Source organism: Tauraco erythrolophus, chromosome 5, assembly GCF_009769465.1.
Source record: "Tauraco erythrolophus isolate bTauEry1 chromosome 5, bTauEry1.pri, whole genome shotgun sequence".
Lineage (NCBI taxonomy): Eukaryota > Metazoa > Chordata > Aves > Musophagiformes > Musophagidae > Tauraco > Tauraco erythrolophus.
This window is the reverse complement of record NC_141469.1, coordinates 62,283,145-62,355,233: the sequence shown is the minus strand read 5'-3', so window position 1 is coordinate 62,355,233 and position 72,089 is coordinate 62,283,145. Positions and strand designations below refer to the sequence as shown.

Below are 72,089 nucleotides of genomic sequence, written 5' to 3'. Positions count from 1 at the left end.
TTTTTGGGTACACGTTTGAAAAGACTGAATGTTTCTGTTAAGTAATTATTTTTTTATTTGTTATCATTTCTTGAAATTTAATAAACAGGTGTTTTTCAGAGTTTCTCACACTTTAACCTGGATTTAGTCTGTCTTCATTTGAAAGTCCTCCAAACTCTATTTCCCCTTCTCTTTCCTCTCTTGCATGCAAAATCGCAGGCTGTTATGAGTATTAACCTAACCTGGACAACAGTAAATTCACCAAAAGTTCTCTGAGAAAATAACTTCATGGTCTTGAGGTGCTGAAGAATATCAGACATATTACTCATTTAATCATGTTTATTTATTAAAAATAAACCAATTACATACAACTTTCTTGATTAATTTTGTTCACATTTCTCTCAACTGGAAATGCAGGAGGGTTTGGTGCTACTGTTAACTGTTTGTTAAACATATCAAACTGACAGCCTGTAAAAGAGGCACCAGAGCACATTTGCAAAACTTCAGACTTGATCCCAGCTGTAGTTTTGCTGCAGTTATGGTTCCTGCTGCAAAGTTTTGTACCCTGTGTTCTGTTTGGGGTTTTTTTTTTGTTTGTTTTGTTTTGTTTTTTAACTTTTATGGGTGGTTCCTTTAACATTATCATTCTCAATATAATTAAATTCAAGTAAAGAGGAAATTAGACAAGTTCTTGTCCTTTTGGTGAGTCTACATGATGTAACACTAACTGTAAATGAATAATTGTTACTTATCAGCCCCGGGTGACAAACACGTACGTCGTGATTCTTACAGGGTGTAGCGGGGAGGAAGTGTATTTTAACCTGCAAAGGGCGATGGAGAGCCTCTTACACAGGTGCTTCCTTCATAGGCACTGCAGAGCTGGTCCCAGGCTGGCCATGAATCCTGCTCAGTGACAGCTCCTCTGAGGGTGAGAAATGTTGTACAGGTGTTATCGAGGGCCTTGTTGGAGCTGCTGAGCATGTAAAAGTTCAATTGCAGGGGAGAGGATGTATTTGAAAGAGGGATTTTACGAAGCCAGTTCTGGAAAATAAGAACATTGAAAAAGTTGGTCAGTGGGATGCATTCAGTGTGATAATGATTTTTCCTCTCTCGGTTACTGGTTTTAAGTTACTGGTTTTAACTGAGTTGCACTTTAAACTGCGAGTTCAGTGTGGGATCTGTCTCATCCTTTTTACGTTATAGAGTAGGAAAATGAGGTCAAGTTAAACTGATACTGTCCTATTAAAATACAGTGTTAACATGTCTAATAGGTAGGAGCAGCATGTCAAAAGAAATGGAAATTTCCTTTTGGAAAGGTGTTTGATGCGGCAAAGTGCAATCAATGCCAAATGGATACTTTCCACAAGGTGGCGGTGTAGGTGCATTTTTTAACTTTTCTGAGCTAAAATGTTCTGCAAAAACCAAACCCGTGTTATGACGGTTTAGCCATTTGTAACTATAAACCAATTACTGAGTAAGTGGGTTTTATTATTGGAGTTACTCAAATCCTGAGTGATACAGAACTTCAGTAACTTCTATGACCACTGAGTTTTAGTATCACTTATTTTAAAAATTACATAATTGCTTTCTTGCCTTTTTTTTTTTTTTTTTTTTTTGTGAAGCTATAAGCACACTGAGCAATGAGGTGTCTGTTTAGATAACGTACGGTGAGGGAACACCAGTTATGATGAGAAAGCTTTGCATCTTTTAGCCCAAAGGTAAAATCAGGGCTAAGGTTTGTCGTGAAAACATACAGAGTAGGAGTTTCTATGAGGAAAAAAACGTTTTGGTTTGATACTAAGAAACAAAATGCCCCCTACCCTAAGTATTATTGGCTTCTAATTGTCCTACATTTTTTCAGGGTGAGGCTGGTAGGTTTGGTTTTGGTTTGGGTGATATGTGGGTTTTTTTGTTTGTTTTGTTTATGGTTTATTTATTTGTTTGTTTGTTTTGGGAGAGTGGGTTCCCTCTCCCCTCCTTAGAAGTTAATCGAGAGCATTTTAATTAATGCCTCTGCTCAATTTAACAGGATGCCTTTCGTAAGTGTTTGTTTCAGTGTGAATTTTGCTGCAGTGTATTTCATTTACGGGGACTGATCTCTCTCTCTGACCCATCAGGGAGTAGAATTCTGTGTGCACCCACAAAACCATATTCTGATTTTAAAAATGCTTAATCGTAGAGATGTAGTACAAATCTCATAAGGAAATACTAGAAAGCCCGTTCTTCATATAGCAGCGTGTCTTGGAGAATACCAAAATCACAAAACTGTGTTTTGACAAAACCAACTTTTCCTACATGCTGTTTTGAAGAGTCTCCAGTGGGTGTCCTGTGGGAACTTCGGTTTTATACAGGAGTAACTGCTGTATCTGCAAAGGACTGGAAAACGTAGCTGTGAGGGTTTTTCTGGAGATGGCTGTTAGCACTGCGTTTCAGAAAGAGCTGGACAGCAATTCTGCTAGATTTTTTAATCTAGGAATTCCCAAAAAGGGCTTTCACAATGCAAACAAGTGTTGTTTTGAACAGAGCTGAGAGGCATCCAAAGACTTTATTTTTCAGACCTGTGTGCCTTTTTTGATATTATAAGATGTTAATGTATGTTCTGCCAGACTGCTTTTTTCTTTTTTTTTTTTCAGACTGTCCAGTAGGAAAAATTAGGAATAATAGGGTTTTTTTTTAAAATAAAAAAAAAAAATCTACCTACACACTTTTTATATAACACTGTATTCTCCTCTTACTTTGAATCTTCAGGCTTTCAAAAAAGTGTATAATTAGTGGAGAAGTTATTATTTGCACCTCTGAATTTAGAATAGGTTAATCTGTCCATAATACAACATGGACAAATGTAACTCTGCAAGGTCACAAAAAAAAGGCTATCTGGAGCTACTTGGAAAATAAAAGGCATTATGGAACAACATTGAGAAAGTAAGTGAATTCAAATACCAGAAAATTACATAAGACTATTCTTAATTAGTTTAAAGCAAAAAAAAAATATTGGCCATATCAACACAGATCCTGCTTTAACTTTATCTGTGTGTGTGTCCCCCAATTCTTTCTTAGGAGAGGAAATCTAAAATATTCCCATTCGAGTGAAACTCTTTGCCATTCTCAAAGTTTCAGGTTTCTTATAGGACATTCCAAACACAGAGATTTGCCCTGTGTATGCTGGGAGGAGAGGAGTTGGGAACAAATATTCTGATTTCTGTTTCGTTGGTTTGTTGAAGATGGGTCTGTGAATAATCTGTTTTAGCATGGATGTTTTAGGTGTGCAACATGTTGTGGCAATAAAGATCAGCATATTGATGCCCTTTATAAGGGGGAATGACTGCTGGACTGAGATGTTTTTCAATTAAATAGTCCATTTTTAGATCAAGAATTAACCTTTGTATCCTTGTTATTTTTTTAGGTAATATTTTTTGCTACTTTTTTGTGCCCAAAGAATGGTAGTTTTGTCTACTTGTTAGTTTGTTTGTGAGATCTGAGTGTTTTCCTTTGTACAAAACTGGTGCAAACATCCAAAAGAAAATGAAGGACTCTGAAAGCACTTGTATGTAGAATATTTTGAAGTCTTGGAATTAACTAATTCAAATTTAGATGCAATATCATATTTAGGCACTCAAAAGAAGTTTCTAGCTCACTGTCTACATTATAAAATAATAAATTACTGTAATACAATGTGTATTTGATATTAATAACACATTGGTGTATCTTAAAACAGAAAAAAGAAATTATTCTTCCAGTTAAAAGGAAAATTTGTGAGAATATAAGGCTGCAAATTAAATGTGGTTGCATTATCCCAGTTCTTTGGAAAATGGTACGAAAACTTCTACTAATCATAAGAAATCAGCAACTGTGTTTTCATGTCTTACAAAGGATGAAAATGGGCAGTAGTGTGTTTTGAAAATGTCACTATTAGACTGATAAAATAGAATTTTGCAAACAGGATAGTTAATACTACGTTTTGTCTCTATTGAACTCACCAAATATTTGAAAACAGACTTCTGTGCATTATCGTACAGTTAAAATTTCTCTGTATGTATGCCTCTCGTCCTTTCCTTGGATGCCTGTTTAGCTGTGTGTGTATACAATTCATGGAGGCCTGATAATGCCTTCAGTCCTCTACTTGTTATTAATTGCTGTCCGTGCTACAAGTTTCAAACCAAGGCAGGATTATTGCCTTAAATAATAGAAACCATGATTTACAAATGTTCCATGCACGTTGTTTTTTTTTTTACTACACTTGTGGAGTTAACTTGGTTCTGCCTATACTAATGTTACCATTGTAAGAGAAATAATGGAAGCACTTCAAAACAAGGAAGGTGGAGAGGCAAAGAGACTGGAGGTTAAACACTTGTCAAGCAATATATGTGACTGTAGAGTGTGTTTTGGAAGTGGAACTATAAATGCTCTTCTACATATGTCAGGGATCGATGAATGGCAGGAAAAGTTTCCAAAGTTAAATTGGATTTGCTGATTTTTTTTTTTTTTCTTCTTCTCTCAGAAAGGAGAAAAGGGCCATTACCTTATAGCAATGAGCTCCTCTGACATCTAAGAATTTCTGTGTACCACATCCAGTGATATATTTCTCTAATCAGTATTAATAATCTAATCAATATAATAAAAATTGTCCACTGATACATGCTCTAGCTGGCTTTTGCACACAGTGCTTGAGAGTTTTCAATTAAGGTAAGTGATCTTATTTGTAAAATGTGAGTTTTTTAATTTTTTTGGCTTTGATTGAAATATGCTACCCCCACTACATGCTCCCAAGTACCTAAAAGGCAAACATACAACTGGAAAAGAATAAAGGTCAAACCATGTTAAATGTGCCTTGCCCAAATAGATCATTGAGACCGTATTGAATTTCTACTCTATTATTTCTATTGATTTCAGTTTGTAGTATTATCATTGAAGTAAAAGTGATAAAAAATTTCTTGGGTTCTTTTTGAGGAATGGATGAGAGCCTGATGATTGCTACAGAACAATCTGACAGTGTAACAGATACTCAACTGTACTTTAAAATTCCATTAATTTGTTTGTAAGCTGTTTTGCTCCAAATTGAGTGCAGTGGTAATGAAAAGCCAGAATGTGAAAACTTAGGATTCCTACGACTTGATTTGACTGCAGCGATGGGAAAGTGGAAAAAATTGAGGCGACCTTCAGTAAGAAGGAGCCATCCATCATCACCGTGTAAAATGTAATGGTGGTTTTGTATTGAATATCTTGCTGTGTTGTAGCAGTGTGCAAAACCTATGCTACAGTCTTGGAGGCCACAGCTTCTCTTTGTCCTTTTGGCTTATTTCTTATCTGGTTGGCACAGCCAAATCTGTATGGGCTTCAGGGAGGTGTTGAGGCTTTTAGTGTTTTACCGAAGTACGTTACTGATTAGTGATACAACTGTTTTGTGCATTGTATGTCTCCATAAGAATATGGAGACATGATGACTGGCAAGAACATCTTGTCAGTGTATAGAAGATAGCCAACAAAGAATATGTTTGATTAGTCTCAGCAATGAGTGATTTGGTGCAAACATGTTTACTATTTTGGTGCCTGGTAGGATTTGTGTTATGCTACCCAGGTTATCGAACTGTTTCAATATGCTGCTTAAATTTATATAAGCTTCTGAAGCTGATAAAATGTTCAGGAACTTGCCTAGTTGGCTGGCAATTATTGTAGTGAAAAATGTTTGGCAATCAATGAAGTCATGGAAACTTACTGTACAGGTTAACTACTGATGTTTGTTTAGTAGATTTCAGTACCTTGTTGAGGTCTCAGTCACTGCCCTGAGGAATTTACAATCAAAGATACGTAAAGATAACAAACCCACACTGGGTTTACTTGGCTGAAAATCATTAGCCAAGCCAAACATGACACATTTGGCATGACAGATACCATATACGTTGCATTCCAGTATTAGCGAGCCAGTGAAAATAATTGAGGTCTTTAAATTAAATACAGGAGGAATTAAATTGGAATTAGAACCGGAGGAATATGGTGGGAAAGGAGGTAACTTGCATTGCCCAGTGAAAACTTTGACAGATGGGTTTTTATGTTCAAAAATTATATGAAAGTTGGAGATAAAATTATATTATTCTTCAGATCAAACTGTTTACATAAAAAAGTAGCACAGAAAGGGTTGAGCTCCAGTATTGTATATAAAAGTCAGGGTAAGAGAAATAGGATTTAATCCTGGAATAATTTGTATTCCTCAAACATTGTATGGGAAATCACTTATCTGACTGCCTTCAGAATAGATTTATTTTTTTTTATCTTGAAAGCGATTTGTCTCATTTGGTTTATTGGGTCAGTGACAGCTCAGTCTTGAAGCCGAGTCACAAAGTGTTTCAATGACTTGGCAAGCTCAGTGCCCGCCTGCTCTATGCACAGTTTGCTCTATTTCAGAGCACGCTACTTCATCACGCCTGTGTCAGTACTTCATGGAGCATTCAAGTGCAAGTCTCACATAGTTGTTTGCTTAAATAGGCCATTGAATTTTAATCAAACTTAAAGCTGTCCTTTCTTATCTCATCTAACAGCGACAGTGATGTGTTTTATCACATACAAGAGAACTGCTATTCATAACTATGGTTTTACTGACAAGACGTTCAATTTATCTAGATAACATAATTGTTAGAGATCCATCGTCAAGGTCGCCGTGATTCCTGCTCAGTTTTATTGAGCAGATTTATCTTGGCTTTGTACAGTTAGATGGAAAAGATAAAGAAAACCACGAGAAATAATTTGTTTGATTTAAAATCTGAAGATGGATAAGGTAAATGGATTGAGCAAATCCTGATTTACCTTATTCAACTTCTGTGTGCTCTGGATTCTCACACCTTTTTGATATCAGTTATGAGTTTTCTTATTTATTTTTTCTATATGGACTATATTCTCATTTATATGCTACGTTATTGCAAGACTTGGATGAGTTTACATTAAATTTGTTGCTTTGTTTCATCTGACCCTTTTAGTTTTTATTCTACAGCATTGTATATGTTCTCATTTGTTCAGATGGCAAAAGCTTCAGCAGAAAATAAGGAAGAAAAAGTTGAAGGAGGAATCTTGTATGCTGTTAGGAGAGAAGCAGTAATCTTCCCAGTCCCAAGACCTTGTAAAAAGAATTTTGGATTAAAAATCCCAGAAGACTGGTGTTACTGGGAGCTTTGAAGACGTGAACTTAAAAGGGCAAAAGGAAACAACTTTAGAACTGCTAAGTAGAAGGAATAGCTATCAGAATAGTTAAGAAAATTAGGCACTGAAGCAAAATGAAGAGAAGGCTTAGAAAGCCTGTTCTGAAAAAAGCAGCTGTGGTGTATGGGGAGTGGGAGGAAGATAAGAGGCATGTTAGAAATGTCAGAAAGGCAGACATGTTTATAGATAAATTATAGGAACTAAAAAGGGTTCAAAAATAATAATAAAAAAGCCAAAGTCCTGAGATTTCATGGATAGCACTTCTTTAGAGTATGAAAATATTTTCTGCTTTGAACAGGATTTTACCTTAGTTAATTATTGTGTAGATTACTAACTCACAAAGTAACTTCAACCTTCCTATATTGTAGTCTTTTTGACGTGCTTTCTAAGATGAAATTTTCTATGTAAAAAGTCTACATAAACTGTTCTCCTGCCTGAGTTAGCCTTTGGCAAGCTATAAACGACATTGAACATAAATGATTACTGAGTGATCCAGAGCATGAGAGGGTATGCGCAGGCTCCTTGCACGGAATTGGACATCAGACTCCATGAAGGTTACTCCTTAGAATAAAAAAGAAAATGAAGTCTGATTTTTGACTGTGAGAGGGGAGAGGACTGATTACTAGTAATTAAGCTTGTCCTCTGCAATAACTATGTTTGTGAATATTGAGTGTGATAATGCAGGTGAATGATCCTGTCTGGTTGTCCCGGTTTTAGCTGGGACCGGGTTAGCTCTTCTTATTAACAGCTAGAAGAGCTCCGTGTTTTGGTTTTACTCAGAGGCTTGCTCTGAGAAGAATGCTGATAGCAAGTTGATGTTTGTGGTTGGACGTGAAACTCCAAGGACTTTTCAGTGTGCCAGAGTGCAGAAGCACGGCGGGATAAGGGGGGAGCATAGTTGGGACAAGGGGGACACGATTCCCCTTGCGATTTGTGGTGGAACTTAAGACTGAGGGCCAAACTGGCCAATTAGTATTCCATATCATGCAGCGTCATGCCCAGTATAAAAGTGAGGGTCAGCCGGACAGAAGGGCGTTTGCGCTTTGGCTCTTTCGCCACTTTTGCTCTTTTGCGCTTGCTGCGCTGTTGCTCTGTTGTTTTTCTTTCTTTTTCTCTCTCTCCCAGTACTCCCACTCTCAGAGTACTCTCTCTCTCTCTCTGCCCCTCTCTATTTCGGGGCCTCGCGTTTGTCCGGGATTGCAGCTTTGGGACGAGACGGGCTTCGCATACGAGGGGGTGGTGAGCATCTACCCTGTGTATTAAATCATCTCTATTAAATTGTTCTTATCTCAACCCACGGGTTTCCCGTTTATCCTTTAATTCTCTCCCTCATTCCTGGGGGTGGGGGAGGGGAAGTGACCAGCTGTGTATGGGATTCGACCTAACCCACAACACTGGTAATCACACTTTGTGTTAAATTCAGTAGCAAGTTTTTGACATTTCATTTACTAAAGGGAGATATGAGAAGTAGGGAAAAATATCATTTTGTAATTCAGAATAAGAAGTTATTTCTTCTCTATCTTATCCTTCCCAACTCCATGTCCAATAAAAATGGAATAAGGTTCTTTTGGTTTATTTTGTTATTTTTTTTATATTCAGATCATTTCAGTTAGAATAACACTTCCAAGGGGTCTGTGCATTATAGTCTAAGCAAGCTCAGGAGTAAGTTTTAATTCATATGACCTCCTCAGCTTGTGTATTGGTGGACCCGTGGGTTATTCTCCTATTCAGTTTCCTAGTGGCAAAAGCTAGTGGGAGGAAGAGGAAAGAGAAATGTCACTTGAAAGGAAAAAAAAAGCAAACGACCAAACCCAAAAAACAACTCCACAGGAGGGGGAAACTGCTTCAGAGTAGAGACAGTAGACCACATAATTGGTTTGCTATATTGCTGGGTAGGCGTTGTTGCTGTATTACCTGTGACCTGCATACAAACTTGTTCTGATGGGATTCACAGCAGGATACTTGTAACTTGAAGCTAAATAGTCCATTAAGGGATCGTGCTACTACATTGTGACTTTTACTGTCTCTGAAATCCTTGGCAAATGGGGATTTAACTCATAGGTTTAAGGAATAACACCTTTTATTTAACATGTTTCTAGTAAGATAGTTCTGGAGTTGTAAAGACTGGTGTGGGAAGCCCCGACAATCCTGACGTGCTCTGGGTCTTACTATAAGCACTTCTCATATGTGATAGTGGTTGGCTTATAGCAACATCCTTTAGTGGAGAGATTACCAGATATGCATGCATTTATGATAGGTTCTTCAAGATTCTGGAGAAACCTGAAAGACGATAATGGTCCCTACGGGTCAGAGTGCATTTCCCCGTTTTTTCTTGAGGCAAGAGCACAAATGAGGAAGCTCCTGGTCGACAATGCCCTGCCCACAAGTGAACGATTTCCTTCTCTATTTCCTTAGGGCTTCGAGGGGCTCTTGTACCTTCTAATTCAATCTTAATCATTCCAGTGGCAATGTATTGTTAAGAGCTTTTAAGTGCCATGTTTAGTTGCTAATCCTTTAACAAAAATATTTCAGATTTCTGATTTTGTATTTCTATCGTCCTGTACATCCTGGGATCATACTGTGCACACTGGTAAGATGGTGTTTGGGATGAATCAGGTATGTGTTATGGCACTAGTGGAGTATCTCACTGGAGTCCCCATAATAATAATAACAGTGAGTATGAGTCAGTGCAGGAGTGGCTAAGATTAACTCAGAGTTTCGGGGAGCCAAGAGATGATTCATCCTTTGAAATAAAGAGAAGCTGCTATTAAACATTAATAGACATTTTCAGTTTTGTTTGCAGCATACCAGCACTTGCTGTAGATATTGAGGAAGCAACATGAGGAACTGAGAATATCATACCAACAGCAGCTTTGTAAGCAATGACTTAGGAGACACACATTGACTTGTTGCGGCTGTGGACATCGGCAGCCTGTAGTGCCAAGATACAGGTTTTGCTACTGCAACAGCTGACCTTTTCTCCAGTCCTTAGTGCTATTTTACACATGAGATTTGTTGGGCATTTCCCTGAACTACTGTATGTTAAGTGAATTTTATCAAAAACAAATATGTTTAATTCATACTATTTAAAGTAGCCAACATGGCTTCAGTAAGGGCAAATCATGCCTGACTAATTTGGTGGCCTTCTATGATGAGGTTACAGCACTGATGGATAGGGGAAAAGCAACTGACATCGTCTACCTGGGCTTATCCAAAGCGTTTGATACTGTCCCACACAACATCCTTGTCTCTAAACTGGAAAGACATGGTTTTGATGGATGGACCACTCGGTGGATAAGGAATTGGCTGGATGGTCACACTCAAAGAGTTGTGGTCAATGGTTCAATGTCCAAGTGGAGGCCAGTGACGAGTGGTGTTCCTCAGGGGTTGGTACTGGGACTAGTGCTATTTAATATCTTGGTTGGTGACATGGACAGTGGGATTGAGTGCACCCTCAGCAAGTTTGCAGATGACACCAAGTTGTGTGGTGTTGTGGACATGCTGGAGGGAAGGGATGCCATCTAGAGGGACCTCGACAGGCTTGAGAGGTGGGCCTGTGAGAACCTCATGAAGTTCAACAAGGCCAAGTGCAAGGTCCCGCACATGGGTCAGGGCAATCCCAAGCACAAGTACAGGCTGGGTGGAGAATGGCTTGAGAGCAGCCCTGAAGAAAAGGACTTGGGAGTGCTGGTGGATGAGAATCATAGAATTGGCTGGTTGGAAGAGACCTTCAAGATCATCAAGTCCAACCATTCACCCTGCACTGTCAGGGTCCCTAAACCATGTTGTTCAACACCAAATCCACACGGCTTTTAAACACCTCCAGGGATGGGGACTGCACCACTTCCCTTGGCAGCCTGTTCCAATACTTCACAACCCTCTCTATAAGGAAATTCTTCCTGATATCTAAACTAAATTTCCCCTGGCGTAACTTGAGGCCATTCCCTCTCATCCTGTCATTCATAACGTGGGAGAAGAGACTGACCCCCATCTCCCTACAACTTCCTTTCAGGTAATTGTAGACAGCAATAAGGTCCCCCCTGAGCCTCCTCTTTTCCAGACTAACCAGTCCCAGCTCTCTCAGCTGCTCCTCATAGGACAAGTTCTCTAAATCCTTCACTAGTTTTGTTGCTCTTCTCTGAACCTGCTCCAGCACCTCAATGACCTTCTTGAAGTGGGGGGCCCAAAACTGGACACAATACTCAAGGTGTGGCCTCACCAGTGCTGAGTATAGGGGGAAGCTCAACATGAGCCGGCAGTGTGCACTGGCAGCCCAGAAAGCCAACCGTATCCTGGGCTGCATCAAAAGAAGTGTGGCCAGCAGGTCCAGAGAGGTGATTCTGCCCCTCTACTCTGCTCTTGTGAGACCCCACCTGGAATACTGCATTCAGCTCTGGAGTCCCCAACACAAGAAGGGCATGGAGCTGCTGGAGCTGGTCCAGAGGAGGGTCACGAAGATGATCCGAGAGCTGGAACACCTCTGCTATGAAGACAGACTGGGAGAGTTGGGGCTGTTCAGCCTGGAGAAGAGAAGGCTGCGGGGTGATCTTATAGCAGCCTTCCAGTATTTAAAGGTGGCCTACAGGAAAGCTAGAGAGGGAATTTTTCCAAGGGCGTGTAGTGATAGGACAAGGGGCAATGGCTTTAAACTGAAAGAGGGGAGATTTCAATTAGATATAAGGAAGAAATTTTTCACTCTGAGGGCAGTGAGGCACTGGAACAGGTTGCCCAGAGAAGTTGTGGATGCCCCATCCCTGGAAGTGTTCAAGGCCAGGTTGGATGAGGCTTTAGGCAACCTGCTGTAGTGGAGGGTTTCCCTGCTCATGGCAGGGGGGTTGGAACTAGATGATCTTTGAGGTCCCTTCCAACCCTAACCATTCTATGACTCTATGAAAGTGGCAAATGACTCAGATAACAGGAAAGCCACTCTGAAGTAGATTCACTGGGCAGGAGAAGGAATTTAGTCTCTACAGAGTGGACATGTTTGCTCCTCCAACTTATTGTAGTTTTTGCATATCTGCCAAATCATTTTAATTAGGACCTCATGCTACTCTGCCTGCTGTGACAGTCGCTCCAAACTTTTATTGCCTTGAAGCCATCTTCACAGTTCAATGCTGACCTGTACCTAGCTGTTGTCCTCCATGCTTCCAGCTCATGGAGGACTTGCTTGCTTGCTTCAGAGGAACAACAGTGTGACACTTCTTTTGCTCAGCTGTCAGGCAATGACTTGGGCTTCCTTGCTGGTGTGTTCACTTGTAAGAGAAATTTTACTTATTGCAGCCTTCCAGTACTTTTAAGGGGGCCTACAAGAAGGCTGCAGAGGGACTTTTTACAAGGGCATGTAGTGAAAGGACAAGGGGTAATGAATTTAAACTGAAAGAGGGTAAATTTAGATTAGATAAAAGAAATTCTTCCCTCTGAGAGTGGTGAGGCACAGGAACAGATTGCCCAGAGAAGTTGTGGATGACCTGTCTCTGGAAGTGTTCAAGGCCAGGTTGGTACAACTGCTACTTTTGTTGTATGTGCAGTGCCTCAGACCATGGTGGCCACTGCTCTTTTGTCCAGCCAAGATAGTTTCACTGTGTAAACGAATAGCTTACGTTTCTTTTAGAAGCAGAGACAGAAAAGAAAGCCCCAAGGATGTTTTTACTGGCCATGTTTGTTTATGTTCTTGATTATTTTAAAATTATTTATTCATTTTTTCCAGTATCAGATGTTTAAGTGGACCAAGACCTACTTCACAAACATTTCCAGAAGAAAAGCTATGTCAGGCACTTAACACTTATACACTCCTCTCATCTGGGTCACTGTAAAATTAATGTTTTGAATACATGCTCTTAAGCTGTGTTTTTCATTCTTTTTTATCAAGAAGAAAAAGTGCTGTAGTTTTCATTGAAATTAATCTTCTGCATTATTGATTTCTCACTGGCCTTGTACTTGCTTTGAAGTCACCATTCACACAACCCACGATCCAACGTTTTCCTCATCTTTCCTACTTGTCTTTCTCCTGTACCATGGTGAAACATCTTTGTATCTGTGAATTCAGAAGTACTTTTGCAATTTGTCCTCTCTTTCAATGCTTAGGTATCTCAAATTCAATGTGTGCACTGTTAAATGTTCACTAATTCCTCCTCTGCAAAAAATGATTGGCTTAAAACCTTGAGAGAATTGTTTGGTTTGTGTCTGTACATGTCTGCTTTCACAGGAAAATTTCATTTCAAAATGACTGTGAAGTACACAGCTGCATTGAGTAGATAGTGATTTGAGAGGGATTGCCTCCACCCCTCCTTTTTTAGTTTTTTCTCTTTTCATGCCTTATTACAGCCTGGATTATAAACTGGGCTGTGCTGACGCTGATTGTATATTTGACCTATATATTGTTAAAGTGTTTTGTTTGTTCTGATTTTTTTTTTTTTTTTTTTGCATGTGTGTACTGGTTTGGGCTGGAATAGAGTTAATTTTCTTCATAGTAGCTTGTGTAGTGCTATGTTTTGTATTTGTGACTAAAACAGTGTTGATAATACAGGGGTGTTTTAATTATTGCTGAGCAGTGCTTACATAGCATTAAGGATTTTTCTGCTTCTCTCACTGCCCTACCAGCAAGTAGACTGGAAGTGCACAAGAACTTGAGAGAGGACACAGCTGGGACAGCTGATCCCAACTGACCAAAGGTATATCCCACACCATATGACATTCGTGCTCAGCAATTAATCTGGGGGAAGAATGAGGAAGGGGGGTTGTTTGGAGTTATGGTGTTTGTCTTCCCAAACAACCATTAAGTTTGATGGATCCCTGCTTTCCTGCAAACAGCTGAACAGCTTTCTACTGATGGGAAGTAGAGAATAAATTCCTTGTTTTGCTTTGCTTGTGCATGCAGCTTTTGTTTTACCTACTAAACTGTCTTTATCTCGGTCCAGGAGTTTTCACACTTTTACCCTTCCATTTCTTTCCCCTATCCCACTGGGATGTGGAGTGAGCGAGCAGCTGAGTGGGGCTTGGCTGCCTAGTGGGGTTAAACCATGACAATAAATTGTCTTACTCCGAACTTTTCTTATCGCTCTCTCCTAATAAACTTGGGAGTACTGTGCTGCATGTGAAATTTATTGATCTGTCCTTCTTATCCTATTCAAAAGTGGATAATCCTTGGCTTTAAGTAATAATAATCTGCTCATACAGAAAACATTGAGATGATACTGCATAGGTAGCTGCCATGAAGCACAATAGAATTATCTAAAAGAGAGACAATTAAGAGCATTTAAATATTATTTTGTTTAAAATAAATGTAAAACATTACTTTTGTGATCAGTGGAGCGATTACTATCTGTTTTTTTAATGCATTTGTGTTGCAGATTTTGTTAAATCAATAAGGCACCTGACTAGTTAAGTCTCATCTAGCAACTCTCCTGAAAAGAGAGTTTTATTATTGTAATAACGTGTGTAATCTTAGTGAATTTCTATCCAGCACAGGCACCAGGAATCTTTCTGCCTTGGAAGCTGAATTACTCTGTACAAATTCTTTGTTTTTCTTTCTCACACTATCCATTTATTATGTGCTACTTCTATGGCATTCAAGCAGATTAACTTTCCTTTCCTTTCAGATTTGAGTACACACACATAATATTTGTCTCTTTCCCAGGTAGAACTGGTAAGCGTTATATAAATCAGATACTTCCTAAAACCGAATGTTACTCAAGAAAACTGTACAAGTTTTCCCAAGTTGAGACATCTTTCTCCATACCTTCTTACAAAAGTTGTGTCGACTCTATTTAATTAACGTTGACGTGATATCAACTGACGATTGTACAGGCTGTTCAGAGACCTTTGTGTTGCAATGAGGTGTTCCTTTTTGTTGTAAGATGACTAGATTGCTCTGCAGTTCTGGCCTCCATCATAACACATTAAAATTTAACCCATTCATGTTCTGGAAACAATGGGGTTTGCCAAGTACCACTGCCCTTGTGTGGTACTTTGTGGTTCCTTTGTGGAAAGCTTGCAGCTTGAATAATTTAATGGGAAAAAATTTAACCATTTTAGGATTCTTGGGTAAATATTTCTTAGAAAATAGTTAGCAACATCTATACATACAACACATACAACAAAGCTCATGTTGTTGAACATGGAGTAAGAAAAGAAGGGAAAGAACATAAAAGTGAGATGAGAATCCCGTTGTCTTTATGCTGAAGATAGTTCAAGTTCTTAGTAAGGTAAAGAAATCATTGAAAAATTACAAGACAATTTACTATTGAGCCAACTATCCTAAAAGGTACCGAGGTCTCAAGCAGATGGAGTCTATTGTGTTTTTCTTCTACTCTAAACAGTTGATTAATTCCTTCCAATTAAACGTATGTTTCAGAGTGGGAACATTCCTGTGGCCTTGCGAAAGCCCGACCAACTCGAGGTGATTCATAGTAAGACTCTCCTTTGTGGAGATCCTGAATTAATCAAAATACTTTTGGAGAAAATAATGCAGATATCCAACATCCTGAAAGACTGAACAGTTTTGTTAAAACTCTTTTTATACAGTCTGCTATTTTTATTAATCTAATTCTGCATGCACACTGTATGTAAAATGATATTGCTATGTGAAAAGAATGTAAACATTATACTTCCCCTCTTTCTGTTGTGTAATAAGTCTTCACATTGTTTTTAGTTTGGAAAATTAGAGTAGATTAGTCAGTTACTAATTATTTATTAAATAGAATATTTGGCAGTGTAAGTTATTTTGGAAGTTTACATTTCTGTGCTGGCTCCCAGTGTACCTTATACAGACTGTGAGATATTTCCCTTTACTTTAAGAGCACTTGGTGACCTCTCTTTGCTGTCTCTCTTCTTTCACACTCAGCTGTGACATGGCCTTCATCTCTGTCTTGATATTGATTATTAGTTCAGAAAAGTGGTGGAAAAGAACAAGGGGGAAAAAAAGCAAAAAATCAACTTATAGTTGCTTATGTTTTTGCATGTACAGATATAAAGAATAAGAAGAATTATTTGGTATAATTCACTGTGCTAGAAGTCAATACAGCAGGATGAAATCTGTAAAACAAAATTAAGATTTGAATACATGAAAACCTCAAGAGTGAAATCTATGAAGGAGGGGACATTTAATAGAAGTCATGGAAATCTCAACATGGAGGATTTTTATAGAACAAACTACACCCAATCCTGTCTTGAGATGCTCTAATCCAGCAGATCTGTCTAGGTTTTTCTTGAATGGTGTAGAAGGACTGGATTCCAAAGATAAAGAAAAATCCTATACTAATATTCTAATTATCTGATGTAATAATACCCAGCAACAAGAGGAACATAAGCTGATATTAAGGTGAACTGCAAAATGAAAACTCACTGCAAAGTTTCATCTAAATCCTTCTACTAGGTAGGTCGCTTGTTTCCCACTCAATACAAGAACACATTTTCATTGTAACTTTTCATTATTATCTTTGAAAACTATGATTTTTTTCACAAGAAATTGGATTTATGTGACCTCAGATATCAGAGAATAACATTTTTGAAGCTTTTGATGGAGAAAGTTAAATGAATTTACAAAGGACAATATGATTACAAAGCTTATTTGAACTCATGCTGAATTTTCTTTGCAGTTTTCAATGTGAGAATATTAAAAACTCACATTGAAAAAGCTCTTTTTTCAATTTTCTTTTTCAATTCACATTTGAGATTACTTAGAAACAGATATGACTTCTTATAGGTAAACTCAATACCAGAGCTATGGAAAAAAATGAAATCATTCTTTTGACTGGTTTCACAGCATGCCTTAAAAATTAAAGGCATCTTAGGAAGGTCAGAATGACTTTTCCAAATTATGCTATCTGATAATGGGGAGCAGCACCAGGTTCACTAAGGGCCTGCAGGTAGTCACTGATAAAATAGAGAATGTAAGGGAAACTACTTTGATATTACTAGTACATTTCTGTAGAAAATTGTGTAATTCTGAACTTTAATGATGGCCAAACATACTGCATAATTTGAACCTCATTGATACATCTTGAGGGTGATTGTAGAGCAGAAACTTTGTACAATTTGTTTCTGTTTGCTGCCATTGGCAATTCTGCACTAGAAGTACGTGTGTCTTGGTGGGGAAAAAGAACGGTCTTCTATTGTTAGGCAACAGAATTGAGCAAGAGGTGGGATCTTGTGCTGTGATGGAGAAATGAGATGATTTTTGGAAATAAACCAGAAGGTCAATTTTTACGCAACATCAAAGCCAAAGCACTAAGGAACAGGCTGCTGCTTTGTAAAGGTAGCAAGATTATTCTTATTATACTTTAAAGGGAGCCTACAGGAAAGCTGAAGAGGAAATTTTTACTAGAGCATGTAGTGATAAGACAAGGGGCAATGGCTTTTAACTGAAAGAGGGAAGATTTAGATTAGATAGATTAGATATAAGGAAGAAATTCTTCCCTCTGAGGGTGGTGAGGCACTGGAACAGGTTGTCCAGAGAAGTTGTGGATGCCCCATCCCTGGAAGCATTCAAGGTCAGGTTGAATGAGGCTTTGGGCAACCTGATGTAGTAGAGGGTGTCCCTGCCCATGGCAGGGGGGTTGGAACTAGATGATCTTTAAGGTCTCTTCCATCCCTAACCATTCTATAATTCTATGATTTTTTTCACAGTTATTTTGAGAATACATATCTTCTAGGCATGAATCAATTTCAGATGATGGGAACGGCTTTCCGTGTTGGTATGGATATCTCATTATTGTTGCCTGCTTTCTTCTGACAGTGATAGTGACGGCTATCAGAGTCAGAATACAGAAGCTGGACAATTCCTATGTACTCTCTGATACATTTACAGTTTACATAAAGCAGAGAGAGAAATACTTTCACTCTACATTGTTTTTAGTTTTAATGGAGAAAGCAGATACAAAAAGACTAAATGAAAAGTCTGTGTGCCAGAGAAGTTCTTCATAAAACATGCAGGAGAAGCTGCATGCATTTCAGAAATGGAACTTTTTTATTAATTTTTCTTCCCTTACCCTGTAAACAGATGGAACAGAAAAGACTATGCTGCCCCACTTTTTAGGCTTTCATAACAATTTTTATCCCTGGTTTTCTGTTTAAAAAAAACCAAGCAAACACCATAAACCAACTACTGAATGTTCCCACTTACGTCATCTGCCTGAGTATGGACAGTTCTGGGGTTCAGGATCTGCCCTGTTTACAGTAACTGAAATCGATAGATTTTCCTAGTTTGCTGGATTTGTTTCTAACAGTGTAAATTAATTCTCGTGCATTGCAATCCATTTTTTTTTATGCGGAAGTGTTTTAGGAAAAAGAACAAGATTAATTACTTTACAAAGTGTTCCCAAAAAGCCCAGCAAACAAAAGGAAGCCAAGATTGCGACAGATAAGGAATATCATTACGAACATAGCTCAGGGCTATTGTGACTTGTGGCCTTAAACGCAGGAAGTAATTTTCCTCCTGAATCCTTTTTAAACACAGGAACAAAATAAAAGTCTGATGATTATAGGTATGGTGTGTGGGAGATACTGAAAGGTCATCTAAATGTCTGGGCAGTAGGATGGAGGTATCCCCATATGACGGCACAACAAGAGCTTTTGAAAGGATGAATGATTTTTGTTTGCGTGTATATGAATTCATAACTCCTGTTAAATTTTTAGGATGTTACCACTAATACACCAGCATCTGAGATGGAATTATATAACTTCTGAACAGCACTTCCTTTCTTAGCAGTCAAATAACATGGTAGGATGTCCTTGTTCTTATGCTCTGAACAGTATGTTCACAGGATTGCTTAGAAAAACTCTTCATTTCTGTTTCTATTATCTCAGCTACAAGAAGTACATGGAGAAGCTTTAGGCATTTTAATAATTAACTGGAGAACTGTCTAGATTGTTTAAAAACCCCAGACAAACATCATGTATATAAAACAAATTAACCCTGCTGAGATAATAAAAAAAATTGATCTCCAGAACTTTACCACCTTCTTTAGTACAGATCAAATAGTGTGTATGTTTATCTCTACATGGGTTATTTTTTATGATTAATAGGTGATTTTCATGTTTTATTAGCAGTGCAACCAACAATACTTTCACTGCTTTCTCAGGAGACTTTGTTGACATTTATGATTATAATATTACACACGTGCTTTTTCATCTGTCTATAAATATATTCTCTATAAGGACTTTTTCTGGTACTAACGTTTAGCTAAGTATCTTGCTATTGGGTTTTTGACTCAACCACATGCTTTTTGTGTTCTATTTCACAGTTAATTTGTGCAAATTCAAACCGGTATCATGTTCAACCAAAAAAAATAGTTATTGCTTATCTGGCCATCTCATTTTCTACTTGCGTATTTCCTGCAGTTCACTGAGTTTTCCTGAGTGTTTTGAAAAAAGAAATTTTATCTGTAAATATTCTTCCTTTATATTTATTCTGCATTTAAATTAGCTCTTCCCCAAATCTTTGTTTGTACTAAACCCCGAGGGCAAATGAATTGCTTTCGATTTAGATTCAAACAAGCAGCTTCCAGAACAAACAGAAGTGAAGTTTTGGTGAGATAAACAGAGTTTGCACATTATAGGAACTCTTCCTTTAAAATTCAATCTGCAAATCAAAGTTCTTAGAATATGAAATTACAACACTTGGAGTGAAATTGTCTTCTGTGGAGTAACTGGGAATGGGGCTGGGGTTGGTGGTAACCTTGCAGGTTGTTTCATTTCTTAGTATTGTTCTGCTTTCCTTCACTAATTTAATGCTTTCCAGATGTGAAGAGCAGCACTGGTTTGTATAAAAAGGACAGGTCAAGTAGTTAAAGAGCCTCTCAGAAGTTCGTTTCAATGCCCCTGAGCCATCAAGCACCCATATGTATTTTGCCATACAAAATACTATCTCTATTAAAGAAAATTGCAAAAGCCTGTAGACTTCTTGAAGGTAGGATTTAATCCTTAATGTATCCCTGTTTCAGGTCCTCCCCTGTAAACCGTAGTCATTCTTTACTGCACGATCAAGCATACAAAATAAAGAATATGCTTCTTTAATGTGAGAATGGGAACTGTAGTAAAATGTAAGATAGCAGTGCAGAACGTGATTGCAAGACTGGGCTTTCTATAATTTATTTAATTTAGTTTAAATTTTTCTCTGTCTGGATCCCCAGCAGGATTATGGATAGTGCAGAGAAAAAATATGAAGTAATCAGCATTCCAGAAATCATACAGTGGACTCTAGAGGAAAGTATGCAAACAAATTAAGTAATGCATATTTCATTTCATTAGAGGTTAGAAATTATGTTGATCAGAATATAAACAAACAAAAGCTGACAGATGACAATTATTGTCTCAAGGGAAACAAAATGTTTAATTTTAAGTTGAAGTATTTAAATTAAAAAAACAACCAAACAAACTTAGATTTCTTGAAAGGAAAATTTTTTGAACTTACATTTGTAACAGTTCATGTGTCATGGTTTGATGTGGAGGGAGGGGTGGTTCTGGTGGCAGGAGAGGGATTTTGCTCCCTGCGACCTCCCCGGTTTTGGAACCGGTTTAGGCTTAGTTCTGGCCACCAGATCAGACTGCCGTCCCCCTCCGGGTGGAGCCAATAGGGCGCCTCTGCGAATTGCCCTATTTAAGTCAGGACAAAGGGACCGGAAAAGGTGCTTCGCCCAGGATCGAGCAGAGAAGGGAGGAGGGCACTGCCCCCGCTCCCTGGCTCCCGGCCGGGCAGCTGCCTGCATTGGGCCGGTGCCGGCCACGGAGAATGGTGGTGGCGGAGCCAGCTGGGGAACTCGGGGGCACCCCACTCCCGGGGTGCCCACTGGGCTGAGTTCACCTGGAGAGGACTGAGATCTGAGAGAAACAGCCGCATCGAGAGCAGGTCAGTGAGGATGGAGCGGGAGGAGGTGTGCCGGAGCCGAGTTTCCCCTGCGGCTGATGGTGAGATAGCAGGCGGCCCCCTGCAACCAGGACGGCCTCGGTGGAGCAGAGACCCACTCGCAGCCGTGGGGAGAAGATGCCTGAGCCTGAGGATGGTCGTGTTGGGGTGCACGGCAAGGCAGAGAAGTATCTGGAGTCTGCGTGACGACCCACGCCGGAGCGAGTGGCTACAGCTCCCTAAGTACCCGAGACTGTGGTAAAGCCCACACCGGAGCAATCTGTGGGGAAGGATTGTTTCCAGTGGGCTGGACTCACGCTGGAGAAGTTTGTGGATTTTTCCTCGTGGGTAGGGGATCCATTGGAGCAGGGGAAAAGGGTGTAAGGACTCCTCCTCCTTTGAGACAGAAGCAGCAGTAACAGCACGGAATGAACTGACCTGCACTCCCCCAGTCCCTGCCCCCTGTGCTGCTGGGGGGAGGAGGTAGAGCCGGGAGGAAAAGGAAAGCGGGGGTGGTAAGGTGTCAGTTTTAAGATCTGGTTTTGTTTCTTTCTGTCCTCTCGAGTAATCGGTTTTTGTTTCCCTTCGTCCTTCTAAGTAATCACTAATAAACTGTTTTGCTTTGAGAAAAGCCCTGTCTTTTTTGCCCAGGACCATGGTTGGTGGGTGCTCCCTCTGTTCTTGTCTCAACCCTCAGTCCCTTTGTTTTTTTTTCTCTCCTCTCTACTTTACTGGAGAAGGAGAGACTGTGTGAGTTTTAGTTGCTGGATCAGCCTAAAACCACGACATCATGTCAATAATTGTTTTTCATAATTTATAAATATTTTTCCAAAGAAAAAAGCTGACAAAATTCATGCATGTTTTCCAAGCATTTTAGTGACAGTATACTTGCATTTTACCCTGATCATGTTCTGTGGGGAAAATTTAATTCAGGTCTGGATGTTAAAAGGAAATAAAGGTAGTTTGCACCACAGAGTTAAGTCAAGATTGACTATTGCTAGCTGTAACAATGTAAATTTAAAGTTAAGGTATTCAAGGTCTTGTGAAAGCTGTGGAGAGCCTTCTTAAAATCCAGCCCAAAGTGCTACCTTTTGGGAAACTTGCCACAGGACTGTAAAATCATCACCACAAGTTTCGTCATGATTCTTGTGAAAAGGCTCGTTTTTTTTTTTTACCCCTAGGCTGCTTTTCCTAGAAGAGGCTCACCTACGTAACCCATATTCAGAAAAGGTCATATTTCTGAGAGAGAAGTTTGAGAGATAGGTAGGTGTTTTGAGAAAGAGATTTTTTGGTTTTACTCTGGTATTAGTCATGTAAACATTTAGGGGCTGTATCAAAATGAGACCTGAATAAGAGGTGAAAACAGAAAACAGTGTAATGTTTCTGTTGTATCTTTTTGTGTTATTTGAAATTTCAGTTTTATTTATTATGACCTTCAGTATTCACCCTGTTTTCTAGTTTGATTTTTAAATCCCTTTGCCAATCCCAGCCAGAAGCTGCTGAGTACTGTTAACTTTCGAAAGTTCCTCTTCTTCAGTATGGGCAGTTTGAGAAAGAGGTTTAGGATGAAGATCAGTGGTTTGGTAGACCTGAGGACAGAGTAAGAGGCTCCAAAAAGCTCCTGGATGAAAGAGGCACTTGAGTGTTGTCCTGCAAAGAACAGGAAGAGAAACAATGAGGTTCAGAATTACCTGCCCTTGTAAACACAAACCATTTTTCATGTTCTTGTTCTGTCTTTTGCTGAGAAGGTCTTGTTGGGAGAAGGCAAAGAAAGGGCAGTTTGCTTCTGCCTATCAATCACTTAGTACTTCATCAATTTTCTGTTTTTCCCCATACAAACTCTAAGAAGGCCATGTCTGTAAACCTTCTTGTATGTAGCAGGAAGTCAATTCTTATAACAAATGTCATTTTTCTGCAGCAAACTTTTTTACTTAAATTAGAGCTACTAATTTTACACTGTACTATTTCTGCTGAGAATAGAAATGTCCCAGGAAGTAGGAATTTCACAAGGCGTTTTACTTGCAATGTTGTTCTCAATCTTCTCTTGATATTTGCTTCATAGACCTTTCATATTCTTCTCTAGTATTGGCTGGTGCAAGGTTTCTAGTGAGTGAGAGGACGTTCATATTTATTAGAAAATGGTTTCATAGCATACTGGAAATCACAAATTGTTTGGAAACCAAGGATATGTGGAATCCTATGATTCAAATCACAAGTGCAGAGAAATAACATATTTTTTTATAACAAACTAGGAGCAGACAGCTAAAAAGCAGAGAAAAAAACATTAAGCCAAAAAAGAGAAAATTATAAATGTACAATTTAATTCACAAAAAAATTCAGCAGCTCTACTTTGGCAAGTGCCCTCGGTGGTTTGGAAATTAAATGTTATTAAAAGTTAATCCAGTAGGCTTTTGTCCTCAGGCTGAGTGTAAGAAAGAAAAGCAGAACATGCAAGTCTAGTCATGTACTTATAAACGTCTTCCTGCCTGGTCAGGATATGGGCTCGCTAGTCATCCTTATGCCTTCATGATCCCATACCAGTGCTGATGCCAGTGCTCCCTGGTGGCATGAACTGGCTCAACCTTCTGAAAGTTGAATCACTCACATATTATGAGGTACAAAAGGCTATGGAAAAGCTCTTGAATGACTTGTGCCACTTTATCAGCAGCTGGTTTGTTCACAGGAACAGCTCATTGAGAAAGACCGTAATGTGACCAAATGGGATGAATGTCTGATGGTGAAGGACAAGAGGCAGCATGAGTATAGTCAGGTTCTTAATTCTGCTTTCTTTTCCCTTTTTAACATTTCATCCTAAGTTTCAGCCCTATCTGTCTATTTAACCGTGACCTCCGAAGCTATAGTTTTTCAATAAGCTTATTTGTGTTACTCTTGTTTTACACAAAAAACAGAAGGCAGCATACGTTTGTTCCAGTTTTTCCTGTGGAGCCTGCATAGTAAAAGTGTTATCTGTAAGTTGGAAAAAAAAAAAAAAAACAACTCAAACCAACAAGCACACACATGGAGCTATCTAAGCTATGTTTCTTTTTGGAAAAACTTATGAATTACAGGATTTGTGGTGCAGGTCATGTTCTTGTTACTGCATATTACCACATATGATAGCAGGCACATTGCAATTCAGCCGTTTTCAGGAACTTCATCCATAATAATGCAACGTGACCAAAACCTGCCTGGCTACTTTAAATGCTTGCAGGAGAGTAAGGAAGGTATGGTGAGCTCTGTTATGTAGGTGGTTTTAAATATTAATAGAACTAAATGATCTTTCAACTCTTTCCCAAATCAATTTCTTCCCTTCTAAAATGCTGTCCCAGTTTTAGCTGGGACCGGTTAGCTCTTCTTTTTAGCAGCTAGAAGAGCTCCGTGTTTTGGTTTTACTCAGAGGCTTGCTCTGAGAAGAATGCTGATAGCAAGTTGATATTTGTGGTTGGACGTGAAACTCCAAGGACTTTTCAGTGTGCCGGAGTGCAGAAGCACGGCGGGATAAAGGGGGAGCATAACTGGGACAAGGGGGACACGATTCCCCTTGTGATTTGTGGTGGAACTTAAGATTGAGGGCCAAACTGGCCAATTAGTATTCCATATCATGCAGCGTCACGCCCAGTATAAAAGTGAGGGTCAGCCAGAAAGAAGGGCTTTTGCGCTTTGGCTCTTTCGCCGCTTTTGCTCTTTTGTGTTTGCTGCGCTTTTGCTCTGTTGTTTTTTTCTTTCTTTTTTTTCTCTCTCTCCCAGTACTCCCACTCTTGGAGTGCTATCTCTCTCTCTCTGCCCCTCTCTATTTCGGGGCCTCGCGTTTGTCCGGGATTGCAGCTTTGGGACGAGACGGGCTTCGCATATGAGGGGGTGGTGAGCATCTACCCTGTGTATTAAATCATCTCTATTAAATTGTTCTTATCTCAACCCACGGGTTTCCCGTTTATCCTTTAATTCTCTCCCTCATTCCTGGGGGAGGGGGAGTGACCGGCTGTGTGTGGGATTCGGCCTAACCCACGACAAATGCATTGTACATTGAAGCCTAATCTGTTTGCAGTGTAGTATGATAAATGTATGAAATCATATTTGAAGATCAGTTACTAGTTAAAAAATAAAATTTCTACCCCCGTACAATAAGGTAGTTGCAGCACTTCTTTATGCAGGATCAAAGTGAGTTTCAGTTCCAAACAGGTCATGGATTCTTGAAAATAAATGATATGAACTCTGGGTGCTTTGTATGATGTAACAGCATATATTACCTTTGAAATAGAAGTGTTTTGCCCTGAGCTCTCTACCTGTCAAGGAAAATAACATAAGTGCATCTAGTATGCCTAGTCTCAAATAGACCGAACAAATTCAGGGTTGTGTTTATCACTGACAATAAAATTTTCGTATGAGATGTTTTTTTATCTTTTGTGTAAAATGAAACTTCTACTCTTCCCCATAATGCTAGAAAAATATTAAAAGCCTTTTGAACATGGTGCTAGCACAGCCAAAAAATGTGTTCTGAGAAATAAGAGATTACAGGGAAACCAGAGATATGAGAATATTGTAGTAATTAGGAATTTGATCTTTTTATGTGAAGAAGCCTGCCTTACTAAAGTAATCCCATTTAATTGGCCTTCCATCTTGAAAACTGTCTGCTTTTGTAAAGCCAAAAAGAAAATAAATCTTAGTAAATGCTGCAGCAGGGACCTATGAGTGTAAGTTCCCTCCTTGGCCCTTGAGCCCATTTTGCCAGCTTGCTTTCTAAGCTTGTGGCTGTGTTTTCACCATGATTTGCAAGCTCTAAAATTAGGACCGGGCAAGGATGCACTTGTTGCATACTCCAGATCAGCTGAGCAATTCCTGCTGGTGCATGGGCCAAGTGGAGGAGAAGGCGGCAGGTACAGTAACGTCCCCAGAACTCCTCCTCAGGCAGTTAGATTATTCTACTCCATTCCAGTCTGTCAAGTCTGGAGTTTCTTTGATGTAGCAACATATCGCTGCTTAGGAAGCTCTTTGAAATGTTAGATACCTCCTCTTCACAGCTGATTCCAGGCCGGCTTTGGGGAAAAATATTCACTTGCTCTCAGACTGAATTGGATGTGTTCTTTCTGTCCCTCAAGGGCAACCCCGAAGCGAAGTGAAGAAGGCATTGTGTGCATGGTGTCACGCTGCTAGCAGCTCTGTTTTATTTCTGCCATAAATAGAAGTTTCTCTTCCTTCATCAGGATGTGCACATGGACCTGTGAAGCAGGACCTCTACTGTTTCAAGCACTGGCCAATCTTACAACTGCTTTCAGGTTCGTTGTTTTGTTTTATTTTTTTTTCCCCGTAACACTATAGTTAGCACTGTTGTTATGAGTTACTTGGTACCAGCCCGTTCCTCTGTGTATAATTTCTAAACCTCCGAATCTGGCATGGGAAGCAGAACTTTGCAGCCACACACAGTGACTGCAAGAGAAATCAAGAACTTTGCATCCAAAAAGCCATTTTGCCTTTCTCTTCCTTCTGACCAAAAGCATAGAACTTACTTCCTTTTAGGAAGGAAATTCCTAGCCATCCACTGTACAGTGAGTCTTTATACCATTGCTTGCCACTATCTGTCATGAGCAATTTGTCAACAGATTATAGTTCAGGCTGGCTGTGGAATGCTATGGTGGTCTGCAAATGAGTAGTTCCAGAGACACCATAGTATGACCCATGTAGAGGATGTTAAAAAAGTAACGTACAGAAGCCTAGAACAGTCCGGAGTGGAAGGGTCCAACCTTTCATGGGAAAGTGGGCCTAGATGAGATTGTCTAGATTATCTAGAACATCATAGAGTTCTCTGTCCCAGAGAAGATGCCTCTAACAAGGCTTTCCTTCAGCTTGAGTGGATCCTTGTCTGTCTCCATACCCTTTATTCTCTTCACTGGAACTGGTTCATGTTCTTCCCTCATAGGAATTTTGACACTTCATCTCTGGGGCTCTAGATTGATCTCCAGTCAGAGGGTGATAAATTCCTCTTCAAATTCTTCTCTAGTCATCTGATGAATGTGTTTCACCAGAATTCAAGTGAAACTAACCCAATACCAGTTTGATTCTAAATATGGAGGGAAGCATTCCAATTCCATCTGCTAAGGTAACATCAAGCTCTACAGATTCACTTCCTTAAATGACTATCTTTACCTCACCTTCTCATCCTTGATCATTAGACACCCTACCTCAAACTGTAAAAATGTGAAGTTGTAGGTGTAGAACGGTCAAATTTGAAAGAAAATAATGTAATTTCATTTCAGCCTGGCACTAACAAAACATGAAATTAAAAGTAATGCTTTACTAGATAAGAAAGAACTGATTGCCTGTAGAGAGGTCCCAGTCCTCAGCTATCAAATGTTCTAGCTGACTCTAACCCACATCATTTAGAACAGGAAACTCAGAAAAATCTGTTTCATCCAGATCGTGTTGATGTAATGGTATACAAGGTAATGAATATTCTGGATTTCAACCTGGCCCACTAGAATCCTCAAAGGCAAAATGAGGCAAGAATGTAAGCAAAACATTTTTGTTTCCAGAGAAAGATAAATAGGAACAGCTAAACTTTAACATCTGATATGAAATTGGATTGTATTATACCACTTAAAGAGGACGCCAGAGTCATCGAATTGATAAGAGTTGGTTGTTCCACTAAATAAACCTCTGGTTTAGAAGGAAAAAAAAAACCAAACAGTTAGTGACTAGAAGCTCTTTTATCCAGAAATGAAATGCTGTCTCTGAGACTAAAAGCTGGTGGTTTAAAAAACCTAACTCTTTGCTAGACATAGCAAAGCAAATCTCTCAAATCATTTATTATTTTCTGCTGTTCTCAAGCAATGTAGTTAGGAAACAACTCCCAGAGGTATGAAATCTGCAGGAAAATAATGGAACAGATCTCTGAATGGTGGAGATCAATTATTTCAGTATTGCATTTAATTTTTGCTTATAAAGCAAACAAATGTGCTTTCCCCTGTCCTTTCCTTGATTTGATTAAGTAGATAGAGTGAGTGAGGCAGATGGACAGAATGTGCTTTCTCTCTCCGCAGAGAGGCGACTATTGGTATGTTGCAGGCTGAAGTCGGTGGTACTTTTGATGAACTGGTTGGGTTTGCTCTTTCGGTATATCTACCAAGTTCTGCTATTGGACAAGATACAGTGTCCTGGTGGATTTTAAAGCTGTTCTTTTAATCAAAAGTGTGATGTGTGGCAAGACATTTGCTTTTTACCAGCTTCTAGTTTTTCTCCTTTCTTTGGCCACCAGGTAGGAGGGAGGTGCAGGATGTAAAAAACCACACTGATTTCCACTGGATTTAATCAGTACAGTTTTAAAACTAATTTCATACAAATTTATCACTCCATTTCATTTCTTTAATATGTGAGTAGAGCTATGTATCCAACAACAGATACATAAAACTCTCAAACGCTGCCAAAGAAAACAAGTTATACAAGCGGGCATGTCACAGGCTGACTAAGTGACTCAGGTCTTGGCAGTTGCCCTATAAACAAAGCTACTGAATTGGTTTGAATCTTTCTAATCATAGAACTTCTAATGCAGCTCACTTTCAAAGATATACTTTAAAGAATTACTAGAGAGTGAAAACTGGAATAAAATGCATGAATTGCTAATGAGTTGAAAAATTAGAGTAGGCTTTAGAAATCCAATTATAATAGTTGTGTTTCAGTCTCTGAATTTTAATCAGACATGAATACATGCTAAATCTAAAGCAAAGATTTGCAAATCAAAATGCATTCTCTCTGTCTGTTATTGTAATTTACATTTCTGCTTTGGGACTCAGGCTCCAACTCCTGTGCCAAACATCACTGTCAGAACTGCTGGTCACCTACAAAACCTGATTTTGAATATCAGGTGAACATTGAGGATCTAGTAATGTAGGTTGCTTTGTGGACAACTAGAGGTCTGTTCATACATTCCGAGTGTTTTAAATACATAAAAAATAACAATATGCAAGGGGAAAAAAAATAGAAACCAATATCTATGATTCTGCAGGTCAGATCTTTCCTCAGAGTCATCATATTATAGAGGTAGTTGAGTTCCGAGAATGGGAAGTCATGCTATTTGTTAACTGTTTTTTGCCAGTTTATGAAAGTATAAAATGTCTTCATACTCCAGTGGTTGATAGCAATGAGTATTAAGTGTTAATATTTGTTGAGGATACCTTTGCTGGCATAAGATTGCCTGCTTAATTGATAGTAAGCCCTCTTAAGCAAATCCTTATAAATATTGAAAATTTAGAATGATTACTATACTATAATTCTGGTGTCTTTATAGGCAGATTTGTGCTAATTTGCACCTGTGCCTGTAAGGTCTCATGGCAAGTCTTTCTCTTTTCATTTCTTCTGGAATATTTGTTGACTTCCAGAACTGGGGACTCCATCACCTCTCCCTGGAGAGCATGGAAAGAGTATTCGTAGTCAGTTTGGTTTGGCCTTGACATTTCATGTAGAAATTGAAAGTGAGATCTCAGTTCATGTATGTTTTCAACTACCATTAGTGGATCTGGACAGTTTGTCACATGCTCTGGAGCAGCATTTACCATTAGTTAGTGCCCAAGTCCATGTAAGTGAACTCTTTCTTCTGCATTTTCTCCAGAGTTGTGCAGCTCAGAAGCTGTGACCCAATACATTGGAGATGAACTTCAGTTTTCTGAGACAGGCCAAAAAGGGCTTTTAACTGAACGTTTCTCTGAATATCCAGAAATTAAGGGAAGCTGGAGGCAAAGAACTAATTAAGAGTAAGAGCTAACAAAGCCTGCTTTTCTCCAGAAAGTGGAAAACAATGTAATATGGGAGTCATTGGAGTCAGGCAGAAAATTCAGGCAGGAGAATTCTTGCATAGTTCCCTGACTACAAGTGCTGCCTGAAATGCTTGGTCTTCACAGGAAGATTTGGCAAAGAGGGAAAGCTTCATGCCTGCAGGACCTGTATGCAGTTAATTCCTTAGTGCTATACGCTATCATCTCACGACTTTTTGTCCACAGCATAGAGCTGGGCTCTGATTCAGTTGACTAGTGCACTGGTTTCAGCGTTACTGAAGTGGATGGGATTTCAGCATTTCCTTGAAGCTGAGCATGCATTGTCATGTATTGCTTTACATACAGATGTTTCTGCAAAATTACTAAAGTTTCAGTGCTGAAATTCCATTTAATTTGAGAACAAAAACATTCTGTTATAAATGCAGCACCAAGGTTTGAAATTTACAGAAATTAAACACATTTAGTTTATTTAAACAATTATGATTGCTTTTGAAGCTATCACTAATTGAAAATGCCATTAACAAAGTTTAGTGTGCTTTTAGTTCCTGTATCTGTGAAACAGACCCCATGGATCTTTGTTGGCACCCTGTAGTATTTTAATTTATGCTGCCAACATATTTTCATGGTCAAATGTTCTAAGAAACTCTCCTTGGAAATGAAATTTGAATTTTGTTCCAGGGTGTAGAGTGATTACTGAATCATTTTTCTTCCTTAAGCTGTATAAATATTTTTTTTTCCAACAGTTTATGGTACGATGAAAACTTGAGGGAATATTCGTGGCCGAAAGCAACCTTACTATTCATACCAATATGTATACAGAGTCTTTGTTACTCGTACAAATGAATCTTACTCTTTAGACACAGACTTTGCACCATATACGTGTCATAGACAAATACCGATACTGGAAGAAATAGCTGCTTATCTTCAATTCAGCTTAGTAGTACAAACTTCGTAATTTATGGAAATGTTTTGTTCTGTGTTTGTTTTTTTTTAATGGTTGACATACTAGATATAATGCAGAATGACATGGAATAATGAGACTACTCAGATGATATATTTGGTGATTTTTCAAGGAACACAGTCCCAGGGATGGCTGTCTTGAACACATTTTTGGGTTTGGCCACACTGTAACATAATTATTATTTTAGTTTTCTTTTTAAGCAGAACTCACTGTTGCACTCAGTTGACAGTTCTGTTCAATAAATGCAATGGCAATTATTCTCTCTTGCTTTTTTACTTGTCATTATTCTTTGAATGGGTAGCTTTCAAAGGGAAGTTGTTTTTTTTTTTGAGGGGTTTTGTTTTTTTGTTTTGTTTTTGTTTTCCACTCCTACAAGTAAAAAGTAATACTAGTGGCTCAGACACCGGGAGGAGAAAAAAACGATATGAAAAAAAAGAAATTCCTCCTGCCACAAAGACTCTGTCATGAAATATTTGGGAAATGTCCAGTGCATAGAATCACAAGTAATTCAGTGACTGTGAAATTGATAACCGTGATAATATATAAAATAATATGTAAGATATTATAACAGATAAGGCAATAGATTTTCCTCAGCAGGTGGAATTTGAGAGATACATAATATGTCAAAGATGCATCAGTTAATGTGTGTGTTTAAATTAAAGAGCAAATCTAATTTTGATATAATTCAGGAACTGAGAAGAAAAATGACATGGCAAATTGTACTTAGACTAGGTAAAACCTGCTCGATGAAATGTAGTTTATATAGATTTAAGCATATTCCATGAACTTTGCAGAACAGATTTGGCAGATGAACATCACTAAAAAATAATGCTTTACAAGTTTTTGAAAGATTACTAGCTTCAGGTCCATGTTTAAATATTGTGTGTTGCTCTAGAACAAAAGATAATGTCTATTGCATGTGTATTCTGTGAATGTGTAGATATGTATATATGTGGAGATACATAAGTGTGTGTGTATATATATATATATAAAATAAAAGTCCTGTATAGAGGGTGTAAAAATGAAAGTGTAGTAGTCTCTGTATGAAGTCAAGGTACTGTTCTTCCTCTAGGAAAATGTGAGTATAAGATGAAGCAGTGATGTAGCTGATTGGGCATGTATGAATACTTAGCTTGCCTTTTCTCTTGCCTTGCATTAATACATACCAAGGAAAGCAAGTCTCTTAAATCAAAACAACAGCAGTAGTTTTTTGATAAGTGTCAGCTAATTTGTAAGCATTGCTGAGGGCAGTGTATTTAAACAGCCTTACAAATGCAGAAAAGAAAAAAAAAAAACTCCATAAAGGAACTCTGTATCTGTTTGAAGTGAAATTGCCAGAAGGATTTTATACAAGGAAGATGACTCACTTCTGTAACAGCTGTTCCAGGATAAGTGGCAGAGATTTCAGTAGTCTCTGCCCATCTGTGGGTCTTTCTTGAAAACTTCAGCATTCATGTGTATGTGAGGTTAACTGCTTGTAGTGTTAATTGCAGCAATACTTCTCCAAGGTCAGATGCTGTACAAGGTTCTGAAGTGTTAGTCGTTTACGTAATAGGAATGGCTAGATGAGCTAAAATACAACTATTTTTTCTGAAGAATTTTACATTCCCACATTCCAAAAGTATCTTTATTTCCTCTTCTCTTCTGTGGGTTTTGTTTGCAGCTGTTGGAAAGTGCACTCAAAGTTGTGTTTGTGGTGTGGTTTTTTTTGTGGTTTTTTTTTTTTTTTGAAAGCAGGCAGCAGTGTGCTCTTGCTCACATCCTATAGTAAAGAGTTTAAAGCCATGTCACTGTGAGCGTTATTTCCTGTTCTTTTGTTTCTCAAGATTGTGGCTGCTGAGGAAAGCTGGCATTGCAAAGAGAAAAATGCTGCTGAGATACCTTGGGCCATTTCTGTGGAGTTGAGCGTCATGTGAGGTAGTAAACTGGCCTTACAGTTTCTCTGAAATCAGGGAAATGAGTGATACCTTAAGTGAATATGTTCTGGGTGACAGCTGAAGAGGCGCGGTTGTTTTGGTGTAGCTGGAGGGTAGGTCACTGCTGAAATGCTCGTGTTTAAGATAGTCCAATGGAAAGATGCAGAGAAGGAGGAGGTGGCAAAGCCAGGGCCATAGATAAGGGATTAGATCTTTTGCATTCTTCTGGGATGTCATTACAATGAATTTCTACTTCATGAGGCTAAATCTAGAGCCTTAAACCATCCAGAAATCCTGAACCAGATGTCAGACCTATAACCAGATGATCATTCTGTCCTGTGTGCCCTTTCTTCTAGGGGAGAGCAGGAGGGCTAGAAACCCTCTGGTGAAAGTAAAAGCTGAAAAAGTGCAATTCTGGAGCAACAAATTTATGTAAGGTTTGCCAGCAGATGCCAGCAGTGAATTAGCACAGAGCTCGTGGAAAAATAAAAGGAGCTGAATATGTAACTGCTGTAAATGCTTGAAATAGATTTTTTTGTTGTTGTTGTTAAGGTTAATTTTGACTGTGAAGATCCTCATTTTATTCTCTGAATCCCTGAAAGCGATGTTTTTGATTGTCTCTGTGTACAAGTCAGAAGACATTCAGGTTTAGATTTGATCCACACTTCACAATAATGGCCTTTCACATAAACAATGGGATTAAGTTATTTCTTTCAGAGATGTTTTAGGTTTAACCTTTTTGCATCTTACATATTTTTTACCTGACCTGTTCTCTTCCTGTTTACTGCCCTCTTCAGAGTAAGAACATAACTCTTCTTGTTTACTGTCCCTCTCAGTTTGAATTACAAACTTGACCTGACATTAGGCTGTTCCTTTTTGTACTGGAGGAAAAAAAAAAACACCACAAAAAAATTTCTAAGTCGTACGGTATTATCCTTCACTTTCATTGAACCATCTGGGCTCCTGGAGCCAGAGCTGAAAGCTGTCAACATCTCTTGATGCAAAGCAAATAGACGTAGCTAAAAGGGAAGTTCAAGCTGGAGAATCATCCTGTAGAAAGTTTAGAGCAGTTCAACACTGGAGGAAGGAAATAATCATCTGTCAGAAGACTCCATCCTGCCCAAAAGCCATAGCATTAGATATCTAATGCTGCTCCTTTAAAGATTAGGCTCATATTCAAGATTTCAGTTGAAATCAGGTTTTGGTTTTAATGAAGTTTATTTCCGGTTTGCTGTTTGCAAAACTTATGATCCAAACAAGAGGAAGAGGTTTAGTCTCTCATATAAGGACTTCCTTAATTTAAGGAAACTACAAGAAGGACTTCTTACTGCATGGATCACCCTCTCAGTAATAAAATTGATACATATATGATTTTATGATACACATAATACAAGTCAATGCCAGGTCCTTCTGATCTGTGCAGAACATAATACGTTACCCACATAATGATGTTGATGATTGCGTTATGTACCTTTTCAAAAAGATTTCCTTGAATCAAGGCATAAGGAAGGCGTTAAGTAGTACAAATAAAGTAACACTGTCATGTCATGATGCGGTTGAAATACCTTACGATTTGGCCTTTCATGTAGGATCATAAACACTGAAAAAATAGAGTTCACTAGTAATATTTATTCTTTACCCTTAAAAGATTCCTATTTCAAACTGCAAAGACCCACTGAAAAGTAAATGCACATCACATGGAATCGAATGTTCATTACAAATAATGATTATTATATGAGTCTAGATTCTCCCATGTAATTTTATGTTCTTGGCAATTAGCCTCTCTCATTTAAAATATTTATTTTTCTCCTTGGCTGAGTTTCCTACAAAACTGGAACAGCCGTCTTAAAAATTATGATCTCCCAGGCAAAATAAATTAAGTCTTGGAATTATGTCAAGACTTGTAATTGAAGACAAAGTTTCAAAACAATCTTTCTGCAGAAATGAAGCTCACTTTCTCATTTAACGCATCTTTCTACCTACTGTTTCTCTGTTTGTTTGTTTTTTTTTTTTCTGTCTGTAAATCAAACATATGCTCTTTTTCTTGCTTTCTGGAAGACTTCCAAAGGTTGGGGGGAAGTCTTACAGGAAACCTTTCCAAAACATATTTAGGACTTGTTCTTCCTGTGCAGATAAAATCCTCAGATGTGTTTTAATACTGACTGGCTGAAAGTGGAAAACCATAATATTTGGTTTGGGGCATTTTTTGTTAATTAAAAGGTAGAAATTTGATGACTATATTTCCTATTAGAATGTGCATTAAGAGTTTTACTTCATTGTTACTGCCTTGAGTTCCAGATGTGCTAAGAATTTGAGATTTATCTCAGTATAAATGTTTATTTGATCAAATGAGCATGTATTGCATTCTAAGACTTCCTCATCGGATTATCAGATGGAAGTGAATGCAATCTGTGCCTTTCGTGAAGTTTTCTGTATGGCTTTGATTTGAAAACATCTGTCTTTGAGTTACAAAAATAATCCAGAAGAAAAGACCTATACATACAAGAAAGATATGGCTTTAATTCTTTGCCAGATGTAGGCTCTGATTTTCCAGGTGCATATTTTATTAATCTAATTTTGGTTTGTGTGACTGTTGATATACCACACAAATGGAATCCATTCTTAGAATACTATCAATTCACAGAATTAGAATTTTGTACCAGTGCAATACCACAAGTTAATTGTGCAACGTCTAAAGTGATTTGCTCCAATTAATTTTAAAATTCTTTTTGTTTGTCTTCCTCCAGGAAGCATATATTGGACAGGAGTAGAGATGAACAAAAGCAGTAAAGGCAGCAACATATCGTTAGTGTACATACTGACATGTACAATATTCCCATTGTTTGAAGTATGTTATTAAGACAGGCTGCTGAGTCACCAACTTAGTGTGTTGTTTACTAGTTGCTATCATTATCATTAAACCTTCCCTCGTTTATAAACTACATTTAAATAATGCTTAACAAGGACAGAAGCACAGGTAGATGATTTTAAGTGAGGACCTAACTAAATAAGCATTCAGGTCTTTAAGTTTTAAAGTCTTAAAACTTTAAGTTTACGTCAGATCTTTTGCACTACTCCGTCACGTATAAAGAAATACTCTGATTTTTATGAGACAAAAGTAGAAATTAATACAATCAAATCAGATAGTAGTTGTTAGTCCAGAGGGATGTACAGAGGCTTTCAGGGATGCCGATGGTGTGGCTAGCATCATGAGTACATTCAAAATAGGCTTTAAAAACAGTCTTAACATAGCCAAAAAATGCAGGCAGGGGGAGAATGATGAGTAATTCAAGGTATGTGTGTCTGTTTCTTTTCTTCTCCCCACAGTCTTATTACCTCCTGGCTTCCACAGAAGGTAAGTACTAGTGTTTCTACTCTTTCAGTTACAATGCTGAAAAAACAATGCTTATATCAGTGAAATTAAAGTCAGTACTCCTGAGGAGGGTAAATATTAACTTTTCCCAGGTTTACCAGGAGTTATTAAATCTTCTTATGCTATAAACCTAAATAAATTTACGTGTAAAATTTTTTTTTTGTCAGGCCTGTAACCTATGGAGTACCAAGGTTTGTTTCATAAATGTAGCTGAGGATTGACCTGCATTCAAAAGTACCAGTGGCTCTCAGGAGATAGGAAGCTCACTTTTTATTTTCATTGCCACTATATGACATGTTCCACCTCAGAATATGTATCATAATAATCATATGTATCATAAAGCCTTGATAGAGTTAAAACTGGCCAGGGACATCAAGGGCAACAAGAAAAACTTCTATAGATATGTCAGTGATAAAAAGAGATCTAGGGAAAATGTAGGCCCTCTCCGGAAGGAAACGGGGGTCCTGGCTACCCGGGATATGGAGAAGGCTGAGGTTCTCAATGACTTCTTTGTCTCAGTCTTCACTGGCAAGAGCTCCAGCTCCACAGCCCAAGTCACAGAAGGCAAAGGCAGGGACTGGGAGAATGAAGAATCACCCACTGTAGGACAAGATCAGGTCCGAGACCATCTTGAGAACCTGAAGGTGGACAAGTCCATGGGACCAGACCAGGTGCATCCATGGGTCCTGAGAAAACTGGCTGATGAAGTTGCTAAGCCACTATCCATCATATTTCAGAAGTCGTGACAATCTGGTGAAGTTCCCACTGACTAGAAAAGGGGAAACATAGCCCCCATCTTTAAAAAGGGGAAAAAAAGAAGACCCAGGGAACTCCAGGCCAGTCAGTCTCACCTCTGTGCCCGGCAAGATCATGAAGCATATTCTCCTGGCGACTATGCTAAGAAAATAAGGAGGTGATTGATGACAGCCAACATGGCTTCACTAAGGGCAAATCATGCCTGACTAATTTGGTGGCCTTCTATGATGAGGTTACAGCATTGATGGATAGGGGAAGAGCAACTGACGTCATCTACCTGGACTTATCCAAAGCATTTGATACTGTCCCACACGACATCCTTGTCTCTAAACTGGAAAGACATGGTTTTGATGGATGGACCACTCGGTGGATAAGGAATTGGCTGGATGGTCGCACTCAAAGATTTGTTGTCAACGGTTCAATGTCCACGTGGGGGCCAGTGACGACTGGTGTTCCTCAGGAGTCAGTACTGGGACCAGTGCTATTTAACATCTTTGTTGGAGACATGGACAGTGGGATCAAGTGCACCCTCAGCAAGTTTGCAGATGACACCAAGTTGTGTGGTGTTGTGGACACACTGGAGGGAAGGGATGCCATCCAGAGGGACCTTGACAGGCTGGAGAGGTGGGCCTGTGAGAACCTCATGAAGTTCAACAAGGCCAAGTGCAAGGTCCTGAACATGGGTCGGGGCAATCCCAAGCACAAGTACAGGCTGGGTGGAGAATGTTTTGAGAGCAGCCCTGAGGAAAAGGACTTGGGAGTGCTGGTGGATGAGAAGCTCAACATGAGCCGGCAATGTCCACTGGCAGCCCAGAAAGCCAACCGTATCCTGGGCTGTATCAAAAGGAGCGTGGCCAGCAGGTTGAGGGAAGTGATTCTGCCCCTCTACTCTGCTCTCGTGAGACCTCACCTGGAATACTGTGTTCAGCTCTGGAGTCCCCAACACAAGAAGGACATGGAGCTACTGGACCGAGTCCAGAGGAGGGCCATGAAGATGATCAGAGGGCTGGAGCACCTCTGCTATGAAGACAGACTCAGAGAGTTGAGGCTGTTCAGCCTGGAGAAGAGAAGGCTGCAGGGTGATCTTATAGCAGCTTTCCAGTACCTAAAGGGAGCCTACAGGAAAGCTGGAGAGGGACTTTTTACAAGGGCATGTAGTGATAGGACAAGAGGCAATGGCTTTAAACTGAAAGAGGGCAGATTTCGATTAGATATAAGGAAGAAATTTTTTACATTGAGGGTGGTGAGGCACTGGAACAGGTTGCCCAGAGAAGTTGTGGATAACCCATCCCTGGAAGTGTTCAAGGCCAGGTTGGATGAGGCTTTGGGCAACCTGGTGTAGTGGAGGGTTTCCCTGCCCATGTCAGGGACATTGGAACTAGATGATCTTTAAGGTCACTTCCAACCCTAACCATTCTATGATTCTATGACCATAATACCAAAATGAACATATATAAAACATGAAAAAAACATATTCAGTATTTAATTGAGGTTTTAATCAGTCAAGGCAAGAAATTAGATTTAGAGGTTTATAAAATGAGATTTAATGAGTAAGGAGACATTTCAATCAATGCCAAAGTATTCATCCTTGTATATACAGAGAGAGAAAATTCATATATATATCTCTATAAAAGATAACAAAAATATTTCTGAACTATTTTATAAATAGCTAAAATCCAAGAAGATAAAAATCTGTGCTTCCTTGTGTGATATGCAACATATTCAATTGCATATATAAATGAGGAAATGCCTCTTGTTCTATTTTTCATTTCCTAAGAAAATAAATTCTTAACTCCTTATACATATATTGGTGTTCTGGATTCTTGAACTAAATTCCTGGTCTGAAGAATTCAAGATGTAAATAAGTAGGTGCTTATGACAGTGGAAAAAATTATACGAAGTAAGTCAGGTCCAACAAAATACACTTGAATTATGTAGATCAGAACTACCAGAAGGTAAAAACTGGCCCTATTGTTACATAATCAAAAATCTTCAGAGCAATGTGTTTATTCTACTGAATAAATACTATTCTTAGTGCTTACAGAATCAAAATGGCAGGATGGTAATGTCTTCCCACACCAGATTTTCTTGTCCATCTCTTTGTTATTAAGATGCGAATGTTTGAACACTGTCACTGATCTAGATAAAATATTACCATATTTTTTAAAAAAAATTACTCTTTTTGAAATTTTTTGTATGTAAGAAAATGTAAAAATATTTTATATTTAAGAAAAGCCAAGAATAATTGGCATAAAACAATTATTTATCTCTTTGATGATGTAAAAGGTGTTTGGCTGTATTGTTGAAAATGAATCCCTTGAGATGCTGTAATCTTCATAACTTCTCCATTTAGAGTATCATCTTCAATTATTGTTATCAGTCCCTCAGCAATTATCGATGGGCTGAAAACAAAAAAAATGTTATTTGAGAATCATGATATAATAGAACATGTGAAAAGGACAAGTAAAGAAACTCAATGTAAATCTATATGTCCTGAAAATTAAACAATCTGGTATTTGAACAAAATTATTTTCAAGGAAAGCAAAGGTAGTATGAGTGTCTCAGGAGAGAAATTCACTCTCCTCAGTCAGGATGTACAATGTAAAGTGGCAAATTTACAAATCTCATTTCTTTGCTCTAGTTATTGCTAAATCCCTGTGGACGTCCAGCTGCCACTGGGCTTCCTATCAAAGTTTTCTGTCCAGGCAATGGCCAGAAGTAATCCTTACACAATCCTCTGCAGCTCTTTGCTTTTGCTTTCTCCTGTTTCTGTAGCAGGACTGACATACAAATTAGCGTAAGGAGTATTTTTGTCACATGCATTTTGCTGTGGTCAATAGCTGTAATATATTTTACATATGAAAAAGCGTGAGCGAAACAACACAGTCATACAATTTCCTTTGTGCAAAAGTACCTGAGCAGCTAATTGTTAGAGACTGAGAAAGAATTAAAAAAATATGACTTTGTTTGTCTTGTCTCACACTCTTTCCTAGCTGTCTGCTTTTGGCCTTTGTAGGCAGTACCATAATAGGCTGGGTAACTCTTTGATCTGATCCACCATTGTCACTGCTGTGATCTTACGAGTTTAGTCCAGTTTTGTCAGTTCTTGCTCTGATTTCTGTCTTGGTTCACTTGCAAATTTTGTGGAAATTCAATACAAATTATACACCCTGTATCTCACAGTAAGCTTGATTGAATAAATTTGTGAAAGAACATCAAGGCCTAATAAAACTAATACACCATCTTTAACTTGGCAATTTGATTTGCACTTTGCTGGGAAATGGGAATGCATAAAGAGAAATATCTCTATGTAGGTGATACTCTTAAAATAGCCTTGGCTATCTGCCATTTGTTCCTTATATAGAGGATAACACATTTGATAGACTTTTATCTGAGGCAGGTATTTTTATTTTAATTTAATTTTAATTTAATTTTAATTTAATTTTAATTTTGCTTAAAGTGCTAATGTGTGTGTGCTTGTTCTCCATTAATGAAGGCAAAAAAAACTCTGTATCTGACTTGACTTACTCCATCACACCATAGAACTGCATCATATTTTTGATCTCATCCTTATATGAATAATATTGTCCCATATTCTCTTCTTTATCTATTGACTGAAGAATTGGTGTGTTGACAAATCCTGGACAAATTGTGTTGAGTCTCACACCGTAGTTTTCCATATTAGCAGCTAACTGGAAAAGAAAGAAGTCAGGCATTCATCATCAACATTTTAAAAAAGCATTGCGTAAGTAATTTTTCAAAGAATGAGATTTACCACTGAGTACTTTTCAATCTTGCCTAGTACGCAAACTTTGTTCCTACTGATTGTTTTGTTTCAACAATTATGTTTGAAACATGTTTTCTCTAGTAATCCTACTAGATTACTAGGAAAAAACTATCTATTTTGCTTGGTCAACAATTTAACATGAAATAAACACTCTTTCCACACAGCTGTTTTTTTCAAATATTTTTGTTATTAGTGCTCTTGGCATGTCATTAACAGTATTCTAGGGTGATGATATAACTCTCATAAGCAAAACCAAGTAAAAAATAATCTCCCAAATGTATGCTTCCAATCTTATAAGAACATTCTTACTAAAAGAAAACTGTCTGGAATCAAATCAAGATTTAACTCTAAGATTGTATTTACCTTTCTCATGTCAACAGAAATAGGATTTCGTCTCTGCTCCTAGAACTGTACTGCTAAACCTTTCCAGCTGCTCTATTGTCCCTGCCAAGGGATGAATCTATCACTGAGCATCTCCACAGGAAAGTCCCTGTGAACTCCAGGAAAGAGGCAGGAGTTTTTTTCAAGAAGCAGTTCAGGAACATGATGAAAGCAAGCAGCACAAATTGTTCTGAGAATGGTAGGACCCTTCATTTGTGGTGCTACCAGTGCGTGTGTGTAGCAACGAAGTCTGATTGACATCCAGGCATTGTTGAATGATGAATGAATTATACATGATATATCCAAGAATAACCATAATTGTTCAACACTAGTTCTATTTATTTTAACATTTAACAGGAATCCTTTCTGGTATTATGTTAATCACATGTAATTTTCATGGTATGGTAGCCTGCCCCTTTGGTCTGGAGAAGAAAAGAAACTGAAGTCCTAAATGTTTTGTACAATACCTGCCCAATGTTAGGCTGTACTGCCTTTCCCGGTAAATACAGTGATTCGCTGTGTTTATTACTCTTTTTCTCCTTGATATTCTCATATGCCTTAGAGACAGCATTTCCTGTAATATTCTAGCAGATCCTTTCTTTTTGAACTTAGATTGTGATATTTATATTATCACAAGAAAACAAAACCAGAAAACTAAGTGTCACATGCTGTGGCTCATATGTTATATGCAGCACTTATCAATATTAATCTGTTTAGGTTAATCTAAAAAAAAGAAATTACTTGGGTGGGGAGTGGGGGAGTAAAACATGGACATACTACCCAAATGATCATTTCAGGTACTTTGTTCTGGAAATTAAATTGGAAATCTTATATGAGTAGACTATCTTTAAGCTTAGCCTATGAAAGTGAATCATATTTGCTACCTCAATGTTATTTTATCTTACTGCTTGTTCAGTTTAACTAGCAAGTTTTGGAGTCAGAGGCTAAGGCTTACTATATGGTCATATAACATCTAACATGTTCCATCCTGAATGTGTCATTTTGTGTTTTCAGTGTGTTAAGAGTTGGTAAGAATAAATAATGGTAACATTTTTGTGTTCAGGTAGTTTTTTGTACACTTTAGTACCTATTTATCATTAAAAAAGTCATCAGTGTCACTTATGAGTAAGAAAACCAAAATGTTAAATGGCTGGGATGGAGTTACGAAAAATACTTTTAAAGCTTGGATAAGATTTTGACTTTTGGGCTCCTCCCACTGTCCTTAAATTACTTTGTAACATCTTTCTTCCATGCTCCCAAAACCTCGACTCTGTCATAAACACCCATAAGCCTTACTTATTCCATCTTTGGATTCTCTTTGTGAAAGGAGGGAACCTCCACTGCTTCAGACACTTTGTTTTCTCTAAGAAAATTAGTTCCAGTCGTGTGACAATAGAGAGGGAACATGAGAAACTTAGCATATTCCCAAAGAGCTGCTGCTACTATTTTCAAAAACACATACTTACCGCTATTGACCGTGTGAATCCAATTACACCATGCTTTGTAGCACAGTACACAGGTTGGAATGCAGCAGGCATGAGTCCTTTAAAATAAAAAGGTAGCTGAATAAAGACGCTAGGTTATCCTATTTATGGTTACCTTAAACACACATATAGGTCTACAATGTAAAAAATTAGTGATGGATTTATAGAGATGCAACAAAATAGATTAGTAAAAATTTGCAAATTGTATTTCCCAATCTGACGTAGGCTGAGAAAAGATATGAGATGGATAAAACCATGAGAATTCAAAAGAAGAATAAGGAAAAAAGTATAACTTTTAAGAGGAGAAGTGTCTATGAAGTATGACTTAAAATGGAGGACAAGATCTGGAGGAAAACATTCAAGGATGAGATTTTTGAGACCTCTTCTATGAATCTGTAAAGTATTTAAAATACATAAACTATGTAAAGTATTTTAGATAAAGTTTGCTGACACTCTAGCTGCTGATGTGTAAACTGGAGACTTGCAATCATTTGCAGTGATTTCAGGGAGGAAGTTTGGGGAAGGGTAAGGGGAAAAAGCAAAATCCCTTTTGACTACTGCAACTGGTCTAATATTATCTTTGTAATATATCAAAATCTAAGCATAATGTCTGACTTAAATCCCTTGCCTCTGTGGAATAGTAACAAAACTCAGCCTCGCATAAAACTTTTCCCCTATCCCTAATGCAAGGGAGAAGAATGAGTGTGCTGCACGGCCGACTGAAGCGCAGTCAGCCAATACATCTGCCTGTGCGATGTTGTTACGGCTTGTTCATTTAACGATGTGGGTAGCACTATAACAAATACACACTCTTTTGCAGAGTGGTTTTTGCTCAGAGGAGCGAGTATAAACAAAGTAATTCAGACTTGATACACCAACTGAGGTGGTGTAAAATTTTTTGCTTACAATACTACTCTGGTAATATTTAATAGGTGATAGTTTTTTAAAAGAGATATAAATGAATTAGAGAAGCCATTTTGCAATAAGCAAATGGACAAAACACTAAGAAGTGAATGCAGGACCTCAGTGCAGAGAGAGTACAGAGGTAAGTGAGTAAACTCTGTGAACGCAGTGATAAGATGAAGACCTCAGATAGTGAGCAGAAAGAAATGAAAGCAGAGATGTCAATAGGAAAGCTTTTTGAAGCATTTTCTAGATTGAATTAGGTTGGCTGAAAAGGATTTCACGGTATGGTATCTCCTACACTGGGCTCTGTTCTGGAATGAAAAGCCAGGAGGAAGAATATTAGAAGGGAACAGGAAAAAGAGTTAACAGTCCTGGGTAATAGCATTGCTATCCTGTTTAAGGAAAAGGAGAAGTAAAATGAAAAACGACTGCTAACATTGTAAACATTTGTGGTTGGAGTGGGAGAACACAAAATCATTATTTATAGCAGAGAAAGAAGAAAGAACGGAAGTTTTGGAGGAAAATTAAGAACTTAATTTTAATAAGACTGATTTTGATGGCAAAAAGCTGGTCAAGAAGACAGACCATGAAAATTTCTGCCCACTATGCCAATTTCCACTATACAGAGCGAGCTGAACTGGACCGGTTCCACCTAAAAGCTAGGGTCTTGTGAATAACAAACCACAACCTGTTCTAAAGTTAGAAGATAGAATTTTCCTGTGTTCCTGAATGCGGTATTGTAAAACTGGATACTGATTTTGATGTGTTAATGTTTGATTCTAATGGAAGTCATCCCAATGAATATCTCAGATCTTTCATATCTTTAAGTGATGTAATCAAGACAGAGTGTGACTTATCTCAGTGGAGAATACGACCACTCCAAGACTACCTGGCTTTAAGTATGGATTTGCCAGAAAAACTATATATGCCGGACACTTGTATGGGCTCTTTCATCTGGAATCCATTTTGTCTGAAGGAAAAGACTTTCTAAGATGGCACAAAGTTCTAATCATAACCCTGGAAGCTTCAAAACAAAAGGACAAAAGGTCTGCAAGTCCCCTCATGATTTGAACTTAGACTTAGGATTGAGGGCTAAATTGGCCAATGAAGTATTCCATATCATGCAATGTCATGCCCAGTGTATAGATGAGGTCTGACCTGAAAGAAGAGCTCTTGCTCTTCTGGGGCCTCTCACTCTCAGACTCTGAGTGCACTCTCTCTCTGGCCCTCTCACTTGTCTGGGATTGCGATGTCACAACTTATCTGTTTCGGGATCACTTGCTGGGATGGGACAGGCATTGGTCACCGGTGGTGAGCAGTTACACTATGCCTTACTTGTTTGTATATATTATTATCATGTTATATTTATTATTATTATTATTCTTAGATTGCTCTTATCTCAACCCACGAATCTCCTTCCCTTTTCCCCTTTAACTCTCTTCCCCATCCCCTGGGGGTGGGAGAGGGTGAGCAAGTGGCTGTGTGGCATTTAGTTCGCAGCTGGGCTAAATGATAACAATGCTACATTGGCAATCCAGTTAAAGTGATGCTGTTATTAACACTGTTCAGTGGTGGGAAATTAAGAACTTAGCCTAGTGGCTGGTTGTTCTCTTAAACTTGTATTTATCTGCTAAGCTTGGATTAATGTGTTATGCTTCTGATTGAGAACTTGGTTTATGAAAAATGGCTTTTGTATTGTCTCCTCTGGGTTGTGATCACAACACAGCCTTAATGTTCCTCTGTTTGTTGACTTTTGATGATCATCACCATTCTTCAAATAAATGGAAACATTGGAATATTAGCACATTAGAAATATTATGATACTATATTTTTTATACTCCTGGGTAGTTTTACATGTTTTAAAGAAAAAAGCAATCCCAATGAGGCTACAGCTAACAGATATGCAAAAGACAAAAATCTACTGCGGAACACAGAGGAGGAATTTTTTTTAAGCATTTTTGAGACAACTTACTTGTTACTTGAGACAGAAGATAAAGTCAAGAAATAAACAAAGGAAGGGCTTAGCTCACAATAATGAAGTGGAATAAGTTTCAAAGACCTACTTAAATGTTAAAAGAGCAGGAATAACTAGGCAGGAAGGGAGGAACAAATAACTTTTTTTTTAATCAAAACATTAAAACCAGTTTTTTTCTAACTGAAATTATTATTTTTAGCTAAAGTAGAGAACCAAGAAGAAATCAATTAATGCACTTTCAGTCAAAACAACAACTATGGAGACTAGTCCTAGCATCCCTCATCCAAAACAATGACAGTCCTGGCTCACTCTTGTTCCTGAGTTTGGCAACCAGAACCAAGATGTGGGATTTCCAGGTTTGAGATGAGGTGTCAGGCTTCTCACTACAACTGTTTATTTATCATGGTCAATAGTTTCAATATCCACATCTTGAGAAATTAGTATTGGAAGTGAAGGATTGTATCAGTAAGCTTTGCTGAAACTGGTATTTCCTCTTAGTCCACTGAAGAGTTTTGACGAGTACAGAATTAAACATTTTTCCCCAGGTATGCTTTCCTGCTGAGCATGTTGCCCTCAGAGATTTGAACGAGTCTTTCTTTGAATAAGATTTATTAGCTTTTAGATGACCTTTCTGCCCCCTATTTTCTCCATGGGTGCGCTGCTAGGCAGCTTGAGACAAATGTAATTTCTGTTTGATAGTATCTTTAAGTTTCATTAATTTTTGGAATAGCGTACTTCATGTTTGGATGAGCATGGCACAGAGAACACAAGAACCCAAGTCAATTTTCTAACATGGCTGTTGATCTCATGGAGGCTTTGGGCTCATCTGAATGCAGCACTTCTACACTAGGATTATGCAGTGATTAAGCTCTAGTCTCAGTTATACTTTAGACACATATATTTTCTGTTAAAACATTTAAATATGCTATTAAAACATTTAACTTTTCTCTCACTAATGTGATAATCACAGTATCTTATGGCATCCTAAAACTCTAAATTTTCACTGTTTATGAAAAAGACGTGAAAATGCTGAAAGGTGTGTTTTGGCAAACTGATGGAACCCATTTAAAAGCAAACCAAAAGTGTGCTTCTCCATATGTTGGGAAATATTGCCAAAGTAATTTGTTTTGCTTTCTATATTAGGTTTGTTTTATGAAATATTCTTATCAAAGCCTATTGCAACACATAGAATACTTACAAATAAATAACACCACAAGATTTAGCCATATTTATTTAAATTAAACGTCTTTCCAAACCACATTACAGAAATCCCCTTTGTCGCCTTCAGGCAAAAGTCTGCGTAAACAGTATGGAATACGCTTGCAGTGTTCTTTGAAGGCTAAAGCCTCGTTTGAAGAAGTGGATATGTAACTAGAGAAGCGAGCTAGGGGTGTGATGGTCTTACAGAGCGATGAGAGAATTGATTCTCTCATTCTTAAGAGTAGGGAGAGGGTACAAGATCACATTCATTATGTCAGCTGTAGTGCTGTGATCTGTGTGAAAACAAAGAAAACACAGAAATCCTAGCAAAAATTCTAAGCTATGCCATTTCTAGGAAATTTTTTAACAATGAACTGGTCTTAAGGGAACAATTTCTAAGTTTTCTAACCTCATTCCTCAGGTTTACAGGAGAATTTAATAGTACTCAGAAAATTCACACCTATCAGCCACTAATTCCCAGTCACACTCAGAACCTCATTCCTGGAGGTTCTGCTCAGCATCTTCTTTTTTTACAAAGGGGAGGGAACAGAAGCTCTTTCATGATTCTGCACTGAAGGTCCCAGTTTTACAGCCATTTATGCCTTTGCTCCACTGTATCACTGTGGTAAAGTCTTGCCTTTAATCAATAATGCTGACCATATGCTTGTCTTTGTTCTTGTAATACATGTAGGATCAAGTCCTAAAGAAGCCTGTTTGCTGCGAGTGGTACTTTAAGCATTTCTTTTGGCTGAAAGCTTTCTATAGGAGGAGGACAAACTGGCTGCTTGTGGAGCCTGAGTGCTTGAAGTTGAGTGTAATTAAACCACTGGTATGGCTGTACATCAGAAAGGTATCTGGATACACTACACATTGTACTCATAAAAAGCTAGCACGATCTGATGCTAAATATTTTACTAGTTTTTAAGCCCTCTATGAATAGTTTCCTTTTTCTCTTTTTAATCTGCTAGAATCCAGACAGATACAAATTCAGTTTTACAGAATATCTTCTTGAAAGTCTGAAGGCTATCAAAACAAAAGTGCATGTACATATATGATTTCCCTTTTCCCCTTTACTTAATAAAAGTGTATATGTACCAGCCTCCAAAACGTAAGAGACACTAAATCTAATTGTGTGAATAATCTCAGGAGTTAAATTTAGTTTTGTATGCTTTTTCTGTTGCTTGCAACTATTCTGTTAAACAAAATAAAAATTAATTTATGTAGCTTCCTACAGAAGAAATTTTAGAACATTTTACTATTTAAATGTGAAATGCAGTTTATTAAAATGCAAAAACTTGCAGCCATTGACATTATCTTTTATGGGGGCAAGTTGGCAGTAAAACACGTTTCCCATTATCTCAGTTGTTTAGCAGCATTACTTCCTCTTGATATGAATGCACAAATCTGATAAAATTGAGAAAGTTTTATAGCTTCGAGATGCAGTGTGTTAGGAGTCGAGTGCTTGCTCCGTGTCATTACATATTTCTCTCCCTTTCGTATTTAGTCCTATCTTGTGGAGACACTAAAGAAAGGAAGATTCAATACTGGAAAGAAAGGGTGGATGCTCTGGCTCTCATCCAGCTGAATGAACACTTTAAGCATCTACTTCATAGGAAACATTTGAGTAGTTCTGTGGGTGTTTGGAAATACAAAACAGTAAGGCTTGATTCTGTCCCTAGTTCAAATCATTGGCAAAATTCCCATGGTGAAGAACTGGAAACTAATTAGTGGGTAAAGAAAATATTATTTAATGTTACGTAAGCACTAAATATAACTCTTTTTGCTGCTCAGCAAGACAAGAATATTTGCTGTCTGCAGAGCGTATCTGATAAAATCTTACGCAATCTTACACAGAACTTGGATCAGGGGGATCAAAACCTCTCAAAAGTTTAATGATCAACAGAAGCTAGCTCTGAGAAAAGAAAACACTAGAAGAGAATGTTAAACAAGACGATGGCAGTTTGCCTTTTATATATGGAATAAACTGCAGGACTTGGACCTTCAGACTGGAAAGGAGAATTAGTCGCAAAGCACAAATAACAATAAATAAATAAACAATAAAAATTAGCGTATGTCAGCTTTTTAAATATGTTTTTCCTTATGACCTTGGGAACAATTGCTAATTACAAGCTATGTAAAAGCAAACAAGGCAAAGAACACTTTGTTTTTGACAGGTTCCCGCAATCATTATGGCATAATTTTAGTGTTTAAAAAGTAAATAAATAAATACAATTTTTAATTGAAGAATTAAAACGTCACTTATAAACTCCTACAAAATAGAGAAAACCCAAATGGTCAGGTCTTAAAATCAAAATAATTTTGTATTCTTTTGAGACTAGTTAGAAATGCAATCAAACCACTTGCTACCTCTGCTCTTTCTTAAGCACTACACGGGCATCAACACTTCTCTGAAAATGTTTAATCTTTTACTTGTGTTGATGAACTCTTGTACTGCAACAGCAGTTTCCTTCGGCTTAATTTGATCCCAATACAAAGTACATTTGAGCCAATGGAGATAAACTTACTGACATCGGTAGGCAATGTGTTAGGCAGCGTTGCAAGTGCTGACTTAAAGACAGACACATGAAGACTTTTAATAAAGGACCTCTCACTCGTATGAGGGATGTACATACATTAAATCAGATCCTCCAGATCCACATGCGTTATGTCAATAGGGTGAACTGGACTTCTCATTACAAAAGCCAAGGTTTGCAGGCGAATTTAATAGTACTCAGAACATTCACACCGGTTGGCCACTAATCCCCAGTCACACTCAGGAACTATGGCCACTGCTGTTTTACCAGCTTTTCACTGTTAAAACACATAGGAATACCCTGGAATAAAGTGACTATCATTTGGTATTCTGCATGGATACTAAAGAAAGCACTGACAATCCAAGTGTAAGCCAGCATACGTATTATTTTTCCAGGATAGTATGAGAGTAGAAAGAGAGAACAAACTCTTAAAGCAAACAAGAAAAAATGCAAGTATTTCCCCACAAACTTGTTGAGGAAGGATGTCAGGTGACATCATTCTCTATTTACCATTTCTCCTTCAGTTGTGTTTTTTTTAGTTATGAGCCCAGCCACTGCAACATGCGTACATACAGGAAAGGGAGAAGGATTCTGTCTCACACCTGAGCAGCAATAACCCTGACTGACTTAGAAGCCATATAATTCTTTTTTTTTAATGCTAAAAAATTGGAATAGAGTTATAGCATAGACAAGTGGTGAGCAAAGAATGTGCTAGCTCAATCTCAATGAAATATGAGTGTTAATTATATGGCTTCTCAAACAGAGGTAGATCACATCTGAGAGGACTTGGAGCATGGACAGAATTGATGTGTGACAATCTTCATTAATAAAGTAGACACAGTCTAATCTTAAATATTCCTATAGCTGTGCTCCTATGGAGTTGAATGAAGGGCCTGGTACTGCTTCCTCACTTTCAGTGAAAAAAGATTGTCTGATAATCTTTTGTCTGATTGTCTGATATAATATAATATATTTATATTATAAATACTTTATAATATAAAAAATAACCAGATTTAAGGTAACCGTGAATTCAAATTAGGTCTATACATTAGACTTTGTTTCTTACACACAGTGTGGTGTATGTAATGTTTCAATTCAGCAGTGTTGTTGAATAAGCACAAAAAATTGAGTCCACTTAGGTTTTACTCAATGTGTGGCAATACTGAAACCTGAAAAAAAGCTACTGACATCATGCTCAAGATTATTAAATATGAGACTGATAGGTTAGGAAAATTACTAAATTTTTAATTGAACTGAGTTTAAAAAAGTAAACGAAAAGTTGTGGTCCTTTGATATTACTTTGGTTGCTATGATGAAAACCAGGTCTAAATGGGAGTAAACAGGGAAGAGCCATAAGAAAGAGGAAAAAGTGTGACCGATCAGTGTGATTAATATATTTTACAAACAAACCCGTAAGTAGAAAGTGTTTATACAGAAAATGTTCTTACCTGCCAAAGACGACATATTAATGATTACTCCTCCATCACCTCCGTTTCCTTTTCTCATGTATTCTAGGCCGAGGTAGGTTCCTCTAATCACAGATGTCTGTTATAAAGAGAAAAAGGATGATTATATTCAAAATACGTTTCTTTTGTGCTCCTAAAAACTGAATCTTGTTTTAATCATGGTGGATAGAACTTGTATTGCTTTACCAGTGATCTTATTTATGCTTGGATGATTATAAACACAGACGACATTCCACAGTAATGCAACTCAATAACTTCAGAAGCACAAGTGCCATGGATAGAAATAATAGCAGCTTAATTATTTCTGTTATTAAGATATCAATAATCAAACTGAAAGGTTACAATGTGAAATAAATGTCATGAAGGAAATGAAATACAGAAAAAGTAAAAAATTTATAGATGAAACACACACTTCATCTGAGGATATAAGAGGTGGATGAGCAATTGGGATTGGACCCAATTCCCAGTGTTTTTATTGAGACAAACTGCTCTATATTGTGGAAAATATACAGGCTGAACCTGAAGATAACACCAACACTTATAACTCCGTTTGGCTCAAGACACGAGATCCCTTTTTAGGATTAAGTTGTATGTCATATTTCTGGTCTCAGGATATTAAAAGTCTGTATTTTTTTCTGACTGAAGTTACTAGAGTTTTACCATTCCTCTCAAAAAAAGATTAATCCAAACGGACAAATACAGATAAGGTAAAAAAGCATTTGAAGAAGTGTGAAACACAGTATCAGCATAATATTATCTGCAGTATGTGATTTTTAATTTTTTTTTTAAAGAAACATCTTCGAGGAAGAAAATTTTACTGAGACCTCTATAATCTTTATTCCTTAAGATCTGTTTTTGAATCCTACTGTAGTCAGAACTTCTGCTACAATTCATCTCACTAAACTTCAGACATTTTAACTGAAATGCCTAAAGATACATTGAGCCTGGGGTTATCAGCCTCCTGAACAAATCAAGTGATTGAGTCTTTCCCAGAGAGTAAGTCACTTTACCAGAGGCTTTATCAAGTGACAGTAGAAAGGCAGAGACAGTGCTGCTAGTGGAAGATACTAATTTTAGTGAAACATTGCAATATTACTGCGTTAGTGATGGGTTTCATAACTGTTTACTTATTTTGTTAGATCTCTCCATAATCTATTCATGTTTGGTTTAAAAATGAACAAATATACTGAGTTACTTTTTTTTTTTTTGGAAATGTTATTTCAGTTTTTAAATGAGAACTTCATTTATATTTTATTACTGTTTAGTCCTATTTATTTGACCTAGATAAATTAAGGTGTTCAAAAGATGAAGTGGCCTTACAAATATGTTCCCATCTGAGATGTTCACATCGCTGAGAGTTTTGGTCAGAGAAGGTCTACAGAATTGTGAATCATGGAGAAGGAAATCTCTCAAAGTAATAAAAAAAACACAGTAAAAAGAAACCTCTATATGACTAAAACCTAATGGATAGCAGCTAGGTGTACTGGAAAGAAAAAGTTTTTAAAATCAGAACACTAAGTATTTTTCTACCATTATCTAAATTCCCAAGCCAAAATTGGAATAAAGACATGTACAACATTTCATTTTTACTAGCTGATAGTTTTAGACATACGTGTTATAAAACATAAAGTAAAAGTCCTAATTCAAGTTCAGTTGCCCTTCACGCTTATTGGTTTTAACAGGAAGCAGATTTGGAAGACTGCGTGTCCTGCTTTATTAATATTGTTGTTTGTCAAAGCCGCCCACTGACAGAGATAAAACAACTTGACACCTCATTACCAAGTCTGCTCTGGAATTTCAGTAAAGAATCAGCTTTTTAAATTTTCTATATTAGCAACATTTTATGTGATATTTTCAATATCAATGTATTTTCAGTATAAAAAAACACCACAAAATATGAATAGTTCAAAATTCTGAAATAACATTTTAAACTTTTCTTAAACAAAAATTTCCTGTAAAAAACTTTTTGTTTTTCTCCTGGGAAGTTTTATCTTAAATAACATACTTTTTAAAACGTTTTGATTAATATCAAAAGAATGTTATTGATTATATGTTTTAACAGAAGCTTTCCAAAAAACTGTCTTCAGCAGCTTGTAAAGTACCAAACTAAATCTATATTTCTCTTGCATGTCCTGGAAAGTTTCAGAGCTGCTATAAAAGTAGTCAAGTACTGTTTAATGTTGACGTAGATTTTAAAGGATTTATTGAAAACCAAGGTCGTTTCAACACCCAGTGGTGCTGCTGTATGGTATACTTCTTCCAAATATAAATTCATTGGCAGCTCAACTGAAATTGGACTTGCACTTCAGGGTGGGTGGTGTTTTTTAATATATACATGTGATAGGCTGTACAAAAGACATTTTAGAAAGAAAGGGGTTAATGCTGCCTATGGAGAGTTGGTGCAGGTCCTCTCATGCCCTGGAGCAGTGGCTCAGCCTGCTGAACAGAGAAAGAGAATTCCACTTAGGATGATTAGAGGAAATAAATCAGTTGGAGAAGGAAGTAGCTTGAGGCTCCTTGAGTATTTTTCTCTTCCTCCAGCCTTCTTATTCAAAGAGATAATAGAGCTAGATGAGTCTTTGGCCAAACCACAATTATAAGACAAGGAAAAAGTGAGTAGTTTGACTCTCCTATCAAAATCACTGTACTGCTCTTTTTTCTCTCTAGACTCCATTAACTTAGCATTTCTTCAAGCAGCTGGGGAAGCCTTCTCCTTTACACAGATATTGTGAGAGGTTGTCTTCAGAATTAATGCAGACTTTCATTCATGTATTGCCCTTACACCTGCTGTCATCCTTGCAAAAAAAGGTCTCATTGAGTGTGGCTGATCTCAGGTGACATGGCTATTTCTGATGTTTGGTCTGGTAACATAAAGAATTATTCTGGAGAGAAACTGTGAAACAAATATATGGGGTGAGAACAACCCAGCTGTCTGCACACTCAGCAGATGGCATTTCAGATGAAAGGTGTTGTGTGACTGATCTCCCATTCTCATGCCAGAATTCCTCTCTCTCCAGGAGAGAAAATCCTCTCAATAGTTCCTCAAGGAAGAACAGCAGTGGCTGAACTTACTGTAGTACAAAGGTCATACAATGTGTGCTTAGAAGCCTTAGTGCCACTTTCCAGTTGAGCCTGCTGATCCAGCTGGTTGATAAAGTAAAGCTGGCTCTTGTATCTGGGTGCCAAACGTTCAAATGAGAAAGAGGTTCTCCAAAGAAAAATAGCATGTTGTTTTTGTAATGAAATCCATCTTTGCAAGTGCATAAATTGCAGCCTCAGGCCTCCTCTCATATGAAATGTGACTTTCGGTTCCTATTTGTTGACGTCAGAATACTTCATCTGAATTCTAGAAGAAAGCTTATGAGCTATTACTTCACTATACCGTGAAATACACAATAGAAAGTAAAACAGGAAAAGAGTGATGCATTTTGTACAGTCCGGTTTCCTGGTTTTGGGATATTATGAAAAAGGTCTGCAATTTACCTTTCAATAAACTAAAGGTGTTTTCAGATTGCGTAGTTCTCCATGTATACTTTTAAGAATAATAATTTAATCCTATGCTCTTAATCAACGATAATTCATAGTTTGTCTATTGCAAATATAAATTCTGGGAAAGTTAGTATTTAAAATTACCTAATTAAAAAAATTGTCTGACTTGTTTTAAGATGAAAATGTACTGTGAGATTTAACTTTCTACAACAAAGCATGATGCATTTTAGAGTTGAATTTTTTACAATTCTTTTGTTAGCTGCATGGATGTTGTCCATAAATAAATATGTCAAGAGAGTAGGAAAGTAGTCAAATTTGCAATTAAATGCAGGTAAAGCAAAAATTGGGATGGCTGACTCTTACTTATTTTTTTTTTGCTCCTGGTTACTAAAAGCTAGTATTATTAAAATCAGAAAATCATCAAAATGGTTGTCTTCCTAGCTGTTGAAAAAACTGTGATCTTAGTGATATTGCTGTTTGTTTTCTTACCAAAACACAGTGTTGTACTGTAGCACATGACGGAGATGAACCATCAAGGTACCCTGCATGTCTAAGTGTACTCCCAAGAGAGGCAATTTTACTCTTCAACTGCCAGTAGAAAATTTAGAAATTTTTCTCTTGAAGTTATAATGGTGAGTGTGGGAATATCTCCTAATATTAGCTTCCATAAATTACAGATTAAAATTAGAGGAGATCAGACATTTTGAAGTGCCATACAGTTAGAAGCCCAAAACTTAATATCTGACAGCATGGTAAACTTTGCAAAATATTTGTGCAAATACTCAAAACATTTGTAGTTCCTTTTGGAAGTATCATATCAGTAATCAATAACTTATTTAACAAATTGTTAAATGGCAATTTAGATATCAGTGTCAAAATCAGAAACAAAACTTACAAAATTTCTGATTCTTGACATTTCTATGTATCCCACGGCTGTATAGTTTTAATTGTATTGTTCTAAAAGAAATCATATATTGAAACTCTGATTCTAAGACAACTCCAAGTCTTCTATAGAGACCTAATTAAATTTTTTTCTGGCATTAGGAACCAGTGTTGTACAATGTTCTTGTATTACAACATTATACCCGTAAGTCAATTTTCATACTCTGTGTTTCGTTTTAGCTTGATCTATTAAAAAAAAAAAAAAGAAACGTGCCCTTCAGTGACAGCGCCCAGAACATCATTAATCCTCCTCCTTTGGTAAGTGACAACTGCTTTGAAAGTTATTTAGAACACCATGCTTTTTTTTCTAGGTTTCAAGGCAGGTGTTCCAACTGACATAGTTTTTTATACCTGTTTAATAAAATTTCTCTTGCCACCTCTTGTCTGATACTTCTGCTGTCTCCTTATGCATGCTAATGTTTTATGCTGATAAACAATATCTGCATTCCTTCAGTGCTGAAGATGACTGTTCTGTTGTTATCAATGTGATAAGGCAATATGAATTCCTTTGAAAGAACAAAATGATAATCAGTAGCCAGTCCTAACATTATATGTAGGTTCAGTGCTAGGAATACCGCACAAAAAACAAATGAAAGGGCCATTGACTTGTGGTTTCATAGAGCAGGTTAGCACAGAGCTGGAATTTGACCCAAGATCATTTGACTTTCATACTGTGATGTTGTAAATTGATGGCTATCTATAAGGAAATATTTCAAAGTACTTTATGAACTGTGTAAGATGAACTTCAAAAGTCTGAAACTAAGTGCTGCTAGTGATATCCATGGAAAATTTTAGCATATTGCTGTTGGACAGGGAGGTGGGACTGATTTTGTCTTTAATGTAGATTTTCTAGGAAGCAGACAAGTTGTAGCAAGCATGCAAGTCCCTTGGCATTCCTATATATAAATTACTTTACTTGCTATATGAAATGAATTTACAGGCTCTTGAGTTTGATTTTCCAGCTCAAAATGTGAAAAACAAGACGTCTAGGGAGGGAGAGGCAGAAAACAGAAAGGAATGTGCAGTAGGATTTGATCATTTGCTAGAAATCAGTAACTTTTGTACAATGTGGGAGTGAAATACTATGCTTTAGTTTTTTACTGTGCAGTTTTCTTTCCTTTTTCCCGCCCCTCCACATTCCTAAAGGACATAGAAATTGTATTGCATTTTGAGAAGCTGGGCTTAAGGAGTTCTTAGTTTGAAGAAATTTACTTTTCATTGTACTTCAACATTGGTTACTGTAAACATACATTAAAACTGTAAGCTAAGAGGTTCATTGACTTACTGTGCAATTAAGGTAAGTCTGTGTCCTTCCTAGTGCAGTATGAACAACAAAATAACTATACTTACAGGCTTCTTTATGCGCTTATAGGATTGACCCTCATGCCACTGATTTCAAGGTAAGTGGCACTTCTCACTTTTTGGTGGCCACATCTCTCCCTAGGCATTAGTCCTCTTTCTGACATCAAATAATGCTGAAGAATAAACAACTAAGCCATTGAACAACAGAGTTAGTGTATTTCTGTTTGTCTTGGAATGCAAACTTGGTAAACTAGTTACCTATGCCATTTTATCTTCTACAGATAGTACTGTTTGTTTTGTATTGTTTCTATGTTGGTAGCTTTAAGAAACAGTGCTTGCCTCTATCTGTACTATGGGACCTGGTGGTAATTCCCACCTGCTGAATCCAGCTATGTATCGTGGTCACATTATTTGGGGTTCAGTCCCTGTCTTTTCCCCTGGTACACTGGGAAGGAAGAGCAAGGTATATGGACCAGAAGAAGGTTGCAGCGTACTCCGAAGGGATGCCTTTTACTGCTTATACAATGGAATGGCTTTGTGATGATCGTGAAGTTTTTGTCGCAAAAATAAATGAAATTGCTTCTGAAGTTTGCCTAGTTACCCTTCTGGTTTCTGCTGAGACGTTAATTGGCCTTTTTAGGAATAGCTCCTTACTGATGAGCAAATGAATTGATTTTGCAACGTTTACTACTTGCTAGAACCTTTATTAAACCATGAGCTACACTGAATGGAGCCGCACACACACATATATATACAGAGAGAGATATAGAGAGATATATATACAGTGTTGCATTCTCTTCTCTGTAGTACCAATCTAAGTATTTTGCAGGGAAAAACTCTGAGTTAGGTAAACTTCATTTTAGAAAAGGATTTTTCTAAATTCACAGAAGCTTGTTACCTTTGTCATTTATGGAAATAAATTATGCAAACCCATGAAATATGTAAAAACTTGGAGTTGTTGGGTACTGCCACATTTTGCCTAGTAATGAAGGATGAGACTGTTGTGCACAAATTTTAAATGTGTATTTGAATTCTACTTCTCTCTGGGCAACACTTAAACAATTGAATCCCATATGACTGGATTTTTTTTGGCATGCACAAGTTATGGCCTACAATTTAATGTTTACCAGAATAATACCCATAAACAGGAGATAATTGTGATTTTGCTGTCAAATTCTTTCATGAGTCTATTTAATTTCATTTGGGGAATCAATTTAAATATACCTACAAAATAATTAATTTGTTGACATCAGAAAACAAAAAGATAGTCAAAATGTTATGTAAAGTGCTTCTGTACTTTTGATTCAGGTAATGTTTGAAATGTAAGCATATGCGATACCAGTACTGCTATATTTAACTGTATTCTGCAACCTGTGTCAGTTTTCAGAAATCTCTGATATAAGCATAAAAAAGGAACCTCCAAGTAAATTTTGGGATTGTCTTAGTATAAAATGTGCTAAGTGCATTTGTAAAGAGAATAGATACTGTAATTATAGCAGCCACTATAATTACTCTGGTTCTGGAAAGCCTACATCATCAACACAAGATAAAATTAGGGAAGCTGCTTAGAACACCAAATTGTGTTTAACTAACATATATGTTCAAGGCTCCTAAAGATGTGGGCACTTTTCTTTCTTTACGGACTTGAAGAGAAACAAGTCAGATAATGAAATTTCTGGGTTCCTTAGGCATAAGATCTTGTAAAGTTGAATGCAAGAAACACTGTTCTTGTCATGCTGGAGGACTGTAGGTAGGACTCTTGATAAGAATGTACGTATGTGTCATATGCCCTTGTGCTACTCTGTGCACAGGTATGTGTGTATATAATGGGCTGTTGAAACTACATTGGTAATATCCATTTAAAATAGAATTCTTGTATGATTGCCAAGATCTTTTTTCATATAGCATAGTAACAAGAGTGTACATTTGTGTGGGTATGAGTAGTTGAAGCTGCCATTGGTCAAGCTGATATCGATCAAGTCAACACTCTCAGCTTTGGAGTTCTGAGGTAAGGAATGGATGGCATTGCTGGAATACTCTACTAACAAAGTTAATAGAAATATTAATAAGTTAATGAAAAGGTGGATATTTTTTGGCACAAAACATAGCAAAACACTGGAAAGCACTGCAACAGAAATCTCTTTTTAGCCATTGATACTCTTCTTCCCCCATCTTTATCAAGTTGTCTTTTCTCGTTCTCAGAAAACTGTAATGTCTACAAGCAGGAATTGTGGCTTACTTCTATTTTTTCTTTCTAAACTAAGTCCCACTTTTTGAACCTGCTTCTTCATTTCTGTTCATGCTTTCTCAAGCAGTACTATCAGGGAACTTCCTTACACTCCTTTAAAAATGTTCCTGAAGACCAACCGGTTCTGTGAACTGTTTCAGCCATAAAGAACACACCCCATATGTTTGTTCTGATTTATCTTGCTCTGTACTGCTCTACTTTTGTACTTTGTACTTTAAAATGGGGCAGGGAATTTTTGTTGTATGAATATATATAAATGATATCACTAAGATGAAGACTGGCATGTAGAAGTTTGGGTTATTTCCCCTTTTTTAAAGTAGAAAATATGTGCATAATCTGTAGCAAAATGTGTGGCCACAGAAGTTATTCCTGTTCTTAAGGATAGTACAACAGATACTGTTCCCTGATGTCAGGGAAATAGAGACATTTTAAAATCATATATTTCATACGTATTTTGATCCATTCTCTATGAGAAGCAAAATATATTTTATGGAATCAACCAATGTAACATATTACATGCAGCAGCTGTTATTTTTCCATTGCTATAGTTAAAAAGCAAAAAGTACAAAATGTTGCATCTTGGTTTATGGAAATCACAGCAACTAGACGGAAATGCCCTATGGAAATAAGTAAGTTAGTTGACTCAAGGTTAGACAGGGAAATAATGTTGAAATCAAAAGATAAATGAAGATATCTGGATCTTAGAGTCCTTGATTTAGTCCACATGGCTGTACTTCTACTCTGCTTGATCATTTTAGACATTCTTATTCCAGTCGCCAGCATGTATTGATGAATTTTTTCAACCTTCAACTATGAATTAAGTCCTAGGACATTTATGGTGAACTTTGCTATACAATAATATATAAACTATATAATCTTCCTCTTTTTTTTTTTTTTTTTAATTATTTTTATTTTTAGGGGCAGTAGCTTGATAGTTAAGCATATAGATGTGTAAGACTTGGATTCCAGTTTTTATTCTACTTGAGATGGTTCAAACCCACCTATGGTCTGCTTCAGTCTAATCATAAGACAAAAAGAATAGTAGAAGGATATTCTAAATGACTTCTGTTTGGAGCTTTTGGCATTGAAAAATTGTTTGGATATCACTCTAAGTTAGAATATTTACCTGGACACTAAATATCTTCAAGATTTGCTGATCAGAAGTACCTTCATTATTTTAAATTTAAAGATGGATCAAAGACAAATGTATTTCTCACATGGACTTCAATTTTTCTGGTAACGACTAACTATCTGTGCTTGCAAATTTGACAGGTGGATGGCTGCCTACAGTAACTTGTATCCTGCGTTAAACCAGGCACATAAATAAGGAGACAAACGTAATCTAGAACACAGGTGAAGTCTGCTTTCAAATTCAAGGGACCAGTACTAATAGATATTGATGTTGCATAGCACTGAGGATGTCACACTCCTGTTACTTCACAATATGAAGTTTCCTGATGTTATATTTGTCAGAATAGTTTTGAAATGAAAAAGGGAGGAATAAATATGTGTAGTTAAATCTTAAAGAAAATGTAAATAAAAGGCAAAGGAAATCAAAAGAATGAATTTCTCTTCTTGCAGAAATTTTAATCTGTGGTCTCAGTTCAGTCCCTTCCAAGAACAAACAAATTTGACCTTGAATAGATATAAAAGATGAAGAAAAAGTATTATTAAATTTAACCTTTTTTTCAAATATATATTTTCCTATTAATTTTTCTATAACTTGTCTCATATACAGCTTGTGTTACTTGTCCTGGCTTTTTTTTTGTTAGTTTGCTTTCATGAAGGCATTGGGATTCAAAGACTCAGGTACGTTTGTCCTTAAACTTTTGACAAAACCAAACTTTAAATTTTCTTATCCTGAGCTTCTTGTTGTGTTGACAAATTCCTAACCACTGATTGGAGAAAACTCCACCTTGCACTCTTCCAAGCTTCCTTTTACTATTTTCTACTAGATTGTAACACTTTGTAAGTATGGTCATAGGGGTGACTTGCTGATTCATCATTGAATTAGAACTTCACTAGTGGCAGAATATAAGCTTGTCAGTTTTATTAACCTAGAAGTTTGGTCTTTCCTTTGGAGTTTAGATCCTAGTGTAGTCAAAAAAAAAAAAAAAAATCAACTGAGAAACAGATATTGTGGCCTCACCAGACAATATCAAAGAAGTGGTAATAGTCTGTTTGAAAATAAATTTTACAGGCTCGTTGAATGTACGATGTTTTAGCAAGTAAGTGCTCTTGAGTGGTATGATTCTATCAGTGGTGATGGTGAAATGGCCTATATTAAAAGTTCAGATTGTATGCTTGCTTCATTGGTGAAAAAAATGTGGAGGTCTTGATTGAACAAGTTTTCTTGTAACACCAATAAATGGCAACTTATTCTCTAACGCAGGCCAGCTGAGTCTCACAAGTAACTAAAATGTTCTAAAACACTCATATAAAGAGACTGGCCTCCTGTGGATGCAACTCTACTGCTTTGCACACCAAATTGTTACACCTACCTGGGATTTCATTAAGTTTCATAGAAAAAGATTTTTGTCTGGTGTTAGTCTGAGTACCTCTGCACAGTGTTGTATGTCTTGGATACACAGTTTAAAGGATCCACCACACACACACATTTATTGGTTAGTACATATGCAGCTACGTGATTATTGTTCCGATAGTTGTGTTTACCAAGCCAGTAATCCATGTTCTGTCATATGGCACAATTTTGGTACAAGCCAAGGGCTGTCAAGTTTGTTTCGGCACTAAATAAAGTAAGAACATGTGAAAGAAGATAATGCTTACCAAGTTAATTTGTATAGTGCTTTCCCAGTCCTTCTCATTGTTCACTCCAGCATTATTAACCACAATATCCAGCCTTCCAAAATGTTCAAGTACTTTTTTGAAAGCACCTATAGTAAGATCCAAGGGTGAAATTTCTCAGCACTTATGGAAAGTAAAATATAAAAATGCAATGCATGCATACAGATTAATGTTTTATTAGTCTACCAAAATGTCTTCACTGTTTTTTTAACCACTAATGAGCAACATGCAATTCGATTCTTTATCTAACCATTCACCAGTATTAAACATATTCTGGAAAACTGAAAGGATTAAGGTACCATAATCACCTTTTCATTCAGTTTTATAGTGCCTGATAACAGGAGCTAATGAAAGTTCTTAGCACCCATATATTTTTTATTAGATAGCATGTTTGGCACCCTAATCGTGTAAATTAAGCATTTATAGCTTGATTTGTAACAGTTTGATATAGATAGTGAATTCAAGATTTGGCACCATCTATTTTAAGCAAAAAATAAAAACTTCATGTGTTCGGAACAATTTTCTTTATTGAGTCTGAATTTAACCTAAGAATGCAATTCTTATTCTGTGATATAACAAATATGCATTTTTCAGCTACAAATAGTTCATCATAATTCTTGTTTAAATTTATTCCTTTATGACTAAACTGTTATACATCCTACTTGTCAGCTAACTCTAATGTTTTGTTTCTCAAATTCAAATCTGCTTCCCTCTGTTGATGAAAACAGTGACCGGTCTTCCAAAGAATTTCAAAATAAAACTGGGAAACTTCCACATTGACATTGTGTTCTCCCAGGTGACAGTGTTCAAACTAAGATAAAAGATGTGTATGGATAAACATGATGATGTCATAGTGATGAACAAACTCATCTATGCTGGCTCTGCTTTGACAGAGTAGTTGGATGAGATGACCTCCAGATGTTCATTCCAGACTAAGATTTTCCATGTTTGCAGACATTATCTGACATATATATACAGCTTGTTTGTTTTTCCCTCCAAATATTGTTCCTTGACACTAAATATTTATGATTATGTAAACCAAGACACCACCCCTCAGTATTGTTTTGAAAAACATTGTTTGGTGACTGACTAAAAATCTAGAGTATTTCAGGTATACTGAAATTATGCTTGACAGATCTTAATGAAACTGCTTCACTGTAAGGTGATCCCAGGACCATCTTAATTCTCGGATCTTTGGTCATTGGCTACTAGTGTCAATCAGGAGTACAGCAGCAGCTTTGAGAAATCTACTTTTTTGCAAGAGTTTATAAAGTTTTTTTCTTGCAACAGATTGTTGGTACTGTTCCAGTCTTTTGTTTGCCTGAACACTGCAGGTCCATGACAGTCATGATCTTGTCATCAGAACAAGAGCCGGGCAGCTGACGGGAAAGGTTTTATTTGTCCAACTGCCTTTATTGTACAGATTTTGTTAATATTCTTATTTTATGCTAGAATATTTTAATATTACTAAAGTATCTATTTTTGGCTGTCTGCCTTTCTGGCTTTTATTATATTTGTTAGCTAATTCATTCTCTAGTTTCTCAACTTAACTCACTTCTCATCTTTGCAATCCTGCATCAGTAAGGGAAAACGAAAACCTTTGGCTTTATTAGGAACAGAACTGATTATTAACTTACTTTCAATGAGTAAAATAAATAAAATTTGGGTCCTCAGCCTCCAAATTTTGGAAATTGGCTCTCTGATTCCCTTTTAAACCTTCTCTAAATAGTATCTTTCATCAGCCTCATTCTTAATAGAATCTTTTGCCTTCAAAAACTGCCATGGATAATACTACCTTTGCAAGTTACTTGTTTCTTTAAATTCACACAGTCTTGACTAATTGTCCTTTTCTAGTTTACACATTGAGAAAAGAGCCAAATGCTTTTTAGCTGTTTGCATATCTATGTTAAAGTAACGAATGATTATCAAATTTGGAATATTTCTGGTAAAAGTTTACCTGCCTACAGTAATCCCATCTATAACCTATCCACAAAAAAGAATTCATTATAAATTCTTAATAAAGTTATCACCCACACATCGGTGTAAACAGACTTGTTCTTCCCTTTCCAAATGTAGAATAATTCCATGTTTACATTGCACTCTACTTAGTGCTTATGGAATCATAAAAATTAAAAGCAGATGATCATATGAAATATTGAATGAAGAAAAACAAAGAGGAGAATCCATTTTAAAGGAGAGGTAAGAAAAACAGTGGAAAGTAAGTACTAACATCAGTTATATGTGAGCTTCCTAAATATTCATGAAAAGCAAAAGTAAATGTATGCTGATTTTTCGAAAGTGGGACAAGATACAAGATTTTTGTGGGGAACTATGTAAAAGAGCCACCAGAGAAAAAAGCACAGGCAAGACTGGAAAGTAGATGAAGCAGCTGATTTGCTCCCAACAAGTCTTATGTACCTACAGATACTAGTTCTGGTTCTGTGACTTGTTTCATATTGAAAGAGCTAAAGTTATAAAGGAGGAACTTCATTCGTGCATATGACCTTTAACATACAAAGCAAGTACAGGACTTGATGCATCCACTAAGAAGTTTAAACACTAGGACCAAAATTAATCTAAGTTTATTAAGTGGTGGCTTGCAATTACAAATGAAAAAATAGGAAAACAAGCAGTTAAAAAAAAAAAAACTTTAACCAACAAAACCACTAAAAAATACCCCAGAAACCCCAAAGGACTGTAAGACATGATTGCAAAGGTATGCTAAGAAACCTGCAGCAAGAATAATGGAATATTGGAGAAACATAAGCAGCAGCTGCCTGTTGCTCTCAACCCTTGTGAGAGCCTGTTCCTATCATACTCTGATTGCTCTTTTCCTTCTAACTTGGTTCCAAAATCTCCCTTGCTGACCGATCCTGCTCACTCCAGTTCCCAGTGCACACTCCATCGGTCCTTGCACTAGTCTTGCACTAAAGGGAGGAGGAATCATGGGAGACAAGCACACTGGGCTAACATCCATGCTGCAGCACATGCTATTCCTATCCCTAGGATGCTTTTTCTCACTCCTAGATTACTCCTCCCACTTGGAGAAAAAGTCAATAATCAACCTTGCTGATAAAAACTTTGTTTGCTGATTAGAGCAGATCTCAAATTTAAAGACCAGCATATCTCTTACAGACAGACAACTTACAGTTTTGGAATTAGGCATAATCGTGCTAGCTCAGAGCAGTGAACAATATTGCTGAATTCTGGACTCACTGCAAAGTTTTGTGAAAGAGGAATGGACACACTCAATCACCGCTGTTGAGAAAGCGGCCCATGGAGCGTAGCGAATAAAAACAGAGCTAAAAACGTTCACATCTAGCCTGGAACAGATGAATCTGAGGAAAGGGCACGGACAAAAGTCATGGCAGAATCTGAATCTGAGTCACTACCTATGAATGTATCTCTTCAATAATGACACTTTGATGAAGTGATGTGCCTGTTACGAAATATAGCAAAGGGTACATCTGCATTATAAGATACCCTAAGAACTCAGTAGGGAGCACGATTTATCCACTAAGTGAGAACATAAATAAAAATCATACATGAAGGCAGCTCTTCGTTGCTCCTTGCATCTGCAAAACGTGTGCAAAATGTTATCAACGCATGTTTAACACCGTGATAAAGTGGTGTGCCATATTTGCCAAATCTGCTTGCGGCTACAGCAGCACACGTTGAAAGCAAGCGTGCTGTATGGAAAGAGCACTGCAACCCAGATCAGAATTTATTACTCCTGTGACGAGAGAATGCAGCTTGGTGTCTGTACTGAAGCCTCATAAAAAGCAAGTCTCTGCTTTAAAGTTTATGTATATTACTCATAAAATAACAATTATCTTCTGCAGAGTCTTTCATGCAAAAATATCACAGACAGCATTCAATGGACCTGATTTCTTTGGCTTTCCTTTACGATGTGCCAAGTAACACGGTGAAATACACACAGGCTGGTAGCAATATTTCACATTTGCAGGTTCAGAAACAAGTCCTTTTTGAGTCACTGTCAGAAGCGATTGGGAGTAGGCTGTCCTCCAGAAACCTTAATTGCACACTTATTGGTGCAGCAGCCAGCCCGGGCTCCTTCAGGTTGCTGCATGTTAAGCCGGAGCACAGCGCTGACAGTTTCCCTCTTACCTTTCAGCTGCTCCGGGTCCGTAACGTCGCACTGGATGAACACCGTCCTCTGCGCTTCGAACTGCTCGTCCAGGGCCGCCTTGCTCTCCTGCCCGGCCTCCGAGTTGCGGTCCAGCAGGGCTACCTGGGCGGGAAAGGGAAGGAAAGGCTGAGCGGCGGCGGGCGGACACACGGACCGACGGACGGCTCCCCCGCCAAGCCCAGCCGAGGGGGCTGTCGCCTCCCCGCGCCCGCGGGAGCTGGCCGGAGGCGAGAAGCAGAGGGGAGGGGGCTCTTCCCGGGGCTTACCTTGGCGCCCTTACCCAGCAGCGCCTGGACGAAAGCCCTGCCGATGCCCTGCGCCCCGCCGGTGACCAGAGCCACCTTGCCATTGACGTGCATGGCTGCCGCCCCGCTGCCGCCGGCTCCGCGCCCGCCGAGCCCGAGCAACCTAGCGCGGTGTCACCTGCCCGGTTTCCTCCCTCCTTCGCTCCCTCCCTCCTGCCCTCCCTCTTGCCCTCCTCCTCCTCCTCCTCCTCCTCCTCCCGCCGCCGCCGCTGCTGCTGCGGCTACGGCTCATTCCCCCCCGCTCCCCTCTCGTGTGACCGAGAGCCGCCCGGAGCTGCCCGGGCGGGGGGAGCAGGGGCGGATTAGGTCATTAAATCGTTCTCCCGAGTGCCTGGATGAGCCCCAGAAATCAGGGGCTAGAGAGGAGATCAGCTTCATCCTCTCTTCAGGCCCCCGGCGAGGACCGGCTCCCGTCCGGTGGCTGCCGGGGAGGGAGTCCTGGAGCAGCTACAGCTCCCCTCGGAGAAGGGGAAGAACCTATTGCGCCTCCATAAATCGCGTGAGAATCGGCTACAAACTTTGATAAGGGCTCTTGGCAGCTCCTAAGGCTGTGTGCGTTTTGGTTGGCCCAGGCTGCTTGAGCAGCGGGGTGAGGAATTCAGAGAAAGTTCAGTCTCGGAAAAAACCCAAACACAGAGCCTTTTTTTTACACTTCAAAATACCCCACCGGGCTTCTCCCTCTAGTTCTGCCAGTAAGTAGAATCTGTTTGTGTGAAAAAGCTGCCATTAAACATTATGGATATTAGATGTATCAAGATAAGTGCTTTCTAGAAATTTCAGGTCTGTACATAACATAGCTTGTACCTTAAAAAATGTTTAACTGCTTTTACAGCTTATAAGCCAAATTCTGCTACATAATATAAATTATACGCAACTAAAATTTATCAGTACTGAGGTATATCACCATATAGTAGAAAAAAGGGCTACGCTAATGATCTAAAAGCTGAAATCTATTTTCTTGTTCGTTAGCCTGTTATGAGTTTCACAAATATTATGCCATAGAAAATACAATGTTGTGGAGTGTTGGGTAGATGAGAAAAATCCATTGTACCAGTCCTAAGCTCTATAAACATATGTACCTCAGGTGCATACGTGTTTTTATTAACACACACACACTTTCGAGTTCTCTGGTTTCCTTTGCCTAGTGTATCAAGTTAAAACTTTTTGCTTGTGCTTTCAAGGCTCTGAAGTACTCTGACTCAGACTTCATCTCTATCATTAACGTCTGTTGTCATCTTTCCTCGCTTCTCAGCAACAGTGTGCCTGTTCTGTGCTCTTATCCCAGCTGCCTGTTTTCTACTAGGCTGCCTTCATTTATGGAATTCTCTTCTTTCGAATTACCTAGAAGAAACAAATTTTATTACTTCTAACACCAGCAAACTGTTACAGAACCATTAAGGTAACCATGTTACCTAATTGAGTAAATTGAGTAACACAAGATCTTGTTATTATAACCTTTGTCCTTAAAAATGTGAACTAATATAATCCAGCTGCTAAATTGGATAGCAGCCATTTAGTTTTCCTAAAGATCATGATTCACAGTACTTCATAACAGAGTTGGCCTCTGGGATTAGTGATTTGTTTGAATATGATACCTGTATTTCTGGGAGGGCTCCAAATTGCTTTGGAGCTGTGAAATTTGTGCCACCTAAACTGCCATGCTTAATGAGCTCTTTCCCAACCAGCTGAGCCAGCTTCTCTAATTTGTTGAGAGACAAGTACAGGGCCAGGTCGGAGGCACATCATGAGAACAGTATTACCACACAGGGACCTAACGATACCATTACAGTAGAGTCTTTTACCCTCAACCCAACCCTGATGCACACGCTCCCCACCCCCGTCCCCCGCAACCTTTGGCAAAGTCATGATCAACGTCTGTCATGATCTTTATTTCCACCACATGTTAATATTTTTTTGATGTGCTAGGCAAAGGAAAAGATCAATAAAACCCTCTACATTTCCAAATAGCTGTACTTGGAACGACCTTTGGCAACTGTTTTCTAAATTGTTGATAACTTGGCATGAACGTTAAGAACAATCTGGACTCTTCAGAGATGCTGGAATGCTTTAAGATTTGAATGCGTATACTGTTTCTGTAAAACAAATCTTACAAGTCTGTGTCCCAAAGATCAGCTTGGTTCAATATAGTCCTGGGTATCACAGGTTAAAATAATTTAAAAGTATGGTGATAAACTAACCCAGGGTTTCTAACTCTGGTTTTGTTGGCTGAATGGACTCTTCCCATAATTTCATTGAAGAATCTAAATGACACGTCTTGCAAGATGGCAAAAAAAGTCTCCACGTTGATACCCATAACCTTGGCAAAATATATTTGAAATTAGAGACAGTGTTTCTAGCTAGAACAGTATGTGCCAATCCTCCAAACCCAGGAGGGAGTAATAGAAAGATGGGTCAGTGATTTACCCCTGTAGCCTGCAGAGATCACTTCACTACAAGGGATGTGTGTGCTCTGCACCTTCAAATCGCACTGCATTTGCTATCAACTCACTGCAGGTACTCTTAAGGACTTTGTTGCAAACATAGTCATAGAATCATAGAATGGTTAGGGTTGGAAGAGACCTCAAAGATCATCTAGTTCCAACCCCCCTGCCATGGGCAGGGAAACCCTCCACTACACCAGGTTGCCCAAAGCCTCATCCAACCTGGCCTTGAACACTTCCAGGGATGGGGCATCCACAACTTCTCTGGGCAACCTGTTCCAGTGCCTCACCACCCTCTGAGTGAAAAATTTCTTCCTTATATCTAATCCAAATCTGCCCTTTTTCAATTCCAAGTTCGTAAATTGATCAACTGCATAAAAGACAATGTTGCCCTTAGGAAAAAGCTCTTTGTAGACATTTACCTTGTTAGAAATCCAGAGTTAGTATCTCAGTCTTCTTGCTGAAACTTGGGGGAGTAGCTATGAAACATTTTTTCTCTATGATTCATAAAATGAGTTTTTGAACTGTGCCTTCAATTTTCATGAAAGCTTTCACAGAAGCATGAGGACTTCCACTTTTTAATATTTCAGTGGTCCACCTTTTCAGATAATCTATCCTTAAGAGAAAACAGTACCTGACTTCACATAAAAAGCTGGAAGAGCTGTCACAATGGGCAGTAACATACTATAAAGGATCTGTCTTCCTAAGTGGCCAACGTATGGAAGACTGGGTGTATGCTTTGAGTACTTCATTCTGTGTGTGAGAGAAGATGATATGCTCATTTAAGACAATGTGAGATAGTTAAAAATGATATTGCATTATTCGATGGTAGAATCAAACCAAATCATATCACATTTATGATTTTTTCACCAAAAGGTACACTAACACTTGCCCTAAGGGTTTGTTATCCAATATATTAGCTAGACTCAAAAACATGATAAGCAATTATTATCTGAAATCACAGGCATGAAAAGATATTAAATGACTCTATGAATGCTTGTTTTGGGTGCTTTGAGAGACGAAGAATTTCATGTAGGTATTCTACCCTTTTGTTCAAAGTTAAGAAATAACAATAACATTAAATAGCATCTTAAGTGCTGAAGCACTAAATCTTTCACACACACCCCTTGCCAACAGTGCAATGCTGAACGCATATTAACATTTTCATGCTATTTGTGTGTAGAATGTGATTTCATTTACTGTTGTCTAGTAGACCATTGCCTAGCAATACAATGTCTGTTTTGCTTTTCTTTTACCGCTGTGGTACTTCCTCTTCCATTTCCTTACATTTACTCACATTTGTTCTTTTCCACAGCCCACGGTTTATGTGCCACTGTTCCGCAGAGACCACAGTGGCATAAAAGCATGAAGAGACTCCAAGTGGTTTTAATCTGTTTTTGAAAAAGAGACAGGAAAATTATCTCTCTCAGATGTATGTCACTCTGTTCACTCAAAAATAGTTTTTCTAAAAAACACCCATGCTTCTTTTTTGTTACCATCTCTTCATACTTTACATGGTGCTATCCAAGTGGCTATGAAAACTAAGTGATACCACGTTTGTGAATGGATTATCAGGCAATGCATTTAGGAGAGCATCCAAACATGGTTATGGAGCATGTGTACTTTGATAGGTAGTTTAGTGCATTTCCCCAACTTCTGCTGAGAAGAATGAGTGGAAAACGAAGGTAGAGAAATGTCCCGATTGTCTAGTTTTGCATAGGGTAATCAAAAGACAGATTACTGGTCACATATTTAATGTGGTGTGACCAAACCTTCCTTAAAAAGAAACTTAGGTATTCAGCAAGCATAAGACAGTTTTCCATGCCCAAGTGTTTTTTTTTTTCATAACGAAATTTCTGTATGATCTCTCTGTATGCACTAAATTAGAAAGGCAGTATTTACTGCATAGGAAGATGAGGTTATGCAGCTATGCTTTATTTCAGATGTTATACCTAGCTGTGTATACAAAATAATTCAAGACAGACAGACTGACTGCCAGAAATGTCACACTAATTTAGAGCACAAGAAACTGAATGAACAGCAGGCTCAGAGATTTGCTGAAATGCATTTTTACAGCACAACATCATCAGCTCATGCTAGGTCAGTGACTAGATTATTTTGCTCATCCAGGACTGGCAGTATGTGCACAGAAATGTCATACACTTAGGGAAAATAAGACAACACAAGACATATCAAAACAGAGTATAAGAAAATAGTTATGAAAAATGTATTACCAGAGCCCATACTATAAGAGTTGTTCAAGATGTTGAGATTTGGAGGAAGACACTAAAACCAACAGCCCTGTGGTTATGTGTCTTTTGAAAAATAGCAGGCAGGGTAGGAGAAAGTATAATGTGTTTTTTTGAAGATATGAGAAATAGCAATTGAAATTAGTAGTATTGTCAGAATAGAAATGGAAGTTGATGTCTTAGCAGTGTATGAGAACAAAAAGTCTTGGTTTAGTAGCTTAAGAAGGATCACAGAAGACTAGATCACTTTGCCTTATAAAGCAGAAAAGGGAAGTCACTGGAGACAGTTCAAAAAGGGAATGACAAACTTGTACAGTGCAGTTTCCTGATTTGTAAGAATGCCTAGAAAGTGTGCAGTTTTTGTGAAAAGATTTGTCAGAGCACAAGGGAGGATGTTACAGTAAATAAGAGGTAAGGTATGATGACTGGTTTTAAACTGCCTTTAACTGGCATTAGAGAAGAAGGAATGCTAAGACTTAGAGAACTTCCTGTCACTTTGGGAACATACTATGACTGAAAGAAAGGTTTTGGAGTAAAGAAAATTATCTAGTGGAAAGTTATCTAGTGAGGAGAAGTAGGAAATAGCTGCCTAGGAGGCTAAGGACAAGGGGATTTAGGAATCCAGTCTTGGATATCTATTTGGAGAGGCTTTCTAGGTAGCCGGCATGCCCTTCCTTGATCAAATTCTTGCTGTCATGTTCAATATTACCACAGTCTGTATCTTAGGCATCTCGATGGTAAATTTTTCAATCCATTGTCCTGTGTATAGGTCAAATAACTGGGGAACAATAAGCTGCTAATGTTTCACCTTAGACAATGCTTCTAAAGAAAAAATAAAGCAATTAAGGTAACACAGTACTCAATGAGGATATGAGTATTACTATTTAAATCACTTTTTTAAAGTCACTAGATAACTTAAGGAATATGGGGTTAATTCCATGCCTGAGAACCAATAACACTTTTTAAAAAAACATAGTGTACTGGAAGAATGAGAACAGCTCGTGTGTGTATGGCCAGGGCAGTACACGCCTTGCTAGGAAAGCAGTTCTGCAAGGTGTTAAAATTCTCAAGGCTCGAGCCAGGCTCTAAATGAATAAGGAAGGATTCAGTGTTAAAGCATGCCCTGTCCTTTCTCTATCTGATATAATTATAGGAGAACCTTTTAAACCCCATATTTGGCACTGTCTTTAAACACTGCAGCAGTATGGCAGCTAGCAGTAAAAGCAAAACAAAAAGACGTGAACCCCTCCCATGCCTCTTGCAACTTTGGTAACACACTGTATGAAGGACTGACTGTCCTCTTCATCTGATTATCAACTCATTGAGCAGTGCAAATATCTATATATTTGGAAATAAATTGTTGTAGGCTTACACTCAATCTGTAAAAGGCTTCTTAAAATGCTGGTGTGATCAACTAAAATCAGACCAGCCACTCAGTAAAGTAACTTGTTTTTCTTAGAGCTGTGTAATTCTAGTGCAACTGAATTGTTGTCTACTTCCTTAAAGGATTATAACCACATAGATAAAACTCATGCTTTTTGATATTTGTTGAAATGCTGGAGTCTTATTAATTATCTTATTTGATAAATACTACTAATGTGCTTTCTTTGACTAATATCCAATTGAAGAGACAAGGAAAATGTTTTT

At 37.9% G+C, this 72,089-nt stretch overlaps 1 protein-coding gene across 2 annotated transcripts; it reads right to left on the bottom strand.

Annotated features, from left to right (window-relative positions):
- Nucleotides 1-39,041: 39,041 nt before the first annotated feature.
- On the bottom strand, nucleotides 39,042-65,806 carry HPGD (15-hydroxyprostaglandin dehydrogenase). 2 transcript variants are annotated; one of them, XM_009986548.2, is made up of 7 exons: nucleotides 65,714-65,806; nucleotides 65,426-65,549; nucleotides 61,280-61,386; nucleotides 50,494-50,590; nucleotides 42,413-42,489; nucleotides 40,307-40,470; nucleotides 39,042-39,180 (listed from the first exon to the last, which is right to left on the bottom strand). In XM_009986548.2, the coding sequence occupies exons 1-7, from the start codon at nucleotides 65,804-65,806 to the stop codon at nucleotides 39,042-39,044; spliced, it is 801 nt and encodes a 266-aa protein (XP_009984850.2). The 2 variants fall into 2 exon arrangements, with proteins under 2 accessions (XP_009984850.2, XP_086468355.1); XM_086612229.1 differs by lacking the exons at nucleotides 50,494-50,590; nucleotides 61,280-61,386.
- Between the last annotated feature and the right edge of the window lie 6,283 nt (nucleotides 65,807-72,089).

Coding starts and splice junctions, on each gene's coding strand:
- HPGD (XM_009986548.2), bottom strand. CDS start 65,806: ATGCACGTCAATGGCAAGGTGGCTCTGGTCACCGGCGGGGCGCAGGGC. Junction 65,550..65,713: donor TGCTGGGTAAGGGCGCCAAG/GTAAGCCCCGGG, acceptor TTTCCCGCCCAG/GTAGCCCTGCTGGACCGCAA. Junction 50,591..61,279: donor GCACTATACAAATTAACTTG/GTAAGCATTATC, acceptor TCTTTATAACAG/ACATCTGTGATTAGAGGAAC.